General features: G+C 41.8%; 1 long non-coding RNA gene across 1 annotated transcript; it reads left to right on the top strand.

Annotated features, from left to right (window-relative positions):
• The first annotated feature begins 14,213 nt into the window (after positions 1-14,213).
• On the top strand, positions 14,214-44,773 carry LOC132405283 (uncharacterized). Its single transcript, XR_009515796.1, has 3 exons — positions 14,214-14,244; positions 39,642-39,723; positions 44,735-44,773. It is a non-coding gene; the product is annotated as an uncharacterized LOC132405283 (long non-coding RNA).
• Positions 44,774-72,089: the final 27,316 nt, after the last annotated feature.

Here is a 72,089-nt window from a genome sequence, read left to right as displayed (position 1 = left end):
ACTCTCTGGAGTCCTTCCAATTACTGTGTGTAAGCCCTGCCCTGAAACACTTTGCTCTTGTGGGAGTCAAATTCCATCTTCCATTCCCTTGGTATTTTCTCAGTGCATCTAGATCCTGTTGTAAGCTTAGGTAACCTTCTTCATTGTCCACTACACCACTAATTTTGATACCATCTGCAAAGTTAATCAAAGTTAACAATATGCCCATCCAAATCATTCATAGAGATGACAAACAACAATGGACACCAACCCATGCAGTGCAGCACCGGTCACAGGCCTCCATTCTGAATAACAATACTCCTTCCACCAAAAAATTTTGTATCCATTTAGTGAGCTCATCCTAGATTCAGCGTGATCTAATCTTCCATACAAATCTAATATGTAGGACTTCTTCGAACACCTTGTTAAAGTCCATATAGATAACATCTACAGTATTGACTTTCTCTCATCAGTTTGCTTTGTTACCTCCTCAAAAAAGTCAATCAAATTGGTGAGGCACAATTTATTATGTCTAAATCCATGCGGGCTGTCCCTCATCAGTTCTTGCAGATGGATCCTGGCTCTCAGAATCCCTTGAGTAACATCTGCATCACTGATGTCAGGGTCATCAACTAATCAGACTTTGATAATCTCACATTTGCTGACAAACACAACCGGAACCCTTTGGAGAAAGGAACTGAGCATCAGCTGGGAATAGCAATGGGTGGGACAGGACAGAAAGGGGCGGAGGCAACCTCCTGGCAATTGAGAGGTCTGGGAGAGAAGCTAGGATGTTGGAAGGGCTGGAGTTAAGGAGGCCTGGAGATGGAGCTGAAGGTTGGGAAGGCCAAGTGTCACAGTTTTAACAACTGAGTTGATTTACAGGTGAGACTGTTTCATTTCAGCCAAAGCATTTACTGCATACATGTCCACACCCATTCCACACACACGCGCTTGCATGCACATTATTCCTTAGCCCTCTCTCACCCCTAACTCTCTTTCCTTGAGTCACTCTTGCCATGGCTCCCTTAGTCTCACTCCTGCTCAGCCCCGTCTCCTTCACTCACCACTCTTCCCTCATGCATTGTCCACTCATTCCTTTCTCCACATGTCTTCAGAGAGTCTGTTGGCTTTGGATCAGATCACACTGCTCACCGACTGGCAGCTCTATGGACAGCCCTCAGCCAGCGAGGGCTGAGCTCTTTTAAATCTGGCACCACAGCCCCACAGATCTCACCACCCTGAACTGCAAAGGTAAATGGTCTCTTAGATAAAAGTAAAGAAATAAAAACCAACTTTATTTGTCACGTGTACACCAAACAATTGAAATAAATGTTCCAAGGATGTGCTAATGAGCTAATGTCAAATATATTGCTTTTCTTTCTAGGAAGCAATCTGGAGAATTGAGGAAGCCTAAAATCCAGGGACTCCCCACTTAACAGCACTGTGGGAAGACTTACAACTCCCTGACACAACAGTTCATTACCACCTTATCAAGGTTACCTAGAGGAGAATAAACCTTATGTCCTTATCTCGTGAATAAGTAAATCAAAAAGATTCTTCAGAACAGATCTGAGACCATGAGTAATGCTTTATCCTTTTTTTCCTCAATCCATCTCAATTAATAGAGTAACAATGCCAATTTTCAGCTTTGGAGTGCATGAATTATTGTGAATAAAGCATCAATGTTTCCTAATGTCATTTATACTACAGATGAATGCCATCATGTCCTGGAAACTTACCAATCATTAGTCTCACCATATTATCAATTACCATTTTTTCATAATAAATCTGGTTTCCCTCAATTAATTTTATTACCACGTCCATGGCACTTTCTTCTCACCCTTGACTATGCAGATCATTATATAGCAATTAGCTCGCAAGTCTACCATTTAAAAGATTTCATTTACAATATCGTGTGTGAGTTATCTCATGTAGCCTGGTCTGCTTAACATATCTGTAAAAAGCTTCCAATGCCCTTACATAACATTTTCTCTTATCTCCTCCTAGCATCATGCTTGACATCTCATTTACTATTCAGACATTACTTGGTCATGATGAGTGTTACTAAGAGACCTATTCAACTTGAAAAATCTAAATTGTTTCATGAAACATGTGTGGCTTACACAGTAGGTATTCTAGTCTGGTGTTTTCTGTCATTGTGTCTAGACAATTGCATAGAATTTAATGTCATGCAACTGGGACATTGATTGCAATAGATCTGAAATTGTTTTTGTATTGTCTTTTACCATTTATGAGCCCTTCCTAGTTTTTGTGACATTCATAGTTTGACCAGTTTGTCAAAGAATCAGAATTCACTTTCTGATTCCAAGCCAGGGGTATAAGTTAGAACTGTTTGTCTCTCTCTCTCTCTGGGCATTCAGCTTCTGAATTCTACTTTTAATAAAAACACAGAAAATGTCTTTTGTTTCTCAGTAAACGATGACTGCAAAGCAAATTGAATTTCACAAAATAGCTAATTTCAGCAGGGACTCCGTAATTGTGTTTGTAGTGTTGCTATTGCCATGGAAACTATTGTCATCCTTGAAGCTGTAACCTTAAATGAATTAAACCTTCAGTGAAATAAGGACATTTTCCTCAATTGATGCAAAGACTGCAGCCACTGCTAGGTTCTTCAGTGGCTGCAGTCATGTTGATCTGCACACCCAGACAAGGGCATTTGTTTTGATATTTTGCTATTATAAAATCGTAAAGTCACATGGAAATATGCCTTTCAGTCCATGCTGACAGAAGCAAGTCCCTTTTACATAACCTAGTACTTGTCCTATTGTTCTTTAAATGTTGTCATTGTACATAAGTTAACCACTTCCTTTGGCAGTTTATTCCATACACCCATCATCCTTTGAGCGAAAAAATTGCCCCTCATGACTCTGAAATATTTCCCCTTAAACTTACAACCTCCAGATTTTGATTCCCCAAACCTGCATTCACCCCCTCACGATTTTATGCACTGCTATAATGTCACCCCTCAGTGTCCTATATTTGAATGAGTAGAGCCCACACCAGCCCAAGTTGGCTATTAGGATTCAGAACTGGCCAGCCCATTGAAGACAGGGATAGTATTCGATGGGGCTTATTCTGGCTGGAGATCACAACTAGTGGAGTTCCACAGGGTTCTGTATGGGGATTTCTGCTGCTTACAAATATATATGGCTCGTATGAAAACGTGAACAAGTGCCTTACTAAGATCACAGATGATACCAAGTTTGGTGCCCTGGTAATTATGTGTTACGTTTAGTAACTCCAAAAACTACTTGAGAGAAAAATTTGTTTCTTGTCTACTTCGCTTTTAACCACATAACCATATAACAATTACAGCACGGAAACAGGCCATCTCGACCTTTATAGTCTGTGCTGAACACTTACTCTCACTTAGTCCCACCTACCTGCACTCAACCCATAACCCTCCATTCCTTTCCTGTCCATACACCTATCCAATTTTTTAAAAAATGACAACATGGAAACTGCCTCTACCACTTCTACTGGAAGCTCGTTCCACGCAGCTACACTCTCTGAGTAAAGAAGTTCCCCCTTGTGTTACCCCTAAACTTTTGCCCTTCAACTCTCGACTTTTCTTTCCTTTTTTCTTTACTGAGGCATACGATGTGGTGGTGTGATGGCGTAAGCCATTCAAGTACTTCTTACTTAGAACCCAAAATGAATTATGTAAACAAAGAATACTTGATCAAACAATATTTTTACAAGATTACTCAAATATAAAATCCACATCACTTCTCCCTGCAGAGCTTAAACTCCAACTCAATAAAGAATGCATCTCAACACAAAAATGTAATGTATTGCTCTCTGGAATTCATATATACTGTATATATCTATATATGGATGTCTACATAATATACATATACACTGTGTTCTATATACAATATTGCAGCTACTATGTAGACATAGTAAATTTTAAATTGTTCCATTTAGCTAAAGACTTAATCACAATGGAGGATTTTTTACTCTTGCAGGATAACCTCTTTCCTGAGTCTACTTTGCCAGTGAGACTTGTGGCTGTGAAACAAACTCAGGTTCTGGAGCCTCCACCGTGGTGGGCATTGGAGTTGTTTCTAGAGCTGAAGAAGATAGTTCTGATAGATTTGGACACCTTGTTTCTCCAACAACTGACTCTAATCTCCTCAACTGAATCCGGATGACCTCAGATGCAATCTCCTCTGTGTTGGAGAGTGGTCCAGTTCTTTTCTTAATCTTTCCAAGTATCCACTTTTGATAACCTCAGTAGCTCCTGTCCAGGACTGCTTGTCCAGGAGTGAAACATCAAGCCTCCTAGTTTGAGGTGCCCTCAATTTGTCTCAGCTGTTTGTCCTGCAGACTTCTCTGAAATTGGATTTGAAGCAATCCAAACATGAGCACAAGGGAAGATCCAAGGACAGTTTAGCTGGTGGGTTGTTGGTTGTGGAGTATGGTGGATTATGATATGGAAGGAGGAATCTAGAAAGCCTTTGATTCAGTGTTAGTGTAGTGTGTTCTGCTGACTTTGGACTCTGGCCATACATGCCCACCAAGTCATTTGTTGATGGATGGTACAGTACAGATGTAATATATCTTATTCCTGTCATTTTCAGGAACAAACTGTGGTCCATTGTCATTGACTAAGTGTTTTGGAACACCAGTCCTTGTGAAGAGGCTTCTCAAATCATCAAAAGTGTGTGAGGTGACAGGGGAAGCAATTGTGAAATCTTCTGGCCACTTTATAGCTGCATTCACTACTACTAAAAAATGTGTCCATGAATGATCCAGCAAAATCCCCATGAATCCTCCATAAGGGTAACGCAGGCCAGTCCCAGCAATGGGGAGGTGCTGCTCTTGGTACCTTCTGGATGTGTTAGCTCTCTGATCGGTGCACAACATGTTGCTTGATCTGCTGATCTATCCCAGGCCACCAGACAAAGTTTTGAGCCATCACTTTCATTTTGACCATGCCTAGATGATTGGCATATTGCTCTCCAACACATTAACCCCAGCTTGGATGGTACATCAAATCCCAACCCCACAACACCATCAAGGGCAAGTTCATCATATTGCTGGTTAAAAAGGGGGAACTGGAATTTCTGCAGCACATTCCAGCCATTTTGAGTTGCCATATAGACCTGAGACAATGTGGGGTCTTTTCTTGTTTCTCTTTGGATCATCTCTGCCATAAAAGGGAGATTTTTAATTAGCATTAGAGATAATACATTAAGAGATGTGTCCTCTTGTGTAAATTTTTTGGGTATTTCCTTTTCCAAGGGTAAAAAGAACAATCTATCAGCACTAACGTGATTAGTTCTCCTCTTGAATTTGATCTTGTAATTGTGTCCTGAAAGAAACAAAGCCCATCTCTGTATTTGTGCTGGTGCTGTTAGTGGATTGAAAATGGAAAATTGATTGATGTTTAGTAATGAGGGCAAATTCTCCCACACAAAAATACTGGTTGGAGAATTTTACATCCAAACCAGACTCACGGACTTTCTGTCAATCTGTGCATATTTTTTTCTCTGCAGTGATAAGGAAACGTGATGCAATGACTATGGAGCATTTACTTCCATCATTAATAATGTGTGATATGACTATACCATAAGGTGCAATGTCACAGACAAGCTTCACTGGACAAAGTGGATCAAAATATGTGAGTACAGCACCTAACGTCACCATTTCCTTTGCCTTTTGGAAAGCCACCTTACACTGCTTTACCCATTGCCATTTCTTCTCAATCTGTTGTCATGAGTGCAAGGGCTGGCGTACAGTCACCAGGTTTGCCAGGGACCTAGTACAGTAATTGGCAAATCCTAAAAAGGACCAGAACTGTGACACGTCCTTTGGCCTTACGGCATCTAATACTACTGGAATGTTCTCAGTGTACTTGTATAATCCTCATGTGTCAATGGTGTTACTAAAGTAAGTGATGCTTGGTTTAACGAATTCAGACTTGCTACATCATGCTGTGAGCCCATAATCTTCTAATATTTGAGATGTGGAGATGTCCAGGACATAGCAGCCACTTGGTTGGCATCTCTTTCACCACCAATGTGCAAAGATGCAGTGCCCAATCTCTACAAAGATTCTGGTTGCTCTGACACTATCACCTATGACCTCTGCCATGAAGAAGGGCAACAGGTATATGCGAACACCACCATCTACTATTTCAAATCAAACATATGGCAATTTGTCAATACAGTTCATCTCCTTTCCTTCACTGTCACGAGGTTTACATCCTGGAACTTCCTCCCCAACAGTACTCAAGAGCACCCTAACTAGAATGAAACTATGGTTCACCTCTGCTCTGGGCAATAAATTCTGCATTTGCCATTCTTGGTAGGAGCATAAAAGTGTTTAAAAAGAAAAATCCCCTGCAAAGAAATTTCTTCTCATCTTAGTTCTGTATTTTGAGATTGTGATGTTGGTTCTAAACATCCCAGACAGATGAAACATCTATTCCACACCTGTTGGCCCCTTCAGATTTTTTTTTGCATTTTGAAGAATTCATCTTTCTCTTCTAAACTCAAGAAATTAGGCCAAATCTACTTAATTTCTTCTCTTACAGCAAGCTGCCACTCCAGAAATGTACCAGTTGGTCTTTTCTGCGCTCCTGATGAAGGGACATAATAATCCAGATATGGTTGCAGCAGAGCCATGTATAATTGGAACCAAATGAACCTCCTCATGTACTGAGGTCCTGTTACACAGAAGTTAGAGAATCATTAGTTTCCTAATTTCTGAAAGTATCACCACATTAACTTTCAAAGATTTATATGCACCAGGTGACTTTGAACACCGACATCTATTACTCTCGTCATTGAAAATACATTTCTATTGATTTCTTTTTTTTACCAATGTCGATGAGCTTACATTTTTTATATTATATTCTATCCTCCAATGATATGAATATGACCCATTCACAGATCATATTTATATCATCCTGGAGCTTCTGAGGATTCTTCTCCCAATTTACACTACAACCTATTTTCTATCATCAGGAAACTTGGATATATTACATTTGTTCCTCTCATGTAAATCATTGATTTTAGGTACAGATTATAGATTATTATATAGATTATGAACAGTTGGGGACCACATTGTAAATCCCTGCATTAACCCACTAGTCACAGCTTCTCAACCTGAAAATGGCCTGTTTATTCCCCCTGTATTAGTAAGTCAGTCCTAATCACAACCAAACCAGTTTTGATAAATAATCACTTGCATGGAGGCTCATGTGAAAGTCCAAGTACCTAACAACAACTGTCCACTTCTGTTCTGCTGGTCTCAAACTCGAACAACTCTAACAGAGTTCTAAAAGATGATTTACCTTCATGACTGCCTAATCATTTTAGACCTTTCTAAGTGTTCTACAACCAGTCCCTTAATAAGGATTGGTAGCATGTTTCTCAGTACTGACGTTAGGCTAACTGCTCCGCAGTTTCCTTTTTCTCTCTCTCTCTTCTTTATAAAACAAGTTGTATGATGATGTTAGTTAAGGGTTTCTCATGGAAGAGGGAAACAAACTGCCCACCTTATTGGAATCTCTAGGATCTATGGAATTTTGGAAGCTGACAAACAGTGCATCTGCAATGATTAAAGCCACTTCCTTCAAACTTGGTGTGAGCTCACCATCTCCTGAGCATTTATTGACTTTTAATGCCATATTTTCTCCAACACTTATTTATTCAGTAAAGTTGATTTCTTTGAGCTTTGTACTCATATAATGACAGTGGATCTCTATTAGTTTCACAAAGTATTTTTGTATCTTGTTTTGTGAAGTCAAAATTATAGCATAATTTGTCTGGTGTTTCCTAATTCACCAGAGCAATAATTGTCATAGTCTGCAACTTCACCTTTTTATGTTTCTAGATACATCACTCTTATATTCTTCCTTCCCTATCTGCATCAATATCTTGTCCCCCTTTTCTGAATTCTGAAATGTTCCAAATTCTTAAACTTCATACTACCTTTAACTTCTCTTGTAACCCTTGGCTGGACTACATTCCCTGTTGCACTTTCGTGCATTACAGACATATACAGTTGCTGTAATCTCTGCACTGGTATTAAATGTTGTCCACTGCTCGATTACTATTATATCTCTCAATGCATTTTCCCAGCCTACCACTGCCAATTCACACTTCATATCTTCTTAGTTTTATTTTGATTTAAAACCCATGAAGCTGATTCAAACTTTTACAAAATTCCACTGTATTATAATCACCTTTTCCCAAAGACCCTTCTGCTTCCATATTAGTATTTAACCCCATCTCATTGAACAACACTTGATCTAAAGTGGTCTGCCTTCTATTTCCTGAACTTAGAAAATCATCTCTTCAAAAGTCATGAACTCGTCCTCAGTTCTGTTAATGCTAACTTAGATTGCCCAGACCAGATGTGAACCAGTCTCCTGTGATTATTGTCTTTCCCTTGTTACATGCACCTCTGTTGCAGCATTTAGATTGCATCCAAAATTGCCATTGGTAGACATCTCTTCCCAAATGTTATCTGACCCTTGATGTTCCTTGTCTCCACCTAAACTAACTTTCTATTGTGATTTTTGGAACTGAGATCCTTCCTCTTTACTGCCTTTATCCCATTATTATTTCATACATCCTTTTCTGTTTAGCTTACCTCTTCTAAAAACCAGATAATCAGTTCCATATCTTGGCCACTTTGTAATGTCTATTAGGTGGTCCCCATTCACTGTTATGTGTGTCACTCTGCCTATATTTAGATAACTGTACCAGAGTGTACAGGCACAGGATCTTCAGCCCACCAAATCTATGCCATCCGTCAGCCACCAATTACTACTAAGCCGACAGCTATATTTTTTTTACTTTGCTCACAATCCAGTCAATTCCACCCAGATTCTCCCACTCACCTATACACCAGGGACAATTTACAGTAGATATTAACTTATTAACTGCATGTCCAGTGTATGAGGCATTGGGGGAAACTAGAGCACTTGGAAGAAATCCAGTTGGTCATAGGGAGAAAGTGCAAACCCCACACAGACAACACCAGAGGTCAGGACTGAACCTGTGTAAATGGACTTGTGAGGCATCAGCAGTAGTAGCAGCTTCACTGCAACACTCATGGAGAAAAACAAGATATTTTCCTTTAATCCTGGTTCCTGGCAGACCACACAGTCTTCAGGATTCACTCTAATTACTGCACAAAACAACATCTCTCTCCCTTTCTCTCCCTATTTATTATGTCCCCATCCCTATTATATTATTTCTACTTCCAAGCCCTATCTGCCTATTAATTTACTTCCATCTCTTCTCATGTCCACACACGGTCTGCAAGAACCATAAACCTTGGGCAAGTGCAAGAACTATTGTTTTTTTTAATGCTTTTTTCAGTGCTTTTCCCACTAATAATCGTGCACATCTGTTCCTCTGTTCTATGGTTTTTAAGAGTTAAAAAAATTAAACAACAACACATTTGAAGTGAATTCACCTTCACTCACCAAAGTCCACACTTTGTGGAAACTGTACTCTGGCTATTTCAGATTGAGCATTTACAAAGGCATTATGTCAAACTATTTAATCTATTAAAAATAGTACTTTTCTAGTCTATACTGATCCCCACCAATGAAAAACCTACAGCACAACCCAGACCCTTTGGCCCACAAAGCTGTGCTGAACATGTACTTACTTTAAAAATTACCTCGGGTTACCCATAGCCCTCTATATTACTAAGTTCATGTACCTATCCGGGAGTCTCTTAGAAGACCCTATCGTATCAGCCTCCACCACTGTCGCCCGCAGCCCATTCCACACACTCTCCACTCTCTGCATAAAATAACTTACCACAACATCTCCTCTGTACCTACTTCCAAGCACCTTAAAACTATGCTCTATCATGTAGCCACTTCAGCCCTGGAAAAAAGCCTCTGACTATCCACATGATTAATACCTTTCATCATCTTATACACCTCTATCAGGTTACCTCTCATCCTCCGTCGCTCCAAGGAGAAAAGGCCGCGTTCACTCAACCTATTCTCATAAGACATGCCCCTCAATTCCAGGCAACATCCTTGTAAATCTCCTCTGCATCCTTTCTATCATTTCCATATCCTTCTTGTAGTGAGGCGACCAGAACTGAGCACAGTACTCCAACTGGGGTCTGACCAGGGTCCTATATAGCTATAACATTACCTCTTGGCTCTTGAACTCAATCCCACAGTTGATGAAGGCCAATGCACCGTATGCCTTCTTAACCACAGTCAACCTACATAGCAGCTTTGAGTGTCCTGTGGACTCGGACCCCAAGATCCCTCTGATCCTCCAGACTGCCAAGAGTCTTACCATTAATACTATATTCTGCCATCATATTTGACCTACCAAAATGAACCACCTCACACTTATCTGGGTTGAACTCTATCTGCCACTTCTCAGCCCAGTTTTGCATCCTATCAATGTCCCACTGTAACTTCTGACAGCCCTCCACACTAGCCACAACACCCCCAACCTTTGTGTCATCAGCAAATTTACTAACCCATCTCTCCACTTCCTCATCCAGGTCATTTATAAAAATCACGAAGAGAAGGGGTCCCAGAACAGATCCCTGAGGCACACCACTGGTCACTGACCTCCATGCAGAATATGACCTGTCTACAACCATGCTATGCCTTTTATGGGCAAGCCAATTCTGGATCCACAAAGCAATGAGCCCTTGGATCCCATACCTCCTTACTTTCCCAATAAGCCTTGCATAGGGTACTTTATCAAATGCCTTGCTAAAATGCATATACACTACATCTACTACTCTACCTTCATCAATGTGTTTAATCACATCCTCAAAAAATTCAATCAGGCTTGCAAGGCACGACCTGCCCTTGACAAAGCCATGCTGACTATTTCTAATCATATTATACCTCTCCAAATGTTCATAAATCCTGCCTCTCAGGATCTTCTCCACCACTTCAATCTCAAAACCAAACTCTACCCAATAACTACCTTTAAATGGCAATATCACATCAATAGCACCTCATTTTAATGATTGCTTAATTTACAAGTTTTCCATTTACTTCAGTTTAATTAAAATCAATAAAACTTTTCAAATGTCTGGGAAGCACTATTTCTCTTTACGGAATAGGGAAATCTTGTTTCTTTCCGTAGAACTTTTCAGCAGTGCTTTCCCTTGTTTAGCAATAAATTGCATTCCTACCAACTAAAGTGGATGAGTATGAGAAGCAGAAGTACATGAGAAACAAAGGATTTCTTTTTTTACAATTGAGTTCAGGTATAACAATGAGACTGGGAAGACACCAAAATTGTAATGCCCTAGATAAGATTTCTTCTGTTATGCTGTGAGGTGTTTTCTTTTAGCAGTTTTCTGTAAAAGCAGTGCATCCTGCTGGTAAGAATGTTTTGGCTTCAGTTAAAGATAAGGAGCCATGTTGTCTAACTTAGGAATGTTATAACCATATAACAATTACAGCACGGAAACAGGCAATCTCGGCCCTTCTAGTCCGTGCCGAACGCTTACTCTCACCTAGTCCCACTGACCCACACTCAGCCCATAACCCTCCATTCCTTTCCTGTCCATATACCTATCCAATTTTACTTTAAGTGACAATACCTAACCTGCCTCTACCACTTCTACTGAAAGCTCGTTCCACACAGCTACCACTCTCTGAGTAAAGAAATTCCCCCTCGTGTTACCCTTAAACTTCTGTCCCCTAACTCTCAACTCATGTCCTCTTGTTTGAAACTCCCCTACTCTCAATGGAAAAAGCATATCCACATCAACTCTATCTATCCCCCTCATAATTTGAAATACCTCTATCAAGTCCCCCCTCAACCTTCTATGCTCCAAAGTATAAAGACCTAACTTGTTCAACCTTTCCCTGTAACTTAGGTGCTGAAACCCAGGTAACATTCTAGTAAACCTTCTCTGTACTCTCTCTATTTTGTTGACATCTTTCCTATAATTCAGTGACCAAAACTGTACATAATACTCCAAATTCAGCCTTAACAATGCCGTGTACAATTTTAACATTACATCCCAACTCCTATAATCAATGCTCTGATTTATAAATGCTGAGTCAACCAGTCAGGATTGTGGGACATAGAGAGCTCTCTGGAGCTCTCTGGAGAGCTGAGAGGGAAGAGATTTCTGTAGAACAGTACAGGGTCTTTTTGGTGGGAGCAGCGGAGTGGGGCACAAAGGAAGATGCCACAGAATGCTGTTCGAAGAGTCCCCGCTGTAACTAGTGCTTTGTGGATATGAATGGTTCTGAGAAGGAAGTGCCAATACTCCTGAGACCGCCAGTTTGTTCAAGAAGGTCTTTGAGGAAGTGCGGGCTGTGCTGGGTGTTCTCCCACAGACAATGGGTCTAGTATGTGAGTAAAGCGATATGCCCTCCACTACTCTAGAAATGAGCTCCAATGTTTATGTGCATATTAGACTGGCTTAACTGTAATGGGCCCTTTTATAATCTTTCTGTAACTGTAAAGTTGCTAAATATATTTCTTAATTTTATGCTGGTTTACATTCTGTTAATTTTCTAATGAATGATAACTTTGCATGGAGCAGTATTTACATAGCAATCGTTACAATCAATGTTTCTTAATTGGGACATCCCAATGTTCCTGTTTGGTAGAACCCCAACTCATACCAACCCTAGACATATATTGTTTATGAAAGGTGGCCTTCTCACTGCTGAATCATGTGGCCATTGGCAGAGTGAGCTAATGAGCCAAGTTTGTGTCCGAGCCCGATAAATGGGTTACATAGTTTCAACATGAGGTGGGTTAAGCAAAAGCAGAGAGATGATATTCGGAGGGTAAATGAAAAGTTAACACATGGCTGCTGATCTCAGCCTCCCTGAGGCCCTATGATAAGGATGATATCAGAGCCTGAAATAAAGTTATTGTTTAGCTTGGAAACAATTTGAGAAAAGCTGAGATAGAGGGAGACCTAAACATGCTGAAAATATTGAGAAAGTAATTGGAGATTTGTGTTATCACCATGTGTGAAATCAAAGGTCAGAGAATAATTGGGATTAAGATCTAAACTGGAGTAGACATTTCACTTTGTTTAACCCTTGCAGCACTGTACAGTCAGTTTCAGTGACCAGTGTTTAGATTACTTGTAGCCTCCATAGTATCCAAGATGCCTTCCAGGGGTGGTGCCTCTGAAAGGGCAACGTCCATTATTAAGGACCGTAACCACCCAGGACATGCCCTCTTCTCATTGCAGGAGGGAGGGACAGAAGCCTGAAGGCAAACACTCAGTGATTCAGGAACAGCTTCTTCCTCTCTTCCATCCAATTGCTAAATGCACATTGAACCCATGTACCATATTTATGGTTAACTTATTTCTTTAATTAATTATTTATTTGCTCATTCTATATTATCATGTATTGCATTGAACTTCTTTTGCTAAGTTAACAAATTTCACATCACATACCAATGAGAATAAGCCTGATTCTGATTTGCACTTCCACAAAGGCCAGCTATCATTCTGTAAGATTAACATACTGCTATAACTTCACTGGTGCAGTTATATTCCTCCGCTGATCATATTTCCAAAATAATGTTTAATTTTTACCCTGCTTATTTAGTTATACAATTTCCATCAGTCATGAAGACTGAAAACAGATGCTGAGCCTGAATTTGAAGTTAGCAATAAAGGAAAGTCCTCTCTGAAGATGAGGTGACCTCTGTGACTAGTTCCTGTCCGTTAACCAATCCTGCTGCCACCAGCATTCAACCAGTCACATTAAGATACCCTGACAGACAAGATTCCAGAAGCAGAAGCAGTTTGATTTCTCATTCAGAAAGGCAAGAGGAACATTGTTGGGAATGTAGGAAGAATAAAAGGAAATACAGATGATTTTGCAGATGCTGGAAATCTTGAGCAACACATACACAATGCTGGAGGAACTCAGCAAGATAGGCTGCATCAATGGAGGGAAGTAATTGTAACGCCCTGGTTCACATCTTTACTGTTGAGCTGTAGGTAGTTTATTTAGCAGCTCTGTAAGAGATGCTGTTCAGCTATCAGCCTCTTTGTTGACGATAGGGGATGCTGTGGAATGTGTTCTTCCAATTAGTGGGAGGTTTTCTTGGTGAGGGACAATAAGGTTGGGCTTGAGATTTTTTTCTTTTGTTTCAGAGGAAATGAAGAGAGAAGATGCTGGGAAGAACCAGTTGTAATATACAATCAGTAGGAGACCCATTTGTTCAAGATGGATTGCGAACTATGTTCAGAAAGTGGTGTGCACTTTCACATTGCCCAAGGACCCAGCACGTGAGTGACAGAGAAGTTCAAGATGCACTCCAACTTGTGCACATTTGACTGTTCAATTAGAATGGGCCCTTCTTTTTTTTTTACTAACCCTTCAATTAAGTTAAGATTCATAAAACTAATTCCTTTAATCATATGTAGTGTACTGTCTGTTATTTCATGGCATTGATTTGTAACAGGGTAGCAAATGACACCAGGGTTTGGGGTAGGATCAAGCAGCCTCAATCTCATGAGTTTGGCAGGGCCGGAGGTTGTCTTCTCCAAACTTACACAGCCAAGGAGACCAGGTGTTCATAATCAATTGACATTTTGGGCCAAGTCTGGAGAGTAAGGGGACAGAGTCAGAATAAAAAGATAAGGGGAGGGAGTATATGCCAGCAGCTGACAGGTGAGTCCAAGTGAGGGGGAAAGAGAGTGGGTAGAGAAGGGAGGATGAAAAGGAATGATGTGAAAATCGAAGAGTTGATAGGGGAGGAGGTAAAGGGCTGAAGAATATTGAATCTGACAAAAGAGGACAGTGGACCCTAGAACAAAGGGAATGAGGTGGGGAATCAGAGGTAATGGGCAGGTCACGTGGTCAGTGGAGGGGAAAAGAAGGGGTGAGAGGGCCAACAAAATGAGAGAAAACAAAGGAAGAGAAACAGGGAAGTGTTTTCAAGAAGTTAGAGAAATCTACGTTCATGCCATGGGGAGGGAGACTACCTAGAGAGAATATGAAGTATTGCTCCTCCAACCAACTTTTGGCCTCATTGTGGCAGTATGGGAAGTTGTAAACAGACATGTTGGTTTGAAAATTGGGAGTAGAATTGAAATTAATGCCCACCAGAAGATCCTAACAGTTGTAGTGGACAGAAACATTGGGATTGGTGTGAATGAGTAATTGACGGCCAGTGATGGGCTGAATGGCCCATTTCCTTCCTGCATGACACCGTGACTCTAAAATATTGGTTCAAATCAACCTTTATGAAAATGGTGAAGTCCCATTGCTCTGCTGGAGGGCTGGTGTGGAAATAATGGTCTGTTTCTGTGCTATAACCACCTTATGATCTTATGAAATATTCTTATTAGTAATAAGTTTATTATTGTCACATATGCCAACATACAGTGAAAAACTTTGTTCTGCCATCCATACAGATCTCTTCAGAGCATTAGTCACTGAGATGGTACAAGGGAAAGGCAGTAACAGAGCATCGAATACAGTGTTACAATTACAGTTACAGAAAATATTTAGTGCAGGTAGATGATACGACACAAGGCCATAACGAAGTAGATTGTGATGTCAAGAGTCCATTTTATTGTACTAGGGTCCATTGAACACTCTTATAAAAGCAGGGGCAAGGTAGAAGCTGTCTATGAGCCTGCTGGTATATGTTTACAAGTTTTTTATCTTCTGCCCAATGGGAGGCAGATATGAGAGAACATCCAGGGTGTGTCAGACCTTTGATTATGTTGGCTGCTTTTCCAGACAGTGTCTATGGAGAGGAGATTTCTGTGATGAGCTGTACTGTGTCCATGACTCTGCATTTTCTTTTGGTCTCAGGCAGAGTAGTTGTCATATCAATCGTGGAGAAGGTAATTACTGTACCTAGGTGCAAATAGGATGAAATAGTCTACTGAGCGGTAATTGTGGATTCATATATGTTTAAAAACTTGCAAACTTTAATGTCAGTAAGTATAACAATTGTAGGATTTCTTCTGGTCTCGATTACCTTGTTACTGCCTGAAATTATTACTTCCAATTCATGCCAATTAAGCTTGATTGCAAGCAGCAGGCTACACAGAGTGCAATGTGGAATACTGACAGAAACTTCAGGGTTTCCACATTAAAACATTCAAGTGAAATTCTCCAAAGAAGGAGGTATAGCAGTGAACACTCATAGTGATAGTGAAGGATAGCCAGAATGAATTCTCTGCTCTCTGAAAAATACAGCTACAGGGTCTTTTACATCTGCAGCAGAAACACTTGGAAACACCATCACCATGTCCAAGGTGTAGCTCATCCTGATTTGGAGAAATATTGCCAGTCTTTTGCCACCATTACATGCCCAGAAGACATACGGTAGGATTCTGCCATTGTTTGACTCTTATATTGCCCTGCATCGTGAAATGTGCCTGTGCACCAAACTGACTTGAGTTCTGCATATGTAATTTCTTACTCATCTGCAATAAATGTGTTTTATGGAGATGGTTTGAACCAGTCATCTACTCCCTTTTTAGGCTACCCTAGAGGTTGTCTACCATTGCTCATTATTGTTAACCTACTGGCTGAGTATATTAACCTCAACAAGGGCCCAAAACCTCAGCACTGTGGATGTAAACCAAAGTACCCATGTGGTTTGTGCCTGTATGCTGTTAAAGATTCTGGCATTCAGTGCTCGATGTGTACAAATTGGTTTCATTTTAATTGCTCTAATGTGTCTGATGACACTGTTGATCTTCACTCCAAAAACTTAAGTGCTATTTGGCTATGCCCAGTGTGTGATGTCATTAACTTTGCAAGTTCATTTTTTGATTCATCAAGTGACCTTACAAGTATGCTCAACTTGAGTAATTCCTTTGAAAGCCTTGCATCCTGGAGTAACGACTCAAATTGTGATGAATGCTACCATGTGAATTTAAGATCATCCAGCCCAATTACCCAAAATAACCCTAAAAAAAAATGCTTCTGGGTGCACTCGTACAACATCACCCAAAGCAGGGAGAAACGCTGCTTCATTGAAATGTGTGAAGACAAAAGATGGTTGGACCATTGTTGGGAAAGATGGTAAGAGCAACACCCCAGTTGATGGCAGTCCCCAGCCCTCCTCTTCCGCTAACACTAACTCTCAATATGTTGATGGACAAAGAAATGCATGCAATGCTTATAATAAAACTTGAAATACTAAAAAAGACAGTGCTCGCAAGGATACTAGTAAAAGTAATGGGATTAAAATTGCTATCATTAATTGCTGCAGTATAAAAGAAAAATCGGCTGTGATGAATTCATTTATTGAAACAGAAAATCCTGACATTCTAATCTTGGCGTGATCCCTCAATTAAATCTGCTGAGATATTCCTTCCCCATCTCCAAATTTTTAGAAAGGACAGAAACTCTCGAGGTGGTTTTTTTATTGGTGTGAACAATACTATTCCTTGTTTTGAAAGAACTGACTTAGGCAGTGATTCTGAGCAAATCTGGTGTCAAGCTACACTTCAGGGCCAGACGGTACAGATCGGGAGCTTTTATCGTCCACCTGATGCAAAGTCCAGGCCTCTTTCAGACCTTGAATCAAACATTTTCAAAATAAACACATTGTTGCACTCTCCGTATATCATCCTGGGGAAGATTTTAATATCCCAAGTGTAGATTGGACTGACAACAAACAAAGTGAGCCAAAAGCTGCTCTTCAGGAAGCCCTTGCTGATCTGATTCTGAATAATCATCTGTCTCAGAAAGTCACTTTTCCTACCAGACATGATGATACAAGTGGCACTGAAAACACCTTAGATTTATTGCTGACTTCACATCCAGATTTAATATCAGAGGTTTCATTTAGTGCTGGAATTAGTGATCATTTTATTATTCAAGCAAAACTGCACACAAAGACTAAAGTTCCTCCTAAACCACCTCGAAAATTCCCCTTTGGAGAAAGGTGAATGGTGAGGAATTCAAAGACCTTATCAAACAACTTGGGAAAGACTTCTTTAACTTACAACCAAACTAAAGATCTGTTGAAGACAACTGGGTGTGGCTGAGAGACTCACTAAATAATATTGTTACAAATCACGTTCCTCATAAACTCATTAAGGGCCGTATGTGTCCTCCTTGGTTTTCAGTGAAACTAAAACCCCTCTGCAGTAAGAAAGAGAAATTTTACATCCGTGCCAAGAAAAGTGGAACAAGACTGGATTGGGACAAATTCACCAGAGCGCGAAAGCAAGTCGACCGTCCCATTAGGAGTGCTCATAGACAACATATTTCTTCAATTCTTGAAGAACATCCTAAGGATTTTTGGAGATATGAGAAATCCAGACGGACAGACAACACTGGTGTCCAGATGCTTAAGGTGATCACTGGGGACCAGGAGAAAGCAGAAGCTCTTGCAAGCTGATTTCAAAATGTCTTTACCCGGGAAGATACGGAACCTTCATCTTTTCCTGATCTACCTCCCAACCTGTATATTGATATGCGTCCTATCGAAATTGAGGTTGAAGGTGTCAAAAAGTTACTGCTCGACATCAATACGACAAAAGCTATTGGCCAGACCAGATCCAAAATCAAGCTCCTCAAGATCACAACTGAAGAACTAGCTCCTGTTCTGCAGTTTATCTTTCAGCAGTGTCTCGACTCAGGTGATCTTCCTCTGGATTGGAGAAAGGCAAACATCACCCCTCTCCTTAAAAAGGGTTCAACCACCAACCCAGCAAATTATCGTCCTGTTTCATTAACAAGCTGCAAACTCTTGGGAGCATATAATTGACAGCAATCTGATGAGGCATCTTAGCAGACATAATATTCTTGCTGACAACCAGCATGCTTTTAGGAAGCATAGATCATGCGAGTCTCAGCTTATCCTGACAACAAATGACCTGGCCAAAAACTTTGATAACAATGTCACCACTGATTTAGTAGTGCTCAACTTCTCTAAAGCATTCAATGTTATTCCCCACCAAAGATTACTTAGGAAGCTTGACTTCTACAGTGTTCACTTTAATAGTAAAAGAAGGATTTCCAGTTTCTTGACAAAACGTCTTCAGCGTCTGTGCGTGGAAATAGCTCTGAATTAAGTATTAAGTCCAGTATTAAGTGGTACACCCCAGGACACAGTGCTGGGCCCACATTTGTTTTTACTTTACATTAGTGACATCCACAAAAAAGTCACAAGCACCACTAGACATTTTGCTGATGACTGTTTGATATACCGTCGAATTAAGTCAGCTGATGATGAAGATGCCCTCCAAAAAGATCTTGATAGTATGGTTGAGTGGTCATAACAATGGGGCATGCAGTTCAATCCTTCCAAATGTGAAACCATGCGTGTCACCAGGAAGAGAAAACCAGGTAAAACATCATATAAAATCCTGGGTGTCACCCAGAAACCAAACAGATCAGGTATCTTGGCATCAAAATCCAGAATCACCTGCGTGGAATGGTCAGACGCATCATGGAACAGTGAATGCAACAGGAGTCCTAAATTCTCATCATTGTTCAACCCCGTCAAAGAGAAGTTGTACCTCACCCTTGTTAGACCACATCTGGAATATGCATCTGTTGCGTGGGACCCATATACAAACAAAAACACTACTTCCATCGAGCAAGTCCAAAGACAGGCAGCCCAATTTGTCACAAATACCTATGAGAGAGAAGCGAGTGTCACCCAACTTTTGAATTCATTAAAGTGGACTCTGTCCAAGATAGATGTGAAGCACAGCATCTGTCCTGTTTTTACAAAATGTTAAATGGTCAGCTTGACATAGACTACCAATCCCACACCAAACCCAAACCTATTAGGAGCAGACGAGGGCACTCATTTCAATTTGAAATACTAACTACCAAGTCAGATGTGTACAGCAATTCATTCTTCCCCTGCACAATTAAAGCATGGAATAATCTGCATCTTGTGGATAGTCACACAATCAAACCCGATTAAATTTAAGACAGCTCTTCTTCAAAAATCTCCTTCTTAAGTCCACCCTCCGCCACCTCCAGTTTAAATTTCATGCAGAATATATTGGAGGACCAAGAACCAGGAAGGGGAGGATGTTAGTTTCCCAGGAGGACCTTTGAGGAACTACATGAGATCTCCTTCCACCCAAGAATGATAGATCTTTGATGTCCCAAATATAAAGACTATCACAAATTGTATTTCTCCTGCCTGAATCTGTCCACTTTTCCTGCATCACCTTGTCTTTTTGGGCTGGTTTCTACAGTATATGCACTAATGGCTGAATTCTGCTCCAATATTTTATGGTCGATGGTCTTATAAGGAGTATTTAAGCTGCATGGGACTGTGTTCCGCATATTTTGAGAACACAAGAAGCAATCTTCTTAAAATATACTAAATCATTACAGAGCTCAATAAGCTACAGGACATGCAGATTTATTGTCAGCCATAACATTGCTTCTTATTTATTTAGTAATTTATCATCATTTTATGTCTGAAAAACATAAGAAATAGGAGCAGGAGTAGGCCATCTACCATTAGTAGGCCACCTCCAAGGTAGGAGGTGTTGTGGATAATGAGGTGGGTTTTCAAAGCTTGCAGGGAGATTTATGCCGGTTAGAAGAATGGGCTGAACGTTGGCAGATGGAGTTTAATGCTGAGAAGTGTGAGGTTCTACATTTTGGCAGGAATAATCCAAATAGAACATACAGGGTAAATGGTAGGGCATTGGGGAATGCAGTGGAACAGAGAGATCTAGGAATAACAGTGCATAGTTCCCTGAAGGTGGAGTCTCATGTAGATAGGGTGGTGAAGAAGCTTTTGGAATGCTGGCCTTTATAAATCAAACCATTGAGTACAGAAGTTGGGATGTAATGTTAAAATTGTACAAGGCATTGGTAAGGCCAAATTTGGAATATTGTGTACAGTTCTGGTCACTGAGTTATAGGAAAGATATCAATAAATTAGAGAGAGTGCAGAGACGATTTACTAGGATGTTACCTGGGTTTCAGCACTTAAGTTACAGAGAAAGGTTGAACAAGTTAGGTCTCTATTCATTGGAGCGTAGAAGGTTGAGGGGGGATTTGATCGAGGTATTTAAAATTTTGAGAGGGATAGAGAGAGTTGACGTGAATAGGCTGTTTCCATTGAGAGAGGACATGATTTGAGAGTTAGGGGGCAGAAGTTTAAGGGAAACATGATGGGGTATTTCTTTACTCAGAGAGTGATAGCTGTGTGGAATGAGCTTCCTGTAGAAGTAGTAGAGGCCAGTTCAGTTGTGTCATTTAAGGTAAAATTGGATAGGTATATGGAGAGGAAAGGAGTGGAGGGTTATGGGCTGAGTGCGGGTAGGTGGGACTAGGTGAGATTAAGAGTTCGGCACGGACTAGGAGGGCCGAGATGGCCTGTTTCCGTGCTGTGATTGTTATATGGTTATATTACTCTGCCATTCAATAAGATCACGGCTGATCTGACCATGGACTCATCTCCACCTACTTGCCTTTTCTCCATAACCTTTAATCCCCCTACTATGCAAAAATCTATCCAACCTTGTCTTAAATATATGTAACCTTCAGGCTCAGCCAGCACGTGATCGTAGGGGAAGACAGCCTTTGGCCCAGCCAAACTGAGAAATCTCAGTTGTGTGGATGCTGCGTGATGTGTTGCTGGGTTACAAATCTGCGCTGCAAAATGTCAGACGGTACACCATATGCAATTAAACTTTATAAATCTTAATCTGAATATAAGGTTAGTAAAGCAAATGAAACGGAAAAGGGCCCAATTGAAGGAAAAAGTCAAAGTGTACATTGAAGCTCACTGATACGGCCATTTGTCAACCTTCGACCTCCAGGCATCGCCAACCTTTCGACCCTTGCTCCTGGTCTGCTCTGTCCGGCTCTCTCCACACGTGTCTTCCTTCTTCTCCTCTTGTCGACCAACGACCACGAAAATCCCTCTTCCAGACCCACAGCACCCCCCTCATTGGTTAATATACATTCCAAAGTCATAAGTTATATAGTCTAGTTATCTCTAGTCATAACCCAAATGTCACTGCTACAGAGAAACTAATACCTTAGCCTTAGCAGTGAAGCACTAGAGAGGCCATTATATCAGCAGTGAAACCTTACAGCGTGTTACATATATTTACAGAGGTAGCCACTGCTTCATTGGGCAGAGAATTCCATAGATTCACCGCTCTCTGGGAAAAGCAGACCCTCCTCATCTCCATCCTAAATCTAGTCCCACAAATCTTGAGGCTATGTCCACTAGTTCTAGTCTCACCTAATAGTGGAAGCAACTTTCCTGCTTCTATCTTATCAATCCCTTTCATAATTTTATATGCTTCTATAAGATCTCCCCTCATTCTTCTGAATTCCAGTGAGTACAGTCCCAGGCAACTCAATCTCTCCTCATGGTCTAACCCCCTCCTCTCTGGAATCAATCTGGTGAACCTCCTCTGTACTGCATCTAAAGTCAGTAGATCCTTCCTCAAGTAATGAGACCAGAAGTGCACACAGTACTCCAGGTCTGGCCTCACCAGCAGCTAGTACAGTTGCAGCATAACCTCTTTGTTCTTAAATTCAATCCTTCTAGCAATGAAGGCCAACATCCCATTTGCCTTCTTGATAGCCTGCTGCACCTGCAAACCAACCTTTTGTGATTCATCCACAAGTACTCCTAAGTCCCTCTGCACAACAAGTTGCAATCTTTTATCATTTAAATGATAATCTGCTTTTTCATTTTTCCTTCCAAAGTGGATGACCTCGCATTTACCAACATTGCATTCCATCTGCCAGACCCTTGCCCACTCACTTAACCTATCTATATCTCTCTGCAGACTCTCCATATCTTCTGCACAATTTGCTTTTTCACTCAATTAAGTATCATCAGCAAACTTAGATATGGTCCATTCTTCCAGATCGTTAATGTATATCGTGAACTATTGCAGGCCCAGCACCGACCCCTGCGGCACACAGCTCACCACTGATTGCCGACCAGAGTAACACCCATGTATCCCAACTCTCTGCTTTCTATTAGTTAACCAATCCTCTATCCATACTAATACATCAACCCCAATTCTATGCATCCTTTTCTTATGGATAAGTCTTTGATTTGGCACCTTATTGAATGCCTTCTGGAAATCCAAGTAAATAACATCCACCTGTTCCCCTCTCTTCACTACACTCATTATATCCTCAAAGAATTCCTGTAAGTTTGTCGAACAGAACTTGCCTTTTCTGAATCCATGCTGCATCTGCCTGATGGAGCCATTTCTTTCCAGATGCCTTGCTATTTCTTCTTTACTATTAGCTTCAAGCATTTTCCCAACTACAGATGTTAAACTAGCTGGCCTATAGTTACCTGCCTTTTGCCTACATCCTATTTTGAACAGTGGTGTGACATTTGTCATCTTCCAAACTGCTGGTGCCTGCCCAGAGTCCAGAGAATTTGGGGAATTTATCACCAAAGCCTCTACAATAACTTCTGCCATTTCTTTCAGTACTCTGGGATGCATTCCATCAGGACCAGGGGACTTGTCTACCTTCAGGCCCACAAGTTTGCTCAGCACTGCTGCTTTAATGATAGCTATTAAGCTCGTCACCTCCCATCGCATCCATAACATCTCTCTTTGGCATGTTAGACATATCGCCCAGCATAAAGACCGACACAAAATAGTCATTCAAAGCCTCTGCAGTTTCCTCAATACCCAATATCAATTCCCACTTCTCATCCTCCAAGGACCTACATTCACTTCTGCTACCCTTTTCTGCTTTATATAATTATAAAATCTTTTACTATTTATTTTTGTATTTTGGGCTGGTTTATTTTCATAATCTATCTTCCCTTTCTTTATTGCTCACTTTCTGTTTTTTTGTTGCTTTTTAAAGTCTTCCCAATCTTCCAGTTTCCCGCTATTGTTACTGCCTTTGTATGCACAATCTCTCAGTTTGATGCCTTATTTTATTTCCCTCTTGCCTCCCTTACTGTCCTTGCTTTTAGCTGGAATATGCTTTTGTTGTCTTTGCACTGTACTGCTGTTGCAAAACAACGAATTTCACGTCATGTAAGAAAGTGACAATAAAGCCTATTCAGATTCTGATATTGATTTTGAGTGTCATAGCCTCAAATAAAGGGTTGGTCATTTGAGACTGGGAGAAGAAGAAACATCTTCACCTTGAGGAAGGTGAATATTTAGAGTTCACTACCCAGAGGGGCTGTGGAATTCAGGTGCACAATATAATCAAAAGAGCAATGGATTTTCTGATATTAAGGGGATTGGGTTGTGCAGGAAACTGGTGCTGAGGTCAGAATCAGCATAAGGGGTCCTGCTGTTTTATTATGTTCTTACTTCCCTGCACTCTGCAGAATATTGTTCAAATTTCCAGTTAGATCCAGATTGATGAAAAATGGCAGGTTTATTCCCTTCTGGTTTACTGACTAGCTGAACTTGAGGTTGAGTAAAGACTCATTAGTAGGGTGTTGAGCAAGCAGGAGCATGGTAAAAAGTTTTTGTAAAACACAAGCAATCGTGCCTTACAGAGAAAGCCTTATTTTCAAGCAAATGAGGGTATATCAGAAGGTGATAATCAGGAACCAAGGGAACCATAACTAAAATGAATGTACAAGGGTATACGTGCTATTGTAGGGACAGAAATGTGGGCAGAGGGGGTGGGGTGGCCCTGTTGGTGAGGAATGAGATTCAGTCCTTTGCAAGGGGGGACATAGGGTCAGGAGAAGTAGAGTCTGTGTGGATAGAACTGAGGAACAGTAAGGGCAAAAGGACCCAAATGGGTGTTGTCTACAGGCCACCAAACAGTAGCATGGATATTGGGTGCAAGTTGAATAGGAATGTGGAACATAGGGAACATTGGCATGTGGCAAAGGTAATGTCGCAGTAGTTATGGGGGATTTCAACATGCAGGTGAACTGGGAGAATCAAGTTGGTGCTGGACCACAGGATAGGGAGTTTGTAGAGTGCCTACGGGATGCATTCTTGGAACAGCTTGTACGAGAGCTGACCAGGGACAAGACTATTCTGGATTTAGTGTTATGTAATGAACAGGATTTGATAAGCGATCTCGCAGTAAAGGAGCCATTAGGAGGTAGTGATCACAATATGATAAGCTTTTATCTGCAATTTGAGAAGGATAAGGGCAGCTCGGAGGTGTCAGTGTTGCAGATGAACAGGGGAAACTATGGAGCCATGAGTGAGGAGCTGGCCAAAGTTGACTGGATGGATAGCCTAGCAGAAAAGACAGTGGAACAGCAATGGCAGGTATTCTTGGGAATAATGCACAAGGTGCAAAATCAGTTCATCCCCCAGAGCAGGAAGGATTCAAAGGGGGGAAAGGGGCCACAGTGGTTGACAAAGGAAGTCAGAGATTGCATAGCATTAAAAAAAAGGAAATATGATAGAGCTAAGGTGAGTGGGAGGACAGATGATTGGGAAGGTTTTAAGGAACAACAGAACTTAACTAAAAAGACAATACGGGCAGAAAAAATGAGGTACGAATGCAAGCTAGCCAGGAATATAAAGGAAGATAGCAAAAGCTTTTTTAGGTATGTGAAGAGAAAGAAGATAGTTAAGAACAATGTTGGGCCCTTGAAGAATGAATTGGGTGAAATTATTATGGGAAACAGAGAAATGGCAGAAGAATTTAATGAGTACTTTAGATTTGTTTTCACTAAGGAAGACACAAGCATTCTCCCAGATGTATGGATGGGTCAAGGACATAGGGTAACAGAGGAAATGAAACAGATTGATATTTGGAAGGAAACAGTGATGGGACTGATGGGATTGAAGGCTGACAAATCCCCAGGTCCAGATGGTCTGCACCCTAGGGTACTAAAGGAGGTGGCCCTGGAAATTGTGGATGCATTGGTAATCATTTTCCAATGTTCCTTAGATTCAGGATCAGTTCCTGAGGATTGGAGAATGGCTAATGTTATCCCACTTTTTAAAAAAGGAGGGAGGGAGAAAACAGAGAACTATCGACCTGTCAGCCTGACATTGGTGGTGGGAAAGCTGCTAGAGTCCATTATTAAAGATGAAATAGTGGCATATCTAGATAGCAGTGATAGGATTGGGCCAAGCCAGCATGGATTTAACAAGGGTAAATCATGCTTGACTAATCTGTTGGAGTTTTTCGAGAATGTAACCAGAAAGTTAGACGGGAGATCCAGTGGATGTAGTGCACCTCGATTTTCAGAAGGCATTTGATAAGGTCTCACATAGGAGATTGGTGGGTAAAATCAAAGCTCAGGGCATCGGGGGGAAGACATTGACATGGATAGAAAACTGGCTGGCAGATAGAAAGCAAAGGGTAGCGGTGAATGGGTGTTTCTCGGAATGGCAGGTGGTGACTAGTGGGGTGCCGCAGGGCTCGGTATTGGGACCACAGCTGTTTACCATTTATGTTAACAATTTGGATGAAGGCATAAAAAATAACATCAGCAAATTTGCTGATGATACTAAGCTGGGTGGCAGTGTGACATGTGATGAGGATGTTAGGAGAATTCAGGGTGACTGGGTGAGTGGGCAGATACTTGGCAGATGGCGTTTAATGTGAATAAGTGTGAGGTTATCCACTTTGGGAGTAAGAACAGGAAGGCAGATTATTATCTGAACAGTGTAGAGTTGGGTAAGGGAGAACTACCAGGAGATCTCGGAGTCCTTGTTCATCAGTCACTGAAGGTGAATGAGCAAGTGCAGCAGGCAGTCAAGAAGGCTAATGGAATGTTGGCCTTTATTACAAAGGGAATTGAGTACAAGAGCAAGGAAATCCTCTTGCATTTGTACAGAGCCCTGGTGAGACCACACCTGGAGTATTGTGTGCAGTCTTGGTCTCCAGGGTTAAGGAAGGACATCCTGGCTGTAGAGGAAGTGCAACGTAGATTCACGAGGTTAATTCCTGGGATGTCTGGACTGTCTTATGCAGAGAGGTTAGAGAGACTGGGCTTGTACACGCTGGAATTAAGGAGATTGAGACGGATCTGATTGAAACATATAAGATTATTAAGGGATTGGACAAGATAGAGGCAGGAAATATGTTCCAGATGCTGGGAGAGTCCAGTACCAGAGGGCATGGTTTGAGAATAAGGGGTAGGTAATTTAGGACAGAGTTAAGGAAAAATTTCTTCTCCCAGAGAGTTGTGGGGGTCTGGAATCCACTGCCTCCGAAGGTAGTGGAGGCCAATTCTCTGGATGCTTTCAAGAAGGAGCTAGATTGGTATCTTATGGATAGGGGAATCAAGGGATATGGGGACAAGTCAGGAACCGAGTATTGATAGTAATTGATCAGCCATGATCTCAAAATGGTGGTGCAGGCTCGAAGGGCCGAATGGTCTACTTCTGCACCTATTGTCTATTGTCTATAAATAAATCTTCATCAGTGAAGACCAAGACAAGTATGCTGGGCAGTGAACACTCACTCGGAGTCTCCATTTAAATTCCCAGGTTTTTAGCAGGTAGAAAGGATAACAGCGATCAGTCCTCAGCTAGGCTGTGATGGCAAAACTCTTCTAAAAATGAAAACTCATAACAGGACAAAATGGAGAGAATTTTCTCTTTGATTCTCTCTCATAAGAGAGTAGCTCAATGGTGCAGCCAGCAAAGCCGCTGCCTCATAGCACGAAAGACGCAGGTTCAGGCCTAACCTCTGGTATTGTCTGTGTTGAATTTGTGTTCTTTCTGTATGACTGCATAAGTTTTTCTGAATGTTCGAGCTTCCTTCCACTTCCCAGAGATAGTGAGTTTACAGTTACATGACCGGATGGGGAATTAACAGGAGTAAGGAGAAAATGAAATGGAATTTGATTAGGACAGGGTAAATTGATGCTTGGTGGACCGTATAGACTTAATAGAAACATAGAAAACCTATAGCACAATACAGGCCCTTTGGCTGAACATGTCCCTACCTTAGAAATTACCTGGGGTTACCCATAGCCCTCTATTTTACCAAGCTCCATGTACCTATCCAAAAGTCTCTTAAAAGACCCTATCGTATCCGGCTCCACCACCGTCACCGGCAGCCCATTCCACACACTCACCACTCTCTGAGTGAAAAAACATACCCCTGACATCACCTCTGTACCTACTCCCCAGCATCTTAAACCTGTGTCCTCTTGTGGCAACCATGTCAGCCCTGGGAAAAAAAACCTCTGACTATCCACAAGATCAATGTCTCTCATCAGCTTATACACCTCCGTCAGGTCACCTCTCATCCTTCATCGCTCCAAGGAGAAAAGGCTGAGTTCACTCAACCTATTCTCATAAGGCATACTCCCTGATCCAGGCAACGTCCTTGTAAATCTCCTCTGCACCCTTTCTATGGTTTCCACATCCTTCATGTTGTGAGGTGACCAGAACTGAGCACAGTACTCCAAGTGGGGTCTGACCAGGGTCGTATATAGCTGCAAAATTACCTCCCAGCTACTAAATTTAATTGCAGGATTGATGAAGGCCAATACACCATACACCTTCTTAAGCACAGAGTCAACCTGCGTAGCTGCTTTGAGCGTCCTATGGACTCAGACAGCAAGATCCTTCTGATCCTCCACATTACCAAGAGTCTTACCATTAATACTATATTCTGCCATCGTAGTTGACCAACCAAAATGAACCACTTCACACCTATCTGGGTTGAACACCATCTGCCACTATTCAGCCTAGTTTTGCATCCTATCAATGTCCCACTGTAACCTCTGACAGCCCTCCACACTATCCACAAGACCTCTAAATTTAGTGTCATCAGCAAACTTACTAACCTATCCCTCCACTTCCTCATCCAGATCACATAAAAATCATGAGAAGTTAGGGTCCCAGAACAGATCCCTGAGGCACTCCATTGGTCACCAACCTCCATGCAGAATATGACCTGTCTACAATCTCTCTTTGCCTTCTGTGGGGAAGGCAGTTCTGGATTCACAAAGCAATGTCCTCTTGGATCCCGTGTTTCCTTACTTTCTCAATAAGCCTTGCATGGGGTATCTTATCAAATGCCTTGCTGAAATCCATATACACTACATTTATTACTCTTCCTTCATAAATCTGTTTAGTCGCATCCTCAAAAAATTCAATCATGCTCATAAGGCATGATCTGCCCTTGACAAAGACATGCTGACTATTCCTAACCATATTATGCCTCTCCAAATGTACATAAATCCTGCCTCTCAGGATCTTTTCCATCAACTTACCAACCACTGAGGAAAGACTCACTGGTCTATAGTTTCCTGGGCTATCTGTACTCCCTTTCTCGAATAAGGGAACAACATCCGCAACTCTCCAATCTTCCGGAACATCTCCCATCCCCACTGATGATGCAAAGATCATCACCAGAAGCTCAGCAATCTCCTCCCTCACCTCCCACAGTAGCCTGGGTACATCTCATCTGGTCCTGGTGATTTATCCAACTTGATGCTTTCCGAAAGCTCCAGCACATCCTCTTTCTTAATATCTACATGCTCAAGCTTTTCAATCCACTTCAAGTCATCCCTACAATCACCAAGATCATTTTCCACAGTGAATACTGAAGTACAGTATTCATTAAGTACCTCTGCTATTTCCTCCGGTTCCATACTCATTTTCTCACTGTCACATTTGATAGGTCCTATTCTTTCACATCTTTCCTCTTGCTCTTCACATACTTGTAGAATGCCTTAGGGTTTGCCTTAATCCTGCCCGCCAAGGCCTTCTCATGGCCCCTTCTGGCTCTCCTAATTTCCTTCTTAAGCTCCTTCCTGTTAGCGTTATAATATTCTAGATCTCTAGCATTAGCTCGCTCTCTGAAACTTTTGTAAGCTTTTCTTTTCTTCTTGACTAGATTTATTACAGCCTTTATACACCGTGGTTCCTGTACCCGACCATAACTTCCCTGTTTCATTGGAATGTACCTATGCAAAATGCCATACAAATACCCCTTAACATTTGCCACATTTCTTCCGTACTTTTCCCTGAGTATATCTATTTCCAATTTAAGCTTCCATTTTCCTGCCTGATAGCCTCATAATTCCCCTTACTCCAATTAAATGTGTTTCTAACTTGTCTGTTCCTACCTCTCTCCAATACTATTGTAAAGGAGATAGAATTATGATCACTATCTCCAAAATGCTCTCCCACTGAGAGATCTGACACCTGACCAGGTTCATTTCCCAATACCAAATCAAGTACAGTCTCTCCTCTTGTAGGCTTAAGGGCAGTTAGGGGGGAAGGGTTAAGGGGAGGGGGTATGGGTTATATACATTGTTTTTTCATACTTTGTAACCATTTAAAAATGCAATAAAAAAAGTTTAAAAAAAAGAAACCTTCCTGAACACACCTAACAAACTCCACCCCATCTATACCCCTCGCTCTAGGGAGATGCCAATCGATATATGGGAAATTAAAATCTCCCATCACAGCAGCTCTTATTATTACACCTTTTCAGGATCTGTTTCCCTATCTGCTCCTTGATATCCCTGTTACTATTGGACAGTCTATAAAAAACACCCAGTAAAGTTATTGACCCTTTCCTGTTCCTAACCTCCAACCCACAGAGACACTGTAGACAATCCCTCCATGGTGTCCAACTTTTCTGCAGCTGTGACACTATCTCTGATCAAAAGTGCCACACCCCCACCTCTTTTGCCTCCCTCCCTGTTCTTTCTGAAACATCAAAAACCCGGCACTTGAAGTAACCATTCCTGTCCCTGAGTCATCCAAGTCTCTGTAATGGCCACAACATCATAGCTCCAAGTACGGATCCACGCTCTAAGCTCATCCACTTTGTTCACAACACTCCTTGCGTTAAAATAGATACATCTCAAACCTTTGATCAGAGCGCATCCCTTCTCTATCACCAGCCTATCCTCCCTTTCGCACTGTCTACAAGCTTTCTCTATTTGTGAGCCAGCCTCCTCTTCCCCAGTCTCTTCAGTTCAGCTCTCACCCCCCAACAATTCTAGTTTAAACCTTCTAGCAAACCTGTCCACCAGGATATTGGTCCTCCTTGGTTTCAAGTGCAACCCGTCCTTTTTGTACAGGTCACACCGGCCCCAAAAATGGTCCCAATGGTTCAGAAATCTGAATCCCTGTCCCCTGCTCCAATCCCTCAGCCATGCATTTAACCTCCACCTCATTCTATTCCTATTCTCACTGTTGCGTGACACAGGCAGTAATCCTGAGATTACTACCTTTGCGGTCCTGCTACTCAACTTCCTTCCTAACTCCCTGAAGTCTTTTTTCAGCACGTCTTCCCTTTTCCCACCTATGTCATTGGTACCAATATGTACCACAACCTCTGGCTGTTCTCCCTCCCACTTCAGGATATTGTGGACGAGATCAGAAACATCCTGGACCCTGGTACCTGGGAGGCAAGCTACCATCGGTGTTTCTTTCCTGCGTCCACAGAATCGCCTGTCTGACCCCCTAACTATAGAGTCCCCTACCACGACTGCATTTCTCTTCCTTTCCCTACCCTTCTGAGCCACAGAGCCAGACTCTGTGCCAGAGGCACGGCCACTGTTGCTTCCCCCAGTTAGGCTGTCCTCCCCCCCCCCCAACAGTACTCAAACAGGAGTACAAGGGGTACAGCCACAGGGGTACTCTCTAGTACCTGACTCTTCCCCTTTCTTGTTCTAACTGTGACCCACTTGTCTGTCTCCCATGGCCCCGGTGTGACCACCTGCCTACAACTCCTTTCTATCACCTCGCTCTCTCTGACCAAGCGAAGGTCATCAAGCTGCAACTCCAGTTCCCTGATGCAGTCCCTTAGGAGCTGCAGCTCAACACACGGGTGCAGATATGCTGTCCGGGAGGCTGGGAGACTCCAGGACCACTCACATCTGACAGAAAACTGGCCTCTCACACATACTACTTCCTTTCTGCAATTAACACAGTTAAATCTCCCATGCCTCACCCCATTACCGCCTAAGCCCATTAGTAGACCCAAAGGTCTATTAACCAGTATGTTTCAGTGCCATGTGACTATGACTCTGTAAGCATTGGACATGGAAATTAATACCTATTTTCTCTCCTTTTTATCCAACAGTTCCATAAATCTCAGTTTATGCTATTTCACTGTGGGCTCTGTAAATCAGTGGCTTACCAGTCAGGATTGATGTGTTGAATTGCCCCAAGGAATGCTGGAGCTTCTCTCACAGCTTTCCACCAGGTCGGGACACACACACACACTCAGACATATACACACACTCACACATACACTCATACTCTCATGTATACACTCACTAATACATCCATTCTCTCTCTCTCCACCCTCCCCCGATTCTAGCTCATCAACTTAATCAGTTTCAAAGGAAAGTGACAGCTGGAAAAGAAAGAATTTACAATAATGTAAATTGAGTTAGCAAGATATTTACTTATTATCTAGTGTCCATAAACATATTTAATTTTCAGTGGTTTTCAATTATTTTAAAGAAGTCCATAAGATGATGATGTTCTAAAAATAAATTTAGCATGATGTGCATGTTAGATGTAAATTATTTGAAGGTTTCTCAAACAAAATGATAAGCTGTCAAGTATACCATCTTTCTCCCTCCCTTGAGATGGCATTCCTGACAGGAAGATCCTGCCCTGAACAAAGTATTACCAACAGAATGACAGCTGCCTGTGCAAAACCAGCTCTTACTGTTGGAGCTGGCTTTTCTCAGGCTGTTACCATTGAATGATCCGCTCCAAGTTAGGCTGAGCCAGGGAAAAGGAGTGTGCACAGCTCTTTACAGCCATGAAGACCAAGCCAATAACTCATCAGAGGACTGGTTCATTGCTATTACACCTAATCCATGAGGTATAGCATTAGAGAAGAGGTGGTGCCTGCCTGGTCCATTGTGGACACAGTCCTCCCCACCTCTGCCAGCATCTATAGGAGGTGCTACCTCAAGAAGGCAGCACCTATCATCAAGGATCCCCACCACCTGGGCCATGCCATCTTCTCCCTGTAATGTCAGGCAGAGGGTGCAGAAGCCTGAGGTCCCACACCACCATATTCAGGAGCATTTACAACCATCAAGATCTTGAAGTGACCTGCACAATAGAAACCCTTTGACAGCAGCGGACTACTAAAGCCCTTCACTACCATGGATTGTGCTTCATTTCTGTACTAATGTTTTGTTTGGCACAGTTGTTTTCTTTATTGTTTTGCATAATTCATGTTCTGTGTGTTATCTGTAATGCTGTGCCTGCAGGTTTTTCACTGTACATGTGCCTCTCCATACTGTGCACATGACAACTGAAAACACCAGGGTGAATTGGAAGGGAATGAGATGAGACATATGTGCAAGGAGTAGAACTAGCTAATGTACTTGACTGATGCAAACTGCTTCCCTGTTGGAATTAAACAAAAGACAGAACTTCTCAGTTCTGAGGTTAACCCACTTGTAATATGACATTTTATATAAATTGAAAAAGCTCCCTCGAACAAACACCAGTTTCCATGACAATTACACATTTAACTTGAAAGCTGTTTAAAACCATTCACTATTTTTGCAGCATCATATTGATAAGGTTGTTGGCAGTGGGACATGGACCAACACTGCCACGGATCACAGGGAATGATTTGTATTTGGCTCCATGCCACACATGACACACAGAATTTTTATTTACGACACAGATCAGAGATTTTACAAATGGTGTTAGTCTCTGAGGTAAATGTTTTATGAAGGTAGGTGTCTGCTTTGGGCTAGATAGCTAGCTGTACATTTTACAGCAAGCTTGAAGATCTGACTTGCCATTGGGCAGTAAATTTATTTTATTGAAACATTACTTTGCTCTGTCGCAATTTAAACGGAGTAATCAAAGAACAGAGCATAGAACAATAAAGTTATAGAGACATTTAAAAATACAGTACAGAAACAGACCCTTTAGCCCATCTAGTCTGCGCCAAACTGTTATAGGGCCACGCTCCATTGACCTGCATCTGGACATAAATCCCACCCATCCATTTACCAGTCCAGATTTCTCTTAAACATTGAAATTAAACCAGCAACCACCGCTTTTGCTGGAAGCTCATCTCATACTCTCTCCTCTTTTGATTGTAGAAGTTTCTCCTCATGTTTCCCTTAAACATTTCATCTTTCACCCTTAACCCATGATCTCTAGCTCCATTCTCACCCGACCTCAGTGGAAAAAGCCTGTTTGCATTTGCCTTGTCTATACTCCTCAGAATTACCTCTATCAAAACTCTTCTCAATCTTCTACATTCTATGGAATTAAGTCCTAACCTGCTAAACTTTATCGGTAACTCAGGTCCTCCATTTCTGGCAACATTCTTGTAAATTTTGTCTGCACTCTTTCAATCTATACTTGTCTGACATTGAACCAGGTTTGCAAGTCTGGCAAGTGAAACTGAAAGCACTCTCTGCGAATAAGTGTATTAATCATTTATTAACAAACAGTAAAAATTCAACTAAACATTCATGTTCCCCATTTTACACGCATTACAAATGTAAATATCCTTCAAACATACTTAGCTAAAAACACATGCAGAGCATACCTTCCCACGGGTCATGTGAGCAAACAAAGAGTGGGGGTGGGGGGAGGAGAGAGAGAGAGAGAGAAAGAATCATGACAAAGTGACTTTTGACAATCAGAAAAGGTACGCCCCCCACCCCGGCGCACACATAGCTGCCCAGCACTGCACACAAATTTACAAATTAGGCCTCACCAATCTCGTAAACAATTCCAACATAACATCCCAAATCCTGGACTCAATACTTTAATTTATGAATGCCAAAGGACAAAGGCTCTCTTTTTGACCTGTGATGCCATTTTAAAAGAATAATGGATCTGTACTCCAGATCCCCATGTTCTGACATGCTTCTCAGTGTTCTTCCACTCACTGTGTAAATCATAACTTGGTTGGTTAAATAAATTAATCCCATTTATCTACAGAAATCCTCCCATTCCTTGCATATTCTTGTGCCCATCTATGAAGCTCTTGAATACCTCTATTGTATATGCCTCCACTACCATCTCGATTCCAGGCACTCACCTCTATCTGTGAAAAAAAACTTGACCTTTACATACCCTTTGAACTTCCATTCACCTTAAATATACATCCTGTATTAGACATGTTAACCCTGGAAAAAGAAAGATACTGGCTGACTGGTCAGACAGACAGACGTACTTTATTGATCCCGAGGGAAATTGGGTTTCGTTACAGCCGCACCGACCAAGAATAGTGTAGAAATATAACAATATAAAACCATAAATAATTAAATAATAATAAGTAAATTATGCCAAATGGAAATAAGTCCAGGACCAGCCTATTGGCTCAGGGTGTCTGACATTCCAAGGGAGGAGTTGTAAAGTTTGATGGCCACAGGTAGGAATGTCTTCTTATGACACTCAGTGTTACATCTCGGTGGAATGAGTCTCTGGCTGATTGTACTCCTGTGACTAACCAGTACATTATGGAGTGGATAGGAGACATTGTCCAAGATGGCATGCAACTTGGACAGCATCCTCTTTTCAGACACCACCATCAGAGAGTCCAGTTCCACCCCCACAACATCACTGGCCTTACGAATGAGTTTGTTGATTCTGTTGGTGTCTGCTACCCTCAACCTGCTGCCCCAGCACACAACAGCAAACATGACAGCACTGGCCACCACAGACTCGTAGAACATCCTCAGCATCATCTGGCAGATGTTAAAGGACCTCGGTCTCCTCAGGAAGTAGAGACGGCTCTGACCCTTCTTGTAGACAGCCTCAATGTTCTTTTACCAGTCCAGTTTATTGTCAATTCGTATCCTCAGGTATTTTTAATCCTCCATCATGTCCACACTGACCCCTTGGATGGAAACAGGGGTCACCAGTGCCTTAGCCCTCCGCAGGTCCACCACCAGCTCCTTAGTCTTTTTCACATTAAGCTTTTTCACATTACTCATCTGTGCCTCTCAAAATCTTAACAACTTCCACCAGATCTGCTCTCAGCCTGCAACACTCTAAATAAAACCCGTTTTTCCAAGTTTCTCCTCATAATGCATGCCCTATAATCCAAGCAGTATGCCTGTTAACCTCTTCAGCACCCTCTCCAAAGCTTCCACATCCTCCCTCTAATAGGTCGAACAAAAATGAATGCAATTCTCCGGATGTGGTCTGGAAGAGTTCTACAACATAACTTTCTAACTCTCAAACTAAGTTCCTCAACTAATAATGGTAAGCATGCTATTTGCCTTCTTCACTACCCTATCAACTTATGCAACGATTTTCAGAGAGTAATAGACTTGGACCTCAAGATCCCTCTGTATCAGTGTCTTGTCATTAATTAGTGTACCTTTGATTTATCTAAGTGCAACACATTATACTTGGCCAGATGAAATTCCATTTGCCGTTTCTCCACCTGTATCTACAAATGATCTACAATACAAAGCAAGAGTCTTAAGTACATGTATAAAAAGTCTGTAAAGTGAGTAGCTTTCAAAAATAATGAAATGAAAGGTTTCTTACTCTCAAAAATTACTATGAAGAGCAGTAAACAGTAAAAAATTAAATCAAATCACTATTTAGTGTGGTCATCCTTTACCTTCAAAACTATTTAATTCTCTTAGCCACACAGTCATGTAGTTTTATAAGAAAATCAGCTGGTAGGTTGGTCCAAACATCATGGAGAACTTGTCACAGATCTTCTGTTGTCTTGCTTATTTCTGTTTCTCCAGGTAATCCCAGACATACTTGTTGTTGAGATCAGGGCTCTGTGAAGGTCATACTATCTGTTACAGAAATCCTTGTTCTTCTTTACGTTGAAGATAGTTCTTGATAACCTTGGCCATGTATTTGATATCACTGTCCTGCTGCAGAATGAAGACTCCTCCCTGATGGGTACTGCATGATGGATGGGAATCTGATTGTGCTTTTCAGCATTGAGGATTATATTAATTCTGACCAGATCACCAACTCCATCTGCAGAAGTGCAGTCCCAGACCTGCAGGGACCCTCCACTATGTTTCACTGTTGGCAGCAGACACTCATCTATGTAGTGTCATATATCCATATAACAATTAAAACATGGAAACAGGCCATCTCAGCCTTTCTAGTCCATGCTGATGCTTATACTCACCTAGTCCCACTGGCCGCAGTCAGCCCATAACCCTCTATTCCTTTCCTGTCCATATACTAATCCAAATTTACTTTAAATAGCAATACCTAACCTTCTTCTACCACTTCTACTGGAAGCTCGTTCCACACAGCTACCACTCTCTAATTAAAGAAATTCCCTCTCGTGTTACCCTTAAACTTTTGCCCCCTAACTCTCAACTCATCCTCTTGTTTGAATCTCCCCTACTCTCAATGGAAAAAGCCTATCCACGTCAACTCTATCTATCCCCCTCATAATTTTAAATACCTCTATCAAGTCCCCCTCAACCTTCTATGCTCCAAAGAATAAAGACCTAACTTGTTCAGCCTTTCTCTGTAACTTAGGTGCTGAAACCCAGGTAACATTCTAGTAAATCTTCTCTGTACTTTCTCTATTTTGTTGCTATCTTGCCTATAATTCTTCCAGCTTCTATAAACAAACTGTCTTCTGTTTGAGCCAAAAATTTCAAATTTTGACTTGTCAGCCCAGAGCACTTGCTACCATTGTTCAGCACCCCAGTCCTTGTGTTTTTGAGGTTAATTGAATCTCTTGGCTTTGTTTGCACTTTTGAGGAATGGTTTTTTGGCAGCAGATCTTCCATGAAAACCACCTCTACAAGACTTCTCCAGACTGTAGAGGGGTTCCAGTGGCTTCTGTAAGTTCCGAGCTGATAGCAGTTATGGACTTCCTCTGATTTAGAAGGGACATTAGTTTGAAGTATCGCTCATCCACTTCATTCAGTTTCTGTGGCTGACCACTGTGTTTTTGATCCTCAGCCTTGCCCATTTCTTTAGAACATCTTGAAATTCCTCTCTGCTGTGAAATTTCTGCTTGGAAGAGGCCTTGCTGATGCAGGATAACCATGTTATGGCTGGTTGCTATGCTCACTCTCGGTTAAACTGTCAAATCTGCCACACCCTCACCTTTTAGGCTACGTCCACACTACACAGGATAAATCCATAACCAAAGCTTTTTCTCTTCGTTTTTACCCACTGTCCACACTAAAATGACGTTTTCATCCCCCGAAACTGGAGCTTTTCAGAAATGCTTTCCAGGGTGTGTATTTTTGAAAATGCCGCTTGGGCAGATCAGTGTGGATGGGGTAACCAGAGAAATCTGAAAACGCTGTCAAGACGGCAGTGCGGCATTTCACTGTTTTCTTGAATGCAAACTAACAATTTCAGAACAGACGGCAACGAAACTGAAGCCAGAAGAGTTAGAAATGTACTCACCAAATACTTTGACCCATAACTTACTGAATAAATAAGTATACTCACTTTGCCCTGTTTTCTGTCCTTGCTCGTATGAAGGTGGTTTACCTATTATGTAAGTACTTCTCTGACAATAGATGTGTAACAGCCTAATGTAACATTGTATGGAAATACAAGATAACACTGATGCAGACATGTCTTACACATTTAACAAGGTGCTTTATTAATGCAAGAGAAATCATCAGTTTTTCAATGTTCATTGGCAGCTGGGTCAATTTGTCTGTGAACTTCCTGTCAGTTGCCTCCGTACGCTCCAGTATTTTTTTTAACTTTTAAGTTCTCCTGCGCGAAAGCCAACAGCTGTCTGTCGTTTTAAGTTTTTCTAGTCTGTAACTACACAAACACACACTTTTACGGCGAGATTTGACACCAAACATGTCGTTTGTTTTTGGTAGATGTGTCCTGCACATGACCAGTAGGAGGAGATTCGCCAAAATCTCCGTTTCAATGTAGATAGAGATATTTTCAAAAACACATAGTGTGGACGCCTATCGTTATTACGTGAAACCGGCGTTTTCAAAATTATCCGGTCTAGTGTGGATGTAGCCTTAGTTTGGTTGTCCTTCACCCAGTTTGATTGCTTCTCCACCCATTTCTGTTTCAGTTGATCAGTTTAGTTCATTCAGCTCATTATGTCATTGATCATTACCATCCTATTTGTTACCTTTATTTAATCACACACTGGCCTACAGTGTATACTCACAAAGTAATCAGGATTTTATTTGAAAGTGGTTTATTGCTTAATGTTGTACTTTTTTTTAATGAAATACAAACAATTCTCTCTAATATGGTTAGTTCTACAGATACATTGATGCAGAAGACAAAAAATAAACATCTAAAACAAAATTCTAGAGTGCCTGAGACTTTTGCACAGTACTGTATATCACATTGCATTCTTTGGCAATCTTCTGCACTTCTCACAATGCCACTGATCTTTGTGAATCCTGAGTTTCCTATTGCCTGACCACCGTATTCCCCATTCCAGCCCCACTCTGACCCATTCCATTGTTGTTTGTTATTTTGTTGTGGGAAACTGGATTAGCAAATTTGCAAATGACACCAGTAAGGAAGACTATCCAAACTTACAGCAGGACCTGGTACAGCTGAAAATATGGATTGAAAAGTTGCAAATGGAATTTAATGCAGACTAGTATGAGGATTTTCACTTTGCAGAACAAACTAGGGTAGAACTTGCACATCAAATGGTAGGGCAATGATGTGTGTGTTAGAACAAAAGGATCTGGGAATACAGACACATAATTCCTTAAAAGTGACATCACAGGTAGATAGGATCATAAGGGGATTTTGTACTGGCTGGATGGACCAAAGGGGCCTTATCTGCTCTACAACACTGACTCTATGGGTCCATGATCCACATCTCTGTTTTTTTTTCCCTTCATTGTTATAACAAGCCTAACTTAATCTGAAGAACAGCACTTCATCTTCCATCTGGACATGTTGCTGCATTCTGGATTCAATGTCAAGTTCTTTCAGGTAACTTGCTTCAGAATTTCTGCACCTGCATGTTTTGATTTTCAGTAACTCACTTTCTCTGCTTTTGTCAGAACTGACTGCTTTTTGCTATATGTATTTGTCTATGACTTTGGCCCAGCTTTTCTCATTTCATTTGAAGAGGATCACTGGGCGGTATGTTCTAGGCCTGGAGCAATTCACCACAGCGAGGCCTGGGTCTTAATGCAAGGTATAATACACTTGGACATTCTTAGTGCTGGCCAAGATAAACTGGAAGGCAGGGAGTTGGGGGAGGTTGGATTGAACTGGGTGCTGAGCTGATTTGAAGAGATTAAGAACAACTTCTCTGGCAGTGAAATCTAGTCCCGGATCAATTTGCTGTGGCAGGGACGGGTCCTAATGTGAGGTTCAGACAATTTAAATGCTGGCCCAGATGGTCTGGAGGCTCCTCTCTCCATAACACCCCTGCTGCTGTGCTTTGCGTTTGAAAAATTTGCATCACTATGATGATGTACTGAATACCAAGGCCTTGGGCCTACTCCGGGCTGCTCCAGGGATTTGGATCGAAGGACCCAATTTGGCGCGGAATGCTGTTGCTTGCTTCTATTGTTCTGTGTTTTTCTTCTCTCTTCCTCTGGGAGCTCTGGTGATCAGTCTTTATTTTAATTGGGTTCTTTCAGGTTCCTTGCTTTGCGACTGCCTATAAGCAAACAAATCTCAAGGTTATAAATTCTTTGATAATGAATGTCTTTGCAGCCTGCCCTGCTGGACATGTCCCACAGCTCTACAACTTGCAACACATTGCTCACATTATCACCTGCTAATTGCTCCAATAACCCATTTAACTAGACAACCATTACAACCTCTCCCCTGGCCTCAACCTATTATAGTTCTTCCTTTTCCCCTTTCTGTCCCTTTCCCAACAACAGAAAATTAACTTGTTATCTTCCATTCCCAGTTGTGACAAATCATCTGTGACCTTAAATGCTCTTTCTCTCCACATAAGCTGCCTGAACAGCCAAGTGCCTGCAAATTTTCTATTTTTAAAACCTGTTCTGACTTTCATCCCTAAAGTTGCAATTATTTTCCATTTTTTAATATTGATGACTCTGTACAACTGCTCTGATGGCCTTTGAGGGATGCAGGTCTCACTCCAATAATCTACCTTCCATTTGAATTCAGAAGACTCCAGAAAGCGTATCGGTGAATTTCCTGAATATGCTCTGACAGACGAGGCTGTATTGGCCAATTTGTTAAAACGAACGTCATCGTCATGGGTCTTAATGCCACGTCTGGCTGGGATTTCCCAGCACTTTGCCTGTACTTCCCAAGACAGGGTAGACTGCTGCTAGGAGCTTTGTTTCCACTGAATGCTGTGTGTCAGCATCAGTGCTTCTAAACCATTGTGAATTTTAGACAGCACTGGGAGGGCAACATGAGGGTAACATAGCATGAGTCAGACCCTTGGTCAGAACCTGTACCATGTAGAACAGTGGATAGATGACCTCTCCCATAAGGTTCTATCTTGCTAGTCACTGACCAGTTTGATGTATATTCCCTCCTCTCCAAGTCTGAGGTTTCCGGCATTCCCGGTTTATCTTACGAGTAGAACACTCTGAAAGTCTGAATCTGTGTGATCTGACGTACCAATCTATGTAGTTTGCAGCCATTCAGGACGACCAGTGACTTTCAGCGCAACAGCAACCCCCCCAACCCACCAGAAGATACTGATTGAAGGAAAAGAGTTCAGCACCTGGAATTTTGGGAGCAGTGATTCTGTCCGTCAGTGAGCTGGGACCAGACTGACCTGTCCAGTGGGTGAAGGAGGAAGGCGATCGAAATGACCACTATACTGCAATCACAACACATTACAAGAACCTCAATTGTTAAGTTCTTAATTTAAGCACAAATTCCAAGATCTGTTTTCACACTCAGGCTGCACTATCAGATGTGGGCTTCTCTGTCTCTGGGGGATCACAGTAATTTAAGGAGACAGCATTAAGGCTGGCTAATATAGAAAAGATGAGTGTTGGTCATGTGTCCAGTGCACATCACTGTCAGTCAATTATTCTGAGCTGTTTCGAGCACCTTAACTCAAGATCATGACAGTGACAGGTATTTCCAGAATTCTTTGTTCACTGTGCCACAGGAGAGACAGTTCTGCTGGGGATTTGTTTATTTTATCATGTACATTATAATTTATGTTAATTTATGTTTGTTACGTTTATAATGCACAGTACTGTTGCTGCCAAAGACTAATTTCCATTGCATTTAAACCCTGGGTAAGCATGCCTATGATGATAAACTTGAACTTGTTTCAAGATTCAAGATTCAAAAACTTTATTGTCATTCTAACCATACATCAGCTCTGCAGGGCAGAATGAGACAGCGTTTCCCAGGAGCAGTGCAGTCATAACATAACAAGCGCAACACTAAATAATAAACATAACAATAAATAGTAAAACACAACAGCCACATGTCGGTTAAAATCAAGTTATAAGTGTCCAGTGCAAGTTAGAAGTGTCCAAAGCAGAGTCAGGTAGAGCAGCTGTCTGACTGCCTGTGGGAGGAAGCTGTTTAGTAGCCTTGTGGTTTTAGTTTTGATGCTCCTGTAACCTTTGCCTGATGGCAGAAGAACAAACAGTTCATGGAGAGGGTGTGAGGGGTCTCTAACGATGTACCGTGTCTTCTGGAGGCATCGACTCTGAAAGAGGTCTTGGACAGAAGGTCGGGAGACCCCAATAACATTCTCTGCTCCCCTAACCACCCTCTGCAAGGCTTTTTTGTCGGCAGCACTGCAGCTGGAGTACCAGGTTGTGATGCAAAAGGTCAGCACACTCTCAACCACGCCTCTGTAGAATGTAGTTAAGATGTTAGTGGGGAGTGATACTTGTTTAAGCTTCCTCAGAAAGTGCAATCTCTGCTGGGTCCATTTCACAATCCCAGTGGTGTTCCTGGACCATGTGAGATTGTCCGAGATCTGCACCCCAAGGAACTTGATGTTTTCCACTCTTTCCACTGTGGAGCTGCTGATGCTGAGGGGTGTGTGCTCAGGCTGAGACCGTCTGAAATCGACGATCACCTCCTTGGTTTTGGTGACATTAAGCATCAAGTTGTTGTCACTGCACCAGCTCTCTAGGTGTTTGACCTCGTCCCTGTACATTGTTTCATCATTTTTGCTGATGAGCCCCACCACTGTGGTATCATCAGCAAATGTAATGATCAGGTTCTCCTTGAATCTGGCTGCACAGTCATGTGTTAGCAGTGTAAACAGCAATGGGCTAAGCACACAGCCTTGTGGGGATCCAGTGCTCAGTGTGATGGGGTCAGAGATGTTCCTGCCAACACGGACTGACTGTGGTCTCTCTGTCAAGAAATCCAGGATCCAGCGACACATGGCAGTGACAGTTTCTCCACTAGTCTCTGTGGGATGATGGTATTGAACGCTGAACAGAAATCAATGTACAGGACTCTGGCATAAGTGTATTTGTTGTCCAAGTGAGAGAGAACTGTGTGCAGTGTGGTGGATATTGCGTCCTCCGCAGAGCAATTTGGACGATAAGCAAACTGTAGACGATCCAGCAATGAGGGGAGGCTGGCTGTGATTTGAGGCTTGACAAGCCATTCAAAACATTTCATCACTATGGGGGTCAGGGCGACGGGACGGTAATCATTCAGACAGGCTACAATTGATTTCTTTGCTACAGGGATGATTGTGGAGGTTTTGAAGCATCTAGGGGACAATGGCTTGACTGAGGGAGATGTTGAAAATGTCTGTCAGGACATCTGCTAATACATCAGCACATTCCTTGAGCACACGTCCAGGGATGTTGTCGGGACCTCCCGCTTTTCGTGGGTTAACCCTGGCAAGGGTCCTCCGTGTGTGCTCTGAATCAAGGATTGGAGCCGGCTGGTCAGATGGTAAAAAGGGACTGGCTCTCCCCCTTGCTGTAATGTTTGATGCTTTGAAGCGTGCATAGAATTTGTTAAGCCTGTTAGGAAGAGAGGCGTCGCTGTCATCAGTTTTCTGCCTGATCTTGTAGTCTGTCAAAGCTTGAATTCCGTGCCACATCCGTCTGGTGTCACCTGTGTCACAGAAGTGTCCATGTATTTTGCCCACGTAGGCCCTTTTCACTTTCCTGATCCCTAGTGAAAGTGCAGACCTGGTTGAGCAAAGCGCACTCCTGTCCCCCTATCTGTAGACTGTGTCACAGGCGTATAACCACGTGCGGTGCAGGTTTTCATCACAGTGATATCCTCCGTGCTTTTGACTATGTAGCTGATTACTGCCTCCTCAATGTCTATATGGTCATCATAGGAGGCTGCTGTTTTGAATATGTCCCAGTCTGTGTGCAATAAACAGCCTTGTAGTGCTGAGGCTGCCCCTTTTGGCCAGGCCCTTATCTGTCTTTTCTCTGCTCTCACATGTTTAAGCAGTGGTTTATATGCTGGAGTTAACATGACACATATGTGGTCAGAGTGGCCAAGATGGGGGCAGAAGACTGCTTTGTCTGCCTGTGGGGTGTTTGTATAAACCAAGTCCAGTGTACTGTCTCCCCTGGTTTTGAAATCCACATATTGCAGGAATTTGGGGAACACAGTCTTTAAGCTGGTGTGGTTAAAGTCCCCAGCTGTCAGGATGTGTAGTCAGTAGCTCACTGATGGCTTCATGTAGGCCTCCCAGTGCTTCGTTAGCATTAGCCTCAGCATTGGCACTGGGAGCTACGTAAACAGCTGCCACAAGCATGATGGTGAATTCCCTCGGCAGATAGAACGGCCGGCATTTCACAATGAGAAATTCAGCCAGCGGTGAGCAGTGTTTAGCAGCTACTGTAGCGCTCACACACCCGTCTTGTTGATGTAGACACACAGACCTCCTCCTCGGCTCTCCGGAGCTAGCTGCCTCTCTGTCCACACGAAACGATGTCGTTCCCTCTAGTTGTATCACCGCATCCGGTATGTTATCGTGGAGCCAGGATTCCGTGAAAACATACACACAGCAGTCTTTAATCTCCTTGCGTGTTTCTCTCAGCAGACGCAGCTCATCCAGCTTGTTGTCGATGGAGCGGACATTTGAGAGCGGGAGGGACGGTACTGCTGGCTTGGTGGAGTTCGCTTTTAGCCTAGCATGGATGCCGGCCCTCTTACCCCTCCTCTGTCTTCTCTCACAGCGCTTACGCTTCCCCCTCCCTCGGGAAGTAACCGGCTTGGTAGCAGATAGTGGTCTGTAGTGGAGTAAACTGTCCATGTCACACCAGAACTCGTCAGTTTTACTGACATAGTTTGCCCTGATGTTAACGAGCATATTCCGACTGTATGTTAAGTGTCTAGGACAAACAGAACAAACACTAGATACACTTATCGCTCCCCGAGGGGCCACTGCATCCATGCGCGCTGCCATCTTGTCTAGCGCAAACAAGAGGCTGTTCAGATTCACCCAACCATACTCACTTAACAACGCATGTAATGGACTGTAATGTTGTCCTGTTCCTGTAACTTCCAATTTGTGTGTAAAGGTTTATAAATTTCCCAGTTAGGTCTCCGAGGAGCAGAGGGGCATCTGGCTTCACATATCACCTTCCAGCTCGACCTCCTTCCCTTTCTCCCACCACCTTATTCTGGCATCCTCCCACCCCCCCTTCCAAATCTGATGAAGTGTCTCGGCCAGAATATCGACTGTTTGTTCATTTCCGCAGATGCTGCCTATCTGCTGAGTTCCTCCAGCATTTTGAGTGTGTTGAGTTACATATCAAGGCACTCAGAGTGCCTTGCTGCATTGCCCAAGGGATTTCATTGTTAAATTCAAAAGCAATCCTAAGGCTACATACACACTAGACTGGATAATTTTGAAAACGCCGGTTTCACGTAAAAACAATAGGCATCCACACCATACGTTTTTAAAAATATCTCTGTCCACACCGAAACAGAGATTTCGGTGAATCTCCTCCTCCTGCGCATGCACAGGACACATCTACTGAAAACAAGCAACATGTTTAGTGTCGAATCTCGCTGTGAAAGACGGTGCATGTTTGTTCAGTTACAGACTAGAAAAACTTAAACAACGGACAACTGTTGGCTTTTGCGCAGGAGGACTTAAAAGTAAAAAAAAAACAAATAATGGAGCATTCGGAGACAACCGACAGGGAGTTTACGGACTGATTGACCTGGCTGACGATGAACACTGAAAAACAGACGAACTCTGTTGCATTAATAAAGCACCTTGTTAAATGTATAAAACATGTCTGCATCAGTGTTATCTTGTATTTCCATACAATGTTACATTAGGCTGTTACACATCTATTGTCAGAGAAGTACTTGCATAAATAGGTAAACCACCTTCATAGGAGCAAGGACAGAAAACAGGGCAAAGTGAGTATACTTATTTATTCAGTAAGTTATGGGTCAAAGTATTTGGTGAGTACATTTCTAACTCTTCTGGCTTCAGTCTCGTTGCCGTCTGTTCTGAAATTGTTAGGTTGCGTTCAAGAAAACAGTGAAATGCTGTGCTGCCGTCTGACAGCATTTTCAGATTTCTCTGGTTACTCCATCCACCCTGATCTGCCCGAACAGCGTTTTCAAAAATACACACCCTGGAAAGCGTTTCTGAAAAGCTCCAGTTTCAGGGGACGAAAACGTCCTTTTAGTGTGGACAGTGGGTAACAATGAAGAGAAAAAGTTTTGGTTATGGATTTATCCTGTGTAGTGTGGAAATAGCCTGAGAAGATTGCCCTGAAGTGACAGATGCCAAGTGGGTACAATGTTATCTTCAGTCACATTTTGCAACAGGATCCAGCCATGCAGACATGAAGAGTCAAAGGAACAGTTTATTCTGGCTTCCAGGGATCTATTTCTTCTTTTTCTCAATTAGACAGAAGAACAGCTAAGTCATTGCAGCTTACAGGTTGTGTAGAAAACAAGTGCAGCAGTATGACAGGAACACTCTCAGAGGTTTAAGAAATTCACAGCCATAATTTGTACTCATGATTGCTCCACAAATGCACAAGCTCCTCTGATAAATGTTCTCAAACCTTAACATTCGGTAGTTGCTCTTTCCAAACTTGCTGTCTGGCTGTCCCCTGCAATATTTGTTTATATTGCACAAATTTCTTATTATTTCTCAGGTAGAATTAACTGGACAGGTCTAGGCTATTCTGTACAAATCACCTCATAGGTTCAGGCTGACCTGTGGTGCTCACAGACCTCATAGTCCAGAGACATACTGGTTAGTAGGTTAATTGGTAACCTAGTTAGTAGTTAAATTGTCCTGTGATTAGAAGGTTAAATAGTTAGTTTCCTGGTCAGTGCCAGAAGGACCTGTTCCGCTCTGTGAAGTGGGAGCAGGACTAGATTATTTAAACTTATGATTGTACATAAGGATTTTAAAGCAAGGTGTATCCTTGATATTCAAAATTTCTTCATGGACATCCACCTTGGGATATCCTACAAGTGCTGTGTAAGTACTGTGTATGCTAACTTTATACAGTGAGTGGTCATTCAGAAATGTTTTATGGGCTTGAAATGATGGAACTTATTTAGCACTTAGCAAAGGCCTATAAAATGAAGTAAGGTTTAAGTGGAGTGGCCATTTTGGGACTGGCCATTGTGTGAGCGGACATTGTTAGAGTGGAGAGCTTGAGGCTTTGGCACAAGAGACTCCGTGAGATGAAACAGATGCTCTGGTAAGTTTCTGTTCCTCTTTGTCTATTAGTGCTGAGCGAGAGTAGGGAGAATGGATCCAGGGTCAGTGATGTGTTCTTTTTGTCAGATGTGGGAAATCTGAGAGACCATCAGTCTTTCTGACAACTACGTCTGTGTGAAGTACACTCAGCTGCAGCTCTTCAGGGACCACGTTAGGGAAATAGAGTTGCAGTTGGTGGTCTATGGCTTTATGGTAGAGTGAGGAGGTGTAGATAAAGGCTACAAGGAGGTAGTCACCTGCAAGTTGCAAGAGGCAGGTAGCTGGGTGACTCCCAGGAGACAGAATGGGAATAGGCAGACATTGCAGAGTACCCTTGTTGCTGTTCCCCTCATTTGGATACTGTTGGGAAGCAACACTTCAGAGGAATAACTTAGTGTAAAACCTGTGTAGCACCAGTCTTATTGCATGAAACTAGTCGCTGCACTCTTTGAGAAAATCAAATTACTCTAGTTTCTAGTAGGCCATCAAAAAATTCTAGCTATCAGTAGGAGGCAGTGAATAGAGATGACATTCTTCTGGAAATAAGGTTTTGTTTATAAGAAAAAATCAATAGGTACTGTTACGATACATCAACAATCAATACAAAATTGAGACAAGTTTTTTATAAACAAACAAAGCATTTATTAAACACTGCTCAATAATAATGAAAAGTAAACAAAGGACTAACTTAACTGGAAGCTACTGCTATATGGCAACTCAAACAGTTCTTAAAGGATAAATGCGAACACAGTTCTTAAAAGTGGTAAATGCAAAAGTTCAAATGATTTACATAGCCAATTAGGAGAGACTTTCCTGAAGTAAGGAATTCCTCAATGACATGACGTTACTGCTGATCCCAGCCAGAATATGCCGTGCCCGAAGGATTTACGACGAAGGAAATAAAATGGCTTAAAGGCACTGACCTTTCCTTGGTGAATACCCCTGCTCCGATCCTTTCTGCTCTTATAGCAGGGGCTATCTCGGATGCAGGTTACTATCCCTTCCGAATGAGGAATCAATAAGGTTGATCCTGTATTACTGATGACGACATCAACTTTACTCGATCCTTCGGGTCTCCGTACTTCCATCAATCTTCACTCTCCGACTGGACTAAACTGGCAGTGTTGTGAAACCGCCAGCAATAACCTTTGAGACTTAAGGCAGAAAGCAAAACTCCACTTAAAAAAAGACTGCATCATGAGACAAATATGCAGTTTAACGGAGTCACTGACGAATTAAGCAACATACTGACCTGCGTCACAGCAAGGCTTTCCCCTTGTATACCTGTTGAAACAGGCCATCACATGACCTCTCACATCACTCTACCATCACAAGACCATTACATAATGCTCAGCAGAGATTCAATTGCATCATGGTCATGTGACAGTCACAAGAAACCCACGGGGTATGTAACAATACAAAATATTTATACGAGCAAGAACAATTCAAAATTCCAGTATTTTGTTTAGGTTCCAAATCTTAGATATGAAAACACAACAAATTCCTTTTTAATTACAATCAGTGAGATTGCTTTATTACTCTAATCTCTCTAACTAATTAGATCTAGTGTTATTCCCTATTTATAACTTTAAAAAACTAAACATACAGTGAGTGGGTCATTCAGAAATCTTTTATGGGCTTGAAATAGAAAACCACTTATAATTACTATTTTTAAGTATTATAGTTAACTTAAGTTTCAGTTCCAAGTAGAATATCTACACATTTAAATTCAAATTCAAAGATTATATATAAACAGTTTAACTCCTTTCATGACAATTTTCCAATGTCACAACTTCTAAACAAAGTAAATCTCATTCAGTAACTTATCAAACTCTTTGCAAAAATAATCAGTTCTTGCAGAAAATCAAGTTCGGATTCTTCGAATGAAAATAACTTGTACATCCAACTGTATTAAATCCTCTGCATCATTTCACATTTTGTTCCCCCAGTGGTTCTTCACCTTGGGTGATTCACCATCTTGTTTCTTGCTCCCTTGGAATGAAATCATTTTATCATCCACAGTAAGTCAATTGACAGATTTGTACAAAAACTTGACTAAATGCCTTGGGATGATTTTACAGAACTGATTCCTGAGTACATGGTAGGAATTTTGGACACTGGTCTCTGCCAATATTGTCTCATTAAAACTGCCGCATGTTATAGCCGTAGCTTCGATATATCTTTTATCTCTATTGTCTCTCCTGCAGGGGTTTCAGCCTGAGGGTTTCAAGTTAGTAGGGTAAAGGTAGTCACTACTAATTCCACTCTTAACAGTTAATGTCTTAAGCTTCTAATCGTTGCTGCATTTCTCTCCTTGTGTCCAACCTGCCCTGCCCTCACGTAGCATTTTTTTTTCAAATTCTTTTTTTTTATATATAAATTGGTAAACCTCGTTTTCATCCCTTTTCTAACATTACAACTTTGGGTTTAATTAACCTGGCACACTGTGGTTCAGAAGAGAAGGGTGGAGAAGAGGAATATAGTGCTGACAGGGGATTCAATAGTTAGTGGAGTCAGCAGGAGATTCTATGGATGTGAAAGACAGGAGCCAGTGTCAGGGATTTCACAGCTCAGATCTGTGGTACTCTAAAGGGAGAGAGTGAGCAGTCTGAAGTCATGGTACATATTGGTACAATGATATAGGTAGAAAAAGGGATGATACCCTGAAGAGAGACTATAGGGAGCTAGGTAGGAAGCTGAAGGGTAGGAATTTCTGGATTGCTGCCAGTGAGGGTAAGAATAGGATGATTTGACAAATGAGTGTGTTGTTACGATATGCCAACAATGAATTTAGAATTGAGACAGGTTTTTATAACAAATAAAACATTTGTTAAACACTGCTAAAAAAAAAAACCAAAAGTAAACAAACGACTATCTTAACCGGAAGTCGGCTGCTATATGGCAGCTTGAACAGTTCTTAAAACAAGAAATGCGAACTCAGTTCTTTAAAGTAGTATTACAAAATTCCAACATGATTTACAGTCAGTTAGGAGAGACCTTCCTTGAAGTAATAAATTCTCTTTTGTGACGTTACTGCTGCTCCCAGCCAAAGTATGCCTTGCCTGAAGGATTTACGTTGAAGGAAATAAAACGGCTCAAAGGCACTGACCTTTCCTTGGCAAAATCTTGCTCCAGTCCTTTCTGCTCTTTAGCAGGGACTATCTTGGATTGCGGGTTACAAATTCCTTCTAAATGAGGATCAAATAAGGTCGAACCTGTTTTACCACCGACAACAGCAACTTTCCTCGATTCTTCGGCTTCCTAAACTTCAATAATTCTTCACTCTCTGACTGGACATTAACTGGCAGCGGCTTTCAGAACCGCCGGTACAATGATTTTTACAGTAGAAATTAAACCTCCAATTTTAAAGCAAAACTGTGTCATGATCTCAAATACGCAGCAGAACGGAGTCACTGGGGAATTAAACCATGAACTGTCCTGCATCATAGGGAGGGGTTCTCCTTTTATACCCTGTTGAAAAAAAACATCACATGACCTCTCACTGGCGGGATAATTATATCACTCCACCATCACAAGATCTTTACATCATGCCCAGCAGAGCCTCAGTTACATCATGGTCATGTGACAGTCACAAGGTACCCATGGGTGCATAACACCTCCCTCCAAAAAAAAAATTTTGGTCTGTCATGAACAAAATTTTAACACTTAACTATTTACAAAGAAAGTACAAATGTATAAAACTTACACCATACACAGTATACATAGTATTATCATTCAGCATCTTACAGCTTACATCTTACAACTATACAGTAGGAGCGTTACAAATGTTAAAATATCACTCCATAAAAAAATTACATTGTCCTTTCAACATCGAGATAGACAATCAGCAATCACATTATCTTTGCCTTTAATATGAGTTATCAAACTATTGTACTCCTGTAACATTAAACCTTTGTTGCTAAATTGGAGTTTAATGTATTCCCTTAACCATTTTCCATAACCAAGCCCAAACCTACACCATAACTAAGGTAAGTCACAGTGGCATTTCCAAATTTGACTTTTAGCTAGGTTAATAGTTAAGTTAGCTTTTGAAAGCCTTTCAAATAGTGTCTCCACCTCAGTAATGTGTACTTCCCAAGTATCATTTCCTGTAACTAAATCGTCAATATAAGCATCTGTATTTTTTAACCCTTGAATCACAGAGTTAAACATCTGTGGAAAGTACCTGGGGCATTCTTCATCCCAAATGGAAGAACATTATATTCATATAGCCCAGATGGAGTTACAAATGCAGAAATCTCTCTACCTCTATCCATTAATGGAACACACCAATACCCTTTCAATAAATCAATCTTTGTAAGGAAATTTGCTTTTCCAACTTTATCTATACAATCATCTACTCCAGGAATTGGATATGCATCTGTTTTCATCACAACATTCACCTTCCTATAGTCCATACAAAACCTAATACTTCTGTCTGATTTAGGCACCATAACACAAGGTGAACTCCAATTCGAGTTAGAAGGTCTAATAATATTATTCTCTAGCATATGTTTAATTTCTTTCTAAGCAAGTTCAAATTTTTCCATGTTCATCCTACATGGATGTTGCTTTATGGGTTTGGCATCTCCAGCATCTACATTGTGTGAAGCTACTGTGGTTCTTTTAGGAATATCTGGAAATAAATCCTTATATTTAAAAATTAATTGCTTTATCTGCTGCTTCTGCTCTGGCTGTAAATGACCTAATTTCTCATCAATATTTTCCAGAATGGTTGAGTTTGGTTATCTGACAGAAACAATGTTGGGTTTAGAATGAGTTTCAGATGAATCATCCAGTATAATCCTAGTGAGGTCAGACTCATAGTGAGGTCAACCTCAACAGTCATAGTAGCAGACTGTTTCTCATAATATGGTTTTATCATATCTAAGTGGCAAAGTTGTGTTGGCCTTCTATGATCTGGAGTTTTTATCACGTAATCCACATAATTAATTTTAGATACAATTTCATAAGGACCATGAAATATAGCTTGTAAAGGATTCGTTTGCACTGGGAAAAGAACCAGCACCTTATCTCCAGGCTTAAGTGTCCTCATCCTAGCTTCTTTATCGTACCAGGTTTTCATTTTCTCCTGAGTCAATTTTAAGTTTTCCCTGGCTAAGCTACAAGCTTTATGTAATCTCTCTTTAAATTTTAAAACATAGTCCAGCAAATTAGTGTGTACCTCTTTATTAATCCATTGTTCTTTTAATAAGGCCAAAGGTCCTCGAACTTTCTGCCCAAATACAAGTTCAAATGGACTGAAACCTAATGATTCCTTTACCGACTCCCTTACTACAAATAGAAGTAAGTGTATACCCCCATCCCAATTATTTTCATTTTCCACACAATACATCCTAATCATATTCTTGAGAGTAGAATGAAACCTTTCCAAAGCTCCTTGCGATTCTGGATGGTATGTAGACAAAGTAATTTGCTTAGCTGCCAATTTATAAACTATCTGTTAAAACAATCCAGACATAAAATTACTGCATTGATCAGATTGTATTTCCTTAGGCAACCCAAAATAAGTAAAGAATTTTATAAGAGCCTTCGTTACAGTTTTAGTCGTTATATTCCTGTTACGTACCCCGTAACTGGGTCACTTACCAGCAAAGATAGAGAGGTCCTTTGAAGTCTGATGGTACTTTTTTAACAGTATTTATTGATAAAAATACACAAAAATAATATCAATGCAAACATACAGCTAATATACATCGTCAATACTAAATCTAAAAGCGTGGGTATAATAATAACCAATAAGAAATAGCTCTATCGTTGTCTAAGGGATAACATATTGTCCGATGGAAATATAAAAGTCACTCAAGTTCATTCAAGCTGCAGCTTTTGGTTGGAGAGAAAGACGGATGTTTAACTTGCCCATTCCTTTTATGATGTCGATCCTTCGAGAGTCGTTGGGGGCTGAATTCCCCTTTGTGGTTAGCTAAAGCCGTTCTCCTGTGGCAAGGCCCACCAATTCCGAGGCAAATGGAAAAGGACGCACATGGCTTTCCACCGGCTTTCGCTATTACGCTGTTACAGGAGTTCTAGCATTTCTTCTGGTGCGTCTGAGGGGCTGTTCCCACAGACCCTCTTTTATCCCCACTCACAGGGTCTCAGATGTCAATCAGGGTGGGGAGGATGCCATCCCCCGACCAGCCCATGTTGCCTTGAGGGCATCGATGAATAGCACATCGCACAATACACAATTCCGTCTCCAAGAGACAATAGCCACTATCAATGGTTCTGCCTTTCGGATGCCAGGACACATTCCAAACTCCAGCATCTGCAGATTTCCTCGTGTATACCAATTTGGATACTGTTGGGGGGGGATGGCTTACCTGGGACAAGTTGTGGCAGCCGGATCTCTGGCACTGAGTCTGGTTCTGCAGTGCAGAAGGGAGGGTGGAAGAGGAGAGCGGTAGTGATTGGGGACTCCATAGTCAGGGGTACAGACAGGAGATTCTGTGGTTGTGACAGAGACTCCCGGATGGTTTGTTTCCTCCCAGGTGCCAGGGTCAGGGATGTCTCTGATCGCGTGCACAGCATTCTGAAATGGGAGGGTGATCAGCCAGATGTCATGGTACACATCAGTACCAATGACACAGGTAGAAAGAGTCAGGAGGTCCTGAAGAGTGAGTACAGAGCTTGGTAGGAAGTTGAAAAACAGGACCTCGAGGGTAGTAATCTCCGGATTGCTGCCTGTGCCACGTGCCAGTGAGGGTAAGAGTAGGGTGCTCTGGCAGATGAACACGTGGCTGAGGAACTGGTGTAGGGGGCAGGGTTTGAGATTTCTAAATCATTGGGTCCTCTTCTGGGGCAGGTGGGACCTGTACAAGAGGTACAAGGGTTACACCTGAACTACAAGTGGAATCGGGGTAAAAATAAATGATGTTAGTAGTTCATGCAGTCACAAATAGTAAGGTTGTGTGTGGTGGTAATAATCTTCTGAGGTGTGTATATTTCAAAGCAAGGAGTATTGTGGGGAAGGCAGATGAGCTGAGGGCCTGGATTGACATGTGGAATTATGACATCATAGCCATTACTGAAACTTGGCTACAGGAGGGGCAGGACTGGCAGCTCAATGTTCCAGGGTTCCGATGTTTCAGACGTGATAGAGGCAGAGAGATGAAGGGTGTGGGGGGTGGCTTTGCTAGTCAGGGAAAATATTACAGCAGTGCTTCGGCAATACAGATTAGAGGGCTTGTCTACTGAGGCCATGTGGGTGGAGCTGAGAAACAGGGAAGGTATGACCACATTAATGGGGTTGTATTATCGACCACCCAATAGTCAGAGAGAATTGGATGAGCAGATCTCAGAGAGATAACAGACAACTGCAGGAAAGAGAAAGTTGTGATTGTAGAGGATTTTAATTTTCCACACATTGATTGGGACTCCCATACTGTTAAAGGTCTAGATGGGTTAGAGTTTGTGAAATGTGTTCAGGAAAGTTTTCTAAATCAATATATAGATGGACCAACTAGGGAGGATATGCAATATTAGATCTCCTATTAGGAAAGTTAGGGCAGATGACGGAAGTGTATGTAACGGAACACTTTGGTTCCAGTGATCATAACATCATTAGTTTCAACTTGATCATGGATAAAGATAGATCTGGTCCTTGGGTTGAAGTTCTAAACTGGGAAAAGGGCAAATTTGAAGAAATGAGAAAGGATCTAAAAAGCGTAGATTGGGACAGGTTGTTCTCTGGCAAGGATGTGATTGGTAAGTGGGGAGGCCTTCAAAGGAGAAATTTTGAGAGTGCAGAGTTTGTATGTTCCGGTCAGGGTTAAAGGCAAAATGAAAAAGAATAAGGAACCTTGGTTCTCGAGGGATATTACCATATAACCTTATAACCATATAACAATCACAGCATGGAAACAGGCCATCTCGGCCCTCCTAGTCCGTGCCGAACTCTTAATCTTACCGAGTCCCACCTACCCGCACTCAGCCCATAACCCTCCACTCCTTTCCTGTCCATATACCTATCCAATTTTACCTTAAATGACACAACTGAACTGGCCTCTACTACTTCTACAGGAAGCTCATTCCACACAGCTATCACTCTCTGAGTAAAGAAATACCCCCTCGTGTTTCCCTTAAACTTCTGCCCCCAACTCTCAAATCATGTCCTCTCGTTTGAATCTCCCCTACTCTCAATGGAAACAGCCTATTCACGTCAACTCTATCTATCCCTCTCAAAGTTTTAAATACCTCGATCAAATCCCCCCTCAACCTTCTACGCTCCAATGAATAGAGGCCTAACTTGTTCAACCTTTCTCTGTAACTTAAGTGCTGAAACCCAGGTAACATCCTAGTAAATCATCTCTGCACTCTCTCTAATTTATTGATATCTTTCCTATAATTCGGTGACCAGAGCTGCACACAATATTCTAAATTTGGCCTTACCAATGCCTTGTACAATTTTAACATTACATTCCAACTTCTGTACTCAATGCTTTGATTTATAAAGGTCAGCGTTCCAAAAGCCTTCTTCACCACCCTATCTACATGAGACTCCACCTTCAGGGAACTATGCACTGTTATTCCTAGATCTCTCTGTTCCTCTGATTTCCTCAATGCCCTACCATTTACCCTGTATGATCTATTTGGATTATTCCTGCCAAAATGTAGAACCTCACACTTCTCAGCATTAAACTCCATCTGCCAACGTTCAGCCCATTCTTCTAACCGGCATAAATCTGGATCCGGCATATTGGAACTCTGATAAAGAAGAGAGAGATGTATAACAAGTATAGGCAACAGGGAGGAAATAAGATGCTTGAGGAGTATAAAAAGAGTAAGAAAATACTTAAGAAAGAAATCAGCAGGGCTAAAAGAAGACATGAGGTTGCTTTGGCAGTCAGGGTGAAGGATAATCCTAAGAGCTTCTACAGGTATGTTAAGAGCAAAAGGATAGTAAGGGATAAAGTTGGTCCTCTTGAAGATCAGAGTGGTCGGCTATGCATGGAACCAAAAGAAATGGGAGAGATATTAAATGGGTTTTTTGCATCTGTATTTACTAAGGAAACTGGAGTGGAGTCTATGGAAACAAGGCAAACAAGTAGGGAGGTCATGGAACTTAAACAGATTAAAGAGGAGGAGGTGCTTGCTGTCTTGAGGCAAATCAGAGTAGATAAATCCCCAGGATCTGACAGGGTATTCCCTCGGACCTTGAAGGAGACTAGTGTTGAAATTGCTGGGGCCCTGACAGAAATATTTAAAGTGTCGACATCCACGGGTCAGGTGCCAGAGGATTTGAGGATAGTTCATGTAGTTGTGTTGTTTAAAAAAGGCTCAAAAAGTAAGCTGGGAAATTATAGGCCGGTAAGTTTGACATCGGTAGTAGGTAAATTATTGGAAGGAATATTAAGAGATAGAATCTACAAGTATTTGGATAGACAGGAACTTATTAGAAAAAGTCAGCATGGCTTTGTGTGTAGTAGGTCATGTTTAACCATTCTCAGAGATTTTCAAGGAAGTTAACAGGAATGAGGATGAAGGGAAGGCAGTGGATGTTGTATACATGGACTTCAGTAAGGCCTTTGACAAGGTCCCGCATGGGAGTTTAGTTAAGAAGGTTCAGCCATTAGGTATACATGAAGAGGTAGTAAATTGGATTAGACATTGGGGGCAATGGAAGAAGCCAGAGAGTGGTAGTGGAGGATTGCTTCTCTGAGTGGAGGCCTGTGACTAGTGGTGTGCCACAAGGATCAGTGCTGGGTCCATTGTTAATTGTCATCTATATCAATGACCTGGATGATAATGTGGCAAATTGGATCAGTAAATTTGCTGATGATACAAAGATTGGAGGTATAGTGAACAGTAAGGAAGGTTTTTAAAGCTTGAAGAGGGATTTGGACCAGTTGGAGGAATGGGCAGAAAAATGGCAGATGGAGTTTAATGCGGACAAGTGTGAGGTATTGCACTTCGGAAGATCAAACCAAGGTAGAACATACAAGGTAAATGGTAGGACTCTGAGGAGTGCAGTAGAACAGAGGGATCTGGGAGTACAGATACATAATTCCCTAAAAGTGGTGTCACAAGTAGATAGGGTCATAAAGAGAGCTTTTGGTACATTGGCCTTTATAAATCAAAGTATTGAGTATAAGAGTTAGAATGTAATGGTGAGGTTGTGTGAGACATTGTTGAGACGAAATTTGGAGTATTGTGTGCAGTTTTGGTCACCTAATTACAGGAAGGATATTAATAAGGTTGAAAGAGCACAGAGAAGGTTTACAAGGATGTTGCCAGGACTTGAGAAACTGAGTTACAGAGAAAGGTTGAATAGGTTAGGACTTTATTCCCTGCGGCGTAGGAGAATGAGGGGTGATTTAATAGAGGTGTATAAAATTATGACGAGTATAGATAGGGTGAATGCAAGCAGTCTTTTTACACTGAGGCCAGGGGAGAAAAAAACAGAGGTCATGGGTTAAGGGTGAAGGGGGAAAAGTTTAAAGGGAACGTTAGCGGGGGCTTCTTCATGCAGAGCGTGGTGGGAATGTGGAATGAGCTGCCAGATGAAGTGGTGAATGCGAGCTCACTTTTGACATTTAAGAAAAACGTGGACAGGTACATGAATGAGAGGGGTTTAGAGGGATATGGCCCAGGAGCAGGTCGGTGGGACTAGGCAGAAAAATGGTTTGGCACAGCCAAGAAGGGCCAAAAGGCCTGTTTCTGTGCTGTAATGTTCTATGGTTCTATGGATTTTTGTTGGCACAGGAGGAGATCCTTCTTTCAAGGATACAAATCCTTAAGTTATAAAATGATCATATCCCTTCTTAACTTGGTCAGACTCTGACAAAGCTTCATTTGTGTTTACCAAACCCTGTGAATTTACAGGTGTTTCAGTATGTTTCGCACAAGCATCTGGGACTGCTTCCTTCTCCTTCTTTTTCGATCAGAAACAGTTAGCAATTATGTGACCAGGTTTCTTACAATAATTACAAATGGGACCAAACTGTCTTTCCTTCACAGGTTTTCCTTCCTCCTTACCTTTCCCATTAACTTCTGATTTAATTTCTGGTTTACCTTGATTCTCTGTGTTATTTTTCCTTTTAAAAGTTCTGCCCTGAAGAATTTTATTCTTGTGGATTAAAGCATACTCATCAGCTAATTTAGCAGAGTCCTGCAATGTAGCAGTGTCTCTCTCATTTAAATATGTCTTTATTTCAACAGGAATGCTCCTTTTAAATTCCTCCATTAAAATCAGCTCTTTCAATTTATTATAGTCCCCATTTATGTTTTTAGAGGAAACCCATCTCTCAAAACACAAAGCTTTATTGTAGGCAAATTCCACATAAACTTTTTTTCCCACTGATTTCTTCAAATTTCTGAATCTTTCTCCATATGCTTCTGGAACTAGCTCATACACCTTCAATATGTGCAGGTTCACAGCATCATAATCAAGTGCTTGCTCAGCAGTTAAAGCTGTATAAACTTGCTGTGCTTTGCCTTTAATTACACTCTGTAACAACACTGACCATTTCTCTTTCAGCCACTCTGAAATCAGAGCAACAGTTTCAAAATGTTGAAAATATTTCTCTACTTCTGTTTCATCAAATGGAGGGACCAATTTAATTTCCTGACTAACAACAAATGTTTTTCTAGAACCAGAGAACTGATTCTCGGACCTTAATTCCGCCATTGCAAGTTCAAATTCCCTCTTTTTATTTTCAGCTTCCAATCAACTTAGTTCCAAGTTAGCTTCCAATTGCTTCTGTTTTAATTCAGCTTCTATTCTAAACTTTTCTAATGCTACTTGTTCCAAGTGTAACTGAATCGCTGCTTTACTTACAGGGAACTGATCTACAGTCGATACATCAAACACACCCGAATCTATATCGTGTTCCACGATTTTTCTCTGAATTACAGGCTTCGAAATACCTTTAAGTTCCAACCTGCTAACAATCTCAAATACATCACTCTTTTTCACCTTCGCTAATAACTCCGGATCTGGTGATGCCAGGAAGTCGTCAATATTCATTGTTGCCGAATACCACTCACAAGCCAATCAAACAAAAGAATTGGATATTCCCCTTTTCCAAAACACTGATCGATAATTAAACAAACATTTTAAACACAAAAATGGATTCAGATTGCACGAGCCCCCAATTGTTACGAAATGGCAGCAATGAATATAGAATTGAGACAGGTTTTTTATAACAAATAAAACATTTGTTAAACACTGCTAAAAAAAAAAACCCAAAAGTAAACAAACGACTAACTTAACTGTAATTCGGCTGCTATATGGCAGCTTGAACAGTTCTTAAAACGAGAAATGCGAGCTCAGTTCTTTAAAGTAGTATTGCAAAAGTCCAAAATGATTTACAGTCAGTTAGGAGAGACCTTCCTTGAAGTAATAAATTCTCTTTCGTGACGTTACTGCTGATCCCAGTTGAAGTATGCCTTGCCCAAAGGAATTACATTGAAGGAAATAAAATGGCTCAAAGGCACTGACCTTTCCTTGGCAAAACCTTGCTCCAGTCCTTTCTGCTCTTTAGCAGGGACTATCTTGGATTGCAGGTTACAAATTCCTTCTAAATGAGGATCAAATAAGGTTGAACCTGTTTTACCACTGACAACACCAACTTTCCTCAATTCTTCGGCACCCTGAACTTCGATAATTCTTCACTCTCCGACTGGATTTTAACTGGCAGCGGCTTTCAGAACTGCCGGTACGATTCTTACAGTGAAAATTAAAACTCCATTTTTAAAACAAAACTGTGACATAAACTCAAATACGCAGCAGAACAGAGTCACCGAGGAATTAAACCACAAACTGACCTGCGTCACAGGGAGGGGTTCTCCTCTTATACTCTGTAGAAAAAACCATCACATGACCTCTCACTGGCGGGAAAATTACATCACTCCACCATCACAAGACCATTACATCATGTCCAGCAGAGCCTCAATTACATCATGGTCATGTGACAGTCACAAGATACCCACGGGTACATGACACTGTGGTTGAGGAATAGGTGCAGGGGACAAGATTTCAGATTTGTGGACTATGGGGATCTCTTCTGTGGAAGGTGTGACCTGTACAAAAAACACGTTATATCTGAACTTGAGTCCGGTAACCTGCAGATTTGCTTGACCTGTTGGGGAGTGTTTAAACTAGTTTGACTGGTGTATGGGAACTAGAGGAGGTACACTTGGTATACGGGTATATACAGCATGTAGAGAGACTAAAGAAGGATGGGTAGTTGATAGTGCCAAATTGTAGTCAGTGGGTTGGGTTGAAGTGTATATTTTAATGCAAGAAGTATTAAGAACAAGGGTGATAAACGAAAAGCATGGGTCAGTATATGAAACAACAGTGTTGTGGTTATTACAGAGACTAGGCTGTCACAAGAGCAGGAATGGCTGCTGAATGTTTCAGGGTTTAGATGTTTCAAAAGGAACAGAAAGGGAGGAATCACTCTCAGTAGTATTCTGTAGCCCCATGAGCAACAAAGATACTGTGGAACAGGTCAATGGCAAAATGCGGAAAGGTGCAAAAATAACAGGGCTATTATCATGGGTGACCTCAAAATCTCTAATATCGATCGGCACCTCCTTAGTGCAAAAGCTTTTGAAGGGGAGAAGAAGGTTCCCTGACACAATATGTAGACAGTCTGATTAGAGGGGAGGCCATTCTGGATCTGATGCTAGGCAATGAACCTGGTCAGATGTTATTTCTCTCAGAGAGTGAGAATTTCAGAGACAGTGACAAAAACCCCTGACCTTTCCTATAGTCTTGGATGGGAATGGAAGGTATGGGAAAATATTTATTTGGGAGAGAGGGGATTATGTTGCTGTTGGGTAGGAACTTGAGAATATAAACTTGTAACAATGTACTGAGGTAAATGTACAGCAGAGATTCTTCAGGGTTCAGGATAGGACTGTCCCACTGAGGCAGGAGAAGGTAGGGTGAAGGAAACATAGTTGACAAGAAATGTGGAATATCCAGTCAGGAGGGAGGAGGAAGCTTATCTAAAGTTTAGGAAGCAGGTGTCAGACAGGGCTTGAGTTACAAGATAGCCAGGAAGAAGCTAAAGAATGGAGTTAACAGATTTAGAAAGGGGCATGAAAAGGCGTTGATGAATATGATTAAGAAAACTCCAATGCATTCTATTTGTATATGAAGAACAGGAGGATGACTAGAGTGAGAGTCGGACCAATCAGGGATAGAAGAGGAAACTTGTGCCTGCAATCAGAGGTCCTTAATGAATACTTTGATTACGTCCTACAAAGCAAAGTCCTATAGTGATGCTTCACTACCAGACACTCTTTACACATTTATGCCTGCTTTGAAAGGGAGAATATACCTACAGCTGTGAAGATCCCTGCTGCACCCAGTAACCCTGTGATTTTGGTCTCGGAAGCCAATGTCAGGCTGACTTTCAGGAGGGTGAACCCTTGTAGAGTGACAGGCCCCAATGGAGTACTTGGTAAGGCTCTGAAAGCTTGTGCCAACCAATTGGCAGGAGTTTTCAAGGACCTTTTCAGCCACTCATTACAACTTTCTGAAGTTCCCACTTACTTCAAAAGGCAACAACTATACCGGTGCTCAAGAAGAGTAAGACCATAAGATAGAGGAGCAAAAGTAGGCCATTCAGCCCATCAAGTATGCACCACCATTCAATCATTGGCTGATCCACTTCATCCAGTCATCCCCACTCCCCTGCTTTCACCCCATACCCTTTGATGCCCTGGCTAATCAAGAACCTATCTATCTCTGCCTTAAATACACCCAATGACTTGGCCTCCACAGCCACTCATGGCAACAGATTCCACAGATTCACCACCCTCTCTGCATCTCTGTTCTAATTAGACATCTTCAATCCTCTTGTCCTCAACTCCCTTCCCATGGGAGATAACTTTGCCATATCTAAACTGTTCAGGCCTTTTAACATTCAGAATGTTTCTATGAGATTCCCCCCTCATTCTCCTGAACTCCAGGGAATACAGCCCAAGAGCTGCCAGACCTTCCTCATACGGTAACCCTTTCATTCCTGGAATCATTTTTGTGAATCTTCCTGAAGCGTCTCCGATGTCAATATATCCTTTCTAAAATAAGGAGCCCAAAACTGCACACAATACTCTAAGTGTGGTCTCACAAGTACCTTATAGAGCCTCAACATCACATCCCAGCTCTTATATTCTATACCTCTAGAAATGAATGCCAACATTGCATTTGTCTTCTTCGCCACTGGCTCACCTGAAGGTTAACCTTTAGGGTATCCTGCACAAGGACTCCGAAGTCCCTTTGCACCTCTGCATTTTGAATTCTCTCCCCATCTAAATAATAGTCTGCCTGTTTATTTCTTCCACCAAAGTGCATGACCATACACTTTCCAACATTGTATTTCATTTGCCACTTCTTTGCACATTCCTCTAAACTATCTAAGTCTCTCTGCAGGCTCTCTGTTTCCTCAACACTACCCACTCCTTAACCTATCTTTGTATCATTGGCAAATTTTGACACTAATTCCTTAATACCATAGTCCAAATCATTGACATACATCATAAAAAGCAGCGGTCCCAACACCGAACCCTGTGGAACTCCACTGGTAACTGTTAGCCAACCAGAATAGGATCCCTTTATTCCCACTCTCTGTCTTCTGTCGATCAGCCAATGCTCCACCCATGCTAGTAACTCCCCTGTAATTCCATGGGCTCTTACCTTGCTAAGCAACCTCATGTGCGGCACTTGTGAAAGGCCTTCTGAATATCTAAGTACACCACATCTACTGCATCTCCTTTGTCTACCCTGCTTGTAATTTCCTCAAAAAAATGCAGTACATTAGTCAGGCAGGATTTTCCTTTCAGGAAACCACGTTGGTTTTAGCCCATCTTGTCAAGTGCCTCCAGGTATTAGGTAATCTCATCCCTAACAATTGATTCCCAATTTAACAACTTCCCAACCACTGATGTCAGGCTACAGGTCTATAGTTTCCTTTCTGCTGCCTCCCATCATTCTTAAATAGTGGAATAACATCTGCAATTTTCCAGTCATCTGGTACAATGCCAGAATCCATCAATTCTTTTGAAAGATTATTGTTAATGCCTCTGCAATCTCTCCATCTACTTCCTTCAGGATCTGTGGATGCATTCCATCAGGTCCAGGAGTCTTATCTACCCTCAGACCATTAAACTTTCTGAGCACCTTCTCAGTCGTAATTTTCACCACACATACTTCATTCTCTGATACTCTTGAATGTCTGGTATACTGCAGATGTCTTCCACTGTGAAGACTGATACAAAAAACACTTTCAGTTCCTCTGCCAGCTCTGTGCCTCTCATTGCAATATTTCCAGCATCATTTTCTATTGGTCCTATATCTACCCTCAACTCTCTCTTACCCTTTATATACTTAAAAAAACTTTTAGTATCTTCTTTGATATTAGTTGCCAGCTTCCTTTCATAATTCATCTTTTCCTTCCTAATGGCTTTCTTAGTATCCTTCTGCAAATTTTTAAAAGCTTCCCAATCCTTTATCTTCCCACTAACTTTGGCTTCCATGTATGCTCTCTCTTTCGCTTTATTTTGACTCTGACTTCACTTGTCAGCCACTGTAGTGTCCTTCTTTCATTCAAAAATTTCTTATTTGGAATATATCTGTCTTGCATTTCCCACATTTTTTGCAGAAACTCCAGCATTGCTGCTCTGCTGTAGTGTGAGCTGCCTTAATAGCTGTCTTCCAGTAGCACTCACATCTACTGTGATGAAATGCTTTGAGAGGTTGGTAATGGCTAAAATCAACTCTTGCATCAGCAAGGACCTGGACCCACTGCAATTTGCTTATCAACACAATACATCCACAGCAGACACAATCTCAATGGCTCTTCACACAGTGATACAAACACCAATTTTTTTTCAGGATGCTGTTCATTGTCTATAGCTCAGTGTTTAACACCATCATTCTTACAGTCCTGATTGATAAGCTACAGAACCTGGGCCTCTGTATCCCCCTCTGCAATTGGATCCTCAACTTCCTAACCAGAAGACCACAGTCTGTGCGGATTGGTACTAATAACTCCTCTTTGCTGACAGTCAACACTGGCACACCTCAGGGATGTGTGCTTAGCCCTCCGTTCTACCCTTTCTATACCCATGATTGTGTGTCTAGGCAGCTCTCAAATGCCATCTATAAATTTGCTGATGATACAGTTATTGTTGGCAGAATCTCAGATGGAGACGAGAGGACGTACAAGAGTGAGATATACCAGCTAGTTGAGTGGTGTCACAGCAAAAACCTTGCACTCATCGTCAGTAAGACCAAAGAGCTGATTGTTGACTTCAGAAAGGGTAAGACAAGGTATCACAAACCAATCCTCGTAGAGGGATCAGAAGCGGAGAGAGTGAGCAGTTTCAAGTTCTTTGGTGTTAAGATCTTTGAGGATCTAACCTAGTCCCAACAAATCGATGCAGCTATAAAGGCAAGACAGTGACTGTATTTCATTTGGAGTTTGAGAAGATTTGGTTTGACACCTAAGACAATTGAAAATTTCTACAGATGTACTGTGGAGAGCATTCTGACAGGTTGCATCACTGTCTGGTATGGAGAGGCTACTGCACAGGACTGAAAGAAGCTCCAGAAAGTTGTACAATTAGTCAGCTCCAACGTGAGTACTAGCCTCCATAATATCCAAGACATCTTCAAGGTGAGATGTCTCCAAAAGGTGGGATCCATCATTAGGAATCCCCATCACCCAGGACATGCCCTGTTCTCACTGTTACCATCAGGTAGGAGGTACAGAAGCCTGAAGGCACACACTCAGTGATTCAGGAACAGCTTCTTCCCCTCTGCCAACCAATTCCTAAATGGACATTGAGCCCATGAACACTACCTCACTTTTATTATTTATGTTTTTTTTGCACTATTTTTAATTTACCTATTTAATATGCATACAGCATATATAGTTACTGTAATTGACTTACTTAATTTTTCCCTAAATTATCATGTATTGCACTGTACTGCTGTTGCTACGTTAACAAATGTCATGACGTATGCCAGTGATATTAAACGATTCTGATCCTGAATACTTCGCTTCAGTATTCACCAGTAAGAGGGACCTTGACATTGGTGAGGGCAGTGTAAAACTGGCTGGTATACTAGAACAAACTGACGTCAAGGAGGAGGATCTGCTGGAAAATTTGAAAAGCATCAGGAGAGATAAGTTCCATTAATTTCAAAGTTAACCTGCAAAAAGATAGGTCTAGTCTGTGGATTGAGATTCTAAATTGGAGAAAGGCCAACTTTGATGGTATCAGAAAGGGTCTGATAAGTGTGGATTGAGTTAAGCTGTTTTCTAGCAAAGGTGTATTTGATAAGTAGGAGGCCTTCAAAAGTGAAATTTTGATAGTACGAAGCTTGTATGTGCCTATCAGAGTAATAGCCTTTGTCTTCAAGAGAAAATGTGGCCCTGCTTATAAGATAAAAAGGAGATGCATAGCAGATAGACACCAGTAGGAGCAAGCAAAGTACTTATGAAATATAAGAACTGCAAGAGAAGACTTAAGAAATCAGAAGAGCTCAAAGAAGGCTTGAGCTTGCTCTGGCAGCCAAGGTGAAGGAGAATCTTAAGGGATTCTACAGATATGCTAAGAGGAAAAGAATTGCAAGAGACAAAATTGGTCCTCAGGAAGATCAGATGGAAATCCAAAAGAGATGGGGGAGATTTTAATAAAATGTTTGCATCTGTATTTACTTAGGAGATGGACACAGAGTCTATGGAAGTGAGGCAAAGTGGCATCAACTTCATGGACCCCATACGTATTACAGAGGAGGAGATGTTTACTGTCCTGAAACATATTAGGGTGGATAAATTCTGAAGACCTGACAAGGTGTTCCCTTGAACCCTACAGGAGGAAAGTTCAGAAATTGCCAGGCCCTTAGCTTAAATATTTAGAGCATCCTCAGTGATGTGTGATGTACCAGAGGAATGGGGAATAGCCAATGTTGTTCCACTGTTGAAGAATGCACTATGCATAAAGCAGGAAATTATACACCATTCAGTCTGACATCAGTAGTGGCAAAGTTATCGAAAACTCTTCTGAGGGACTGGATATATACTTGGATAGACATGGACCGATAAAGGATAGTCAGCATGGCATGGTGCATAGAAGATCAAGTCTAACCAATCTTAAGGAATTTTTTAAGGAAGTTACTCAGAAAGCTGATTGAAGGCAAGGCAGTGGATGTTGTCTGCATGGGCTTTATTAAAGCATTTGACTAAGTCTCACAGGGGATGTTGGTCAAGAAGGTTCAGTCGCTCGGCATTCAAGATGAGGTAGTAAGCTGGCTTTGTGGGAGAAATCACAGAGTGGTAATGGATGGTTGCCTCTCTGACTGGAGAACTGTGACGAGTGGTGTGCTGCAAGGATCAGTGCTGGGTCCTTTGTTGTTTGTCATCTGTATTAACAACATGGATGATAACATGGTTAACTGGATCAGCAAATTTGTGGATGACACCAAGATTGGGGATGTAGTGGACAACAAGGAAGGCTATCATTGGCTTACTGTGGGAACCAAGTGAAAAGATGGGCTGAAAGTGGGAGATGGAACTTAATTCAGACAAGTGCATGTTGTTGCATTTTGATAGGACCATCCAAGATGGGTCTTACACAGTGATGGTAGGGCACAGAGGAGTGTGGAAGGGAAAAGGGCTTTGGGAATGCTGGTCTATAATTCATTGAAAGTGGAATCGGAGGTAGATAGGGTCATAAAGAAAGTGTTGGGCACATTGGCCTTCATAAATCAAAGTACTGAGTACAGGAGTTAGGATGTTATGTTGAGGTTGTATAATACATTGGTTAAGCTTAATTTGGAGTCTTTTGTTTGCAGTCACATGCCTACAGGAAAGGTAAACAAGGTGGAAGGAGTGCAGAGGAAATCTACAAGGATGTTGCCGGGTCTGGAGGATCTGAGTTATAAGGAAAGATTGAATAGGTTAGGATTGTATTTCTTCGACTGTACAAGATTGAGAGGAGATTTTATAGAGGTATACAAAATTATGTGGGAAATGCAGGCAGGCTTTTTTCACTGAGATTGAGTGGAACTACAAACAGTGGTCATGGGTTAATGAAAGGTGAAAAGTTTCAGGGAAACGTGAGGGGAAGCTGCTTTACTCAGAGGGCCATAAGAGAGTGGAAAGAGCTGCCAGCAAGAGTGGTGCATGCATGCTTGATTTCAAAGTTTAAGCCAAGTTTGTGTAGGTACATGGAGGGCTCTGTCCCTAAGAAGGTCAATATGAGCTGGAAGTTTAAACTGTTCAGCACAGACTAGATGGGCCAAAGGGCCTGTTTTTATGCTGTACTTTTCTCTGATCCCATGACTCTATGACTCTGAAGTTTCCCAATGCTAGTCAGGATGTACCCCAGGTTACTCGGAAAGTGCCGGAAGAGGTTGTTGCACCATCGACGATGATCTTTGCGTCCTCACTGGCCACAGGACTAGTACCAGATGAATTTTATTCCTTTGTTCAGTAAAGGGAATAGGAATAACCCTGGGACTGTAGACTAGGAAATTTTATTTCAGTGGCAGGAAAACTATTTGGAGGGGATTCTTAGAGACAGGATTATATTTCAAGTAGTTTAGTCTGATTAGGCTCAGTCAGCATGACTTTGTGAGAGGCAAGTCATGCTTCATGAGCCTGATTAAAAGGTGATAAAACACATTGATGAGAGTAGAGCAGTGGATGTGGTGCATGTGAATGTTAGTAAGGAGCTTGTTAAGCTTCTCCATGGTAGGCTCATTCAGTGAAACAAAAGTCAATGGAGTTGTGGGTAGTGAGGAAGGTTACTATAGGTTTCAGTAAGACATTGATAGGATGTAGAGCTAAGCTGAAAGGTGGTGATCAACTACAACCCAGAAACGTGTGAAGCTATTTACTTGAGAATGTTGAATTTGAAGTCAGAATACAGGGTTAATGAAAGGACTCTTAGCAGTGTGGAGGATGTTGGATTCCACATCGTACGTTCTTCAAAGTTGTCATGCAAGTTGATAGGATTATTAAGAAGACGTATGTTGTAGTCATCTTCATTTAAGATATGTTTAAGATAAGTGAACCAAGATGGTGGCGCGACGCAGCTTGCAGCGGCCACTCCAGAGCTGATTATCTGTTATTTGTGAAGTGGGGTGCCGTGCGCAATCATAATCAATTGAAAACGGACGTGGGAGCACAGAGAAACATCAGAAAATCTCCAGGAAGGCCTTCTTGGCTGCTGCTGCTGCTGTGAAGTCCGGGTCTCTGCTGGGAAGAACAGGCCCCCAGTCCTTGGGGTTGTGTTGCCGATGGCCATTGACGGGGCTGTCTTAATACGCTCGGCAGAAGATGATGCTCGGAGAAGCTGTTCCAGAGGGGATGGTCGGAGGATTGGAGGTTCAACAGACTCGGAGTCCACTGTGGTCGGGTCGCTTTTGTTGTGTGCTGCGTCTGCGAGGCTGAGTTCGATGGAGCTTTCATTGTGTGCTGTGTCTGCGAGGCTGAGTCGGGCGGCACCGTGGAAATCCACAGCGGGGGTATTCCCTTTTGCTGCTGGCGTGGGATAGCAAATCTGTCGGGACCCTGAGGACTTGTGGAAACTGTGTGGTGGTTTCTTTCGAACTTATAGCCTTTCAACACTTTGGACTGTTTTTACTGTGCCCATAGTCTGTTTTTTTTTATCAATTATGCTATTGTTTTCACTGTTGTAACTATATATTGTAAATATGTGGTTTTGTGTAGGTCTTGTAGCTTTAGTTTTTGGTCTTGTTTTGTCTGGTGGGATTAGAGCTCCTTTCCGGGGAATGCGCTAAGATGGTAGCATGATATTAATACGCAGCAGCCTCTCCGGACTCTGGATTGGGGATTGCCAAACGTTATGTGGATTTTCTGGTGTAGTCTGTTTTGTCATGTGTTTTTGTGACATCATTCTGGAGGAACGTTGTCTCATTTTTTAACTGCATTGCATTTGTGGTTTCTAAATGACAATAAACTGAATCTGAATCTGAATCTGATTAGTCAGAGGACTGAGTTCAAGATTCACAAAGTAATGTTAGAGGTCTGTAAAACCCTGATTAGACCACACTTGGAATACAGGTATTCACAAACACTAGAAAATCTGCAAATTCTGAAAATCCAAGCAACACACACAGAACAACACACACAAAATGCTGGTGGAACACAGCAGGCCAGGCAGCATCTATAGGAGAAGCGCTGTCAACGTTTCGGGCCGAGACCCTTCATCAGGACTAACTGAAAGGAAAGATACTAAGAGATTTGAAAGTAGTTGGGGGACGGGGGAAATGCGAAATGATAGGAGAAGACCGGAGGGGGTGGGATGAAGCTAAGAGCTGGAAAGGTGATTGGTGAAAGTGATACAGAGCTGGAGAAGGGAAAGAATCATGGGATGGGAGGCTTCGGGAGAAAGAAAGGGGGAGGGGGGAGCACCAGAGGGAGATGGAGAACAGGCAGGGTGATGGACAGAGAGAGAGAAAAAAAAAACAAACAACTAATTATGTCAGGGATGGGGTAAGAAGGGGAGGAGGGGCATGAACAGAAGTTAGAGAAGTCAGTGTTCATGCCATCAGGTTGGAGGCTACCCAGACGGAATATAAGGTGTTGTTCCTCCAACCTGAGTGTGGCTTCATCTTGACAGCAGAGGAGGCCATGGATTGGTATGGTAGCCATGGAGGAAGCCATGGTAGCCTCCAACCTGATGGCATGAATATTGACTTCTCTAACTTCCGTTAATGCCCCTCGTCCCTTCTTACCCAATCCCTGACATATTTAGTTGTTTGTTTTTTTTCTCTCTCTCTGCCCATCACACTGCCTGTTCTCCATCTCCTTCTGGTGCTCCCCCCTCCCCCTTCCTTTCTCCTGAGGCCTCCTGTCCCATGATCTTTTCCCTTCTCTAGCTCTGTATCACTTTCGCAAATCATCTTTCCAGCTCTGAGCTTCACATTTCCCCCTCCCCCCACTACTTTCAAATCTCTTAGTATCTCTCCTTTCAGTTAGTCCTGACAAAGGGTCTCGACCTGAAACATCGACAGCGCTTCTCCCTATAGATGCTGCCTGGCCTGCTGTGTTCCACCAGCATTTTGTGTGTGTTGTTTGAATTTCCAGCATCTGCAGATTTCCTCGTGTTTGCTCTTTAAACACACACAGAATGCTGAAGGAACTCAGCAGGCCAGGAAGCATCTATGGAAAAAAGTAGACAGTTGACCTTTTGGGCTGAGATGCTTCATCAGGACTCTTGGAGTCTGGCCTTCAGTTCCAGTCACCTCATTATAGGAAGGATGTGCAAGTTTTAGAGAAGGTACAAAGGAGATTTACCAGGTTACAACCTGCATGAAAGGGTATGTCTTATGAGGATAGGTTGAGTGAGCTACAGCTGTTCTCTCTGGAATGAAGAAGGATGAGAGATGACTTGACAGACGTGTACAAGATGATAAGAGGCCTAGGTTGAGTGGATTGCCAGAGACATCATCCCAGGGCAGAATGCTAATATGAGGGAGCATAATTTTAAGGTGATTGCAGGAAAGTATTGGGGGGATGTCAGAGATAAGTTTTTTCCAGAGTGGTGAGTTTGGGGAACACCCTACCAAGGGTGGTGATAAAGACAGATACTTCAGTGACATCAGAGAAACTTCTGGATGGACAAATGGCTGATAGAAAAATGGAGGGCTATGTAGCAAAGGAAGGCTTAGATTGATCTTTGATTTGGATAAAAGGCCAGCCCATCATCATGTGCCCAAGGGGCTGTACTGTGCTGCAGCGTTCTAGTTCTATGTTCTATTACTGCAACTCTGAGATTAGTTTGTCACATGACATAATCTTTAAAGAAATAACAGCCCTGAAGCAACAATTATTGTTCACAGCCATATCATCAGTACTGCTGAGAAATGGCAAGAAACATCTGTCACTGTTAATGTTCCAGTGATCCTGCCTGTCTTTTTCAGGGTCTATTTTGTTGTCTTCCCAATCAAGATGTCCTCAGTTCTGTGTCAAGTGTCTCATTAAGGTTTTTTGCATGCCAGCATATGGTTAGGTAAAAAATAGGTGTGTGCATCAGAGTTTGGCTGAAAGAGTGGAGGCAGCAAGCATATTGCCTGGATGGAATGGTAATTGTGCTCCATTATCAAGGTAACCATTACATCAGGTGTTGCTTTTTCAGATGGAGGACTCTCATCTCATTGCAGCTCTAAGTAGAAGGTAATGAGATATGACACGAAAGGGAAAAGTTTTAGACTTTAGTGGGAAGGATGATTTGGATGCAGCAATTTGACAGAGATGACCTAACAGAAAAGTCAGAAGCCCAGCACTTGTGGAAGTCAATGAGTACTAAAATACATCTGCAGATACTGGAAATCTGGCATAAAAGCACTAAGTACGTGGCTGGGCAGGTACCATCTGTGGAAAGAGTCAATGTTTAGGTTTCCGATGTTTTGTCAGAAGGGTTCTGCCGATGGGTCTCGGCCTGAAATGTCAGCTGTACTTTTTTCCATAGATGCTGCCTGGCCTGCTGAGTTCCTTCCGCATTTTTGTGCACTGTAATAGTTTCTCTATAATGTTCACTGCTGAGCTAACAGTTGCTCTGTAGCAGCAATGTTTGGGTTATGGCTGCAGATAACTGGACTGTGGTCTACATGTTAGCCAATCAGGATTTTATTGCTCTGTCTTGTGAATCTGGAAGAAGGTTTTTTGCGGGCTTTTGCTGGGGAGAGATGAGGAGAGAA

Source organism: Hypanus sabinus, chromosome 2 (genome assembly GCF_030144855.1).
Source record: "Hypanus sabinus isolate sHypSab1 chromosome 2, sHypSab1.hap1, whole genome shotgun sequence".
In the NCBI taxonomy this organism is placed as follows: domain Eukaryota; kingdom Metazoa; phylum Chordata; class Chondrichthyes; order Myliobatiformes; family Dasyatidae; genus Hypanus; species Hypanus sabinus.
The sequence above is the reverse complement of the archived record's forward strand: the minus strand, read 5'-3'. Positions and strand labels throughout refer to the sequence as shown.